Source organism: Triticum urartu, chromosome 5A (assembly GCF_056163025.1).
Source record: "Triticum urartu cultivar PI428250 chromosome 5A, HENAU_Tu73, whole genome shotgun sequence".
NCBI lineage: Eukaryota > Viridiplantae > Streptophyta > Magnoliopsida > Poales > Poaceae > Triticum > Triticum urartu.
Window position 1 is genome coordinate 572819814 of NC_141877.1, and position 70587 is coordinate 572890400.

General features: G+C 44.8%; 6 protein-coding genes across 10 annotated transcripts; 4 read left to right on the forward strand and 2 right to left on the reverse strand.

Moving 5' to 3' along the window:
* Positions 1–4554: 4554 nt before the first annotated feature.
* Positions 4555–10493, forward strand: LOC147972976 (mitotic checkpoint protein BUB3.3-like). Its single transcript, XM_087521789.1, has 9 exons — positions 4555–5029; positions 5306–5436; positions 6905–6987; positions 7342–7596; positions 7830–7902; positions 8309–8389; positions 8469–8547; positions 9417–9517; positions 10119–10493. The coding sequence occupies exons 1-9, from the start codon at positions 4934–4936 to the stop codon at positions 10186–10188; spliced, it is 969 nt and encodes a 322-aa protein (XP_087377915.1). The 5' UTR covers positions 4555–4933; the 3' UTR covers positions 10189–10493.
* Positions 10494–10566: 73 nt separating this feature from the next.
* On the forward strand, positions 10567–12885 carry LOC147972977 (glutamate NMDA receptor subunit epsilon-1, putative (DUF3598)). 3 transcript variants are annotated; one of them, XM_087521785.1, is made up of 7 exons: positions 10567–10951; positions 11041–11182; positions 11292–11412; positions 11496–11614; positions 11700–11889; positions 11981–12127; positions 12506–12882. In XM_087521785.1, exons 1-7 carry the CDS (start codon positions 10582–10584, stop codon positions 12794–12796), a joined length of 1380 nt encoding a protein of 459 aa, XP_087377911.1. In that variant the 5' UTR covers positions 10567–10581; the 3' UTR covers positions 12797–12882. The 3 variants fall into 3 exon arrangements, with proteins under 3 accessions (XP_087377911.1, XP_087377913.1, XP_087377912.1); XM_087521787.1 differs by having other exon boundaries at positions 10641–10955; positions 12506–12885; XM_087521786.1 differs by having other exon boundaries at positions 10647–10951; positions 11041–11135; positions 12506–12869.
* Positions 12886–14409: 1524 nt separating this feature from the next.
* Positions 14410–18568, forward strand: LOC147972978 (putative WRKY transcription factor 19). Its single transcript, XM_087521788.1, has 4 exons — positions 14410–14745; positions 15182–15789; positions 15902–16045; positions 18132–18568. The coding sequence occupies exons 1-4, from the start codon at positions 14503–14505 to the stop codon at positions 18391–18393; spliced, it is 1257 nt and encodes a 418-aa protein (XP_087377914.1). The 5' UTR covers positions 14410–14502; the 3' UTR covers positions 18394–18568.
* A 16497-nt stretch (positions 18569–35065) lies between these two features.
* Positions 35066–38131, reverse strand: LOC147972979 (uncharacterized). Of its 3 annotated transcripts, none has more exons than XM_087521792.1 (10): positions 37685–38131; positions 37345–37603; positions 37172–37267; positions 36711–37079; positions 36471–36606; positions 36212–36374; positions 35977–36102; positions 35701–35895; positions 35463–35585; positions 35066–35371 (listed from the first exon to the last, which is right to left on the reverse strand). In XM_087521792.1, the coding sequence occupies exons 2-10, from the start codon at positions 37574–37576 to the stop codon at positions 35258–35260; spliced, it is 1554 nt and encodes a 517-aa protein (XP_087377918.1). In that variant the 5' UTR covers positions 37577–37603; positions 37685–38131; the 3' UTR covers positions 35066–35257. The 3 variants fall into 3 exon arrangements, with proteins under 3 accessions (XP_087377918.1, XP_087377917.1, XP_087377916.1); XM_087521791.1 differs by having other exon boundaries at positions 37731–38130; XM_087521790.1 differs by having other exon boundaries at positions 37727–38130.
* Positions 38132–45939: 7808 nt separating this feature from the next.
* Positions 45940–48210, forward strand: ORC5 (origin recognition complex protein 5). The gene is made up of 4 exons (XM_087521794.1): positions 45940–46794; positions 46920–47345; positions 47427–47739; positions 47853–48210. The coding sequence occupies exons 1-4, from the start codon at positions 46031–46033 to the stop codon at positions 47901–47903; spliced, it is 1554 nt and encodes a 517-aa protein (XP_087377920.1). The 5' UTR covers positions 45940–46030; the 3' UTR covers positions 47904–48210.
* Positions 48211–48300: 90 nt separating this feature from the next.
* LOC147972981 (Protein kinase superfamily protein) lies at positions 48301–53336 on the reverse strand. The gene has a single exon (XM_087521793.1). The coding sequence runs from the start codon at positions 52657–52659 to the stop codon at positions 50119–50121; it is 2541 nt and encodes an 846-aa protein (XP_087377919.1). The 5' UTR covers positions 52660–53336; the 3' UTR covers positions 48301–50118.
* Between the last annotated feature and the right edge of the window lie 17251 nt (positions 53337–70587).

Consider the following 70587-nt stretch of genomic DNA (forward strand, 5'->3'; position numbering starts at 1 on the left):
AACCTGCTTCACATATTTGATGTGCCTCAAAAGTTCAAAGTCATGAGCCTAATTGTGGAAACCATAAAGAGAACAGCTGCAGATCAGAAGAGAAGTTGTGGGTATGCCCCATAGATCCAGGAGCTAATCAATTCCAAGATGGGCACTGGCACATATCTCTTGGACAAGGAACACATGCCCATCTACCCAGACTTTGAGGACAACACTGTGGTGATGGATGAGAATGAACCATCTTCTGTGCATGCACAAGCAAAGAGGGAGAAGGCAAGGACTGAAAAGGCTGCAAAGATGTCAACCATTCTTCTAAAGAGCAAGCAAGATCAGCTTGGCTACTTGATTGCCTCCACTCTAAGGATTGATAAGGGATTGGCCACCCTGACTCAAAACCAGGAGAGCTTGGAGAGGATCATGGAGCAGAAGTTCTATGACTTAGATGTGAAGGTCACTGAGATCCAGTCAGTTGTGAGAAACTTCAAGATGAAGTGCAGGAGAAGAAGGGCAAGTCTACCACTGATGCTTTTGCTAGAGTGCCCAGAGGACAGAGATCTGCTGCAGTGCCTGTTACAGACACCAGAGCAACTTCATCTGCACCAGCTGCAGCTTCAGTGCCACCAGCTCCAGCACCCACTCCACTAGCTCCATCTACATCAACTGATGCCTTCGTCCTTGGTGTTTTATCTACACCACCACCTGAAGACCAAGCCTGAGAGTCGATCTAGCACTATGCATTTTTTATGAACTTTTTGGTAACTTGTTGCCAAAGGGGGAGAAAATGTATAGATCATAGGCTTCGAGAGAGAGTGTTGTTTTTTGTTCTCTCTTATTGCTTGGTGGTTGAACTTTGTTATTTGCTTGTTTGAGATACTTTATGCTTTTGTGTGATACTTGGATGATCATGTGTTTGATCATATGCTACCTTAATGCTTGTTGGATGACATTATCTTTTTATATCCCCATATGATCATTCACTTTGCTTGGTGATGAGTGCATGTATTTAATTATTATCATTTTGAGCGCTCCATCAAGATGTATGTGACATGGAAGAGTAACCCATGATCCTAACTCATTGTGCATTTGCAGTCCAAAGCAAATCTTAAACTATGCACAAATTTAGGGGGAGCTCTTGCTTTTCACATACTTCTCAAAGTGACAATGTTTTTCATTCTTATTATCATTTGTCGAAGCTTTGATATATATGTTGTCATCAATTACCAAAAAAGGGGAGATTGAAAGTGCAACTATCCCTAGGTGGTTTTGGTAATTCCTAACAACATATAGCTCATTGAGCTAATGCTATTTCAAGATTAATATCTCAGGAAAGCTCAATGATTGGCATGGCATAGATGAGAAAAGTGGACCCCTCAAAATGCTAAGGACAAAAGGATTGGCTCAAGCTCAAAGCTTAAGACTCTACATTTACTATTTTAGTGATCCAAGATCACATTGAGTCTATAGGAAAAGCCAATACTATCAAGGAGGGATGAGGTGTTGCTTAATGAGGCTCTTGCTCAAAATGCTTAGTGATATGCTCCAAAACCCTCAACTACTTTCTCACATCCACATATGACCTAAACCAAAAGTCAAACTCGGCCCTACCGATTCTTTCTATCCGACGCCACCGAGTTCAAATGTCATAGCCACTGTCACAAACCCTAGGCAAATCGGTCTCACCGATAGGGATCTCGGTCTCACTGAGATGGGATTGTAATCTCTCTGTTTCCCTTCGTAACATTTCGGTCTTACCGAGATGAGCGATCGGTCCCACCGAGATTGCAATGTAAACTCTCTGTTTCCCCTTCGTAATGTTTTGGTCTCACCGAAATGAGCGATCGGTCCCACCGAGTTTACCTGACCAACTCTCTGGTTAGCTTAGTTTGTGTAATCGGTCTCACCGATATTACGTTATGCCCTAACCCTAACCATATCGGTCCCACCGAAACTCCTAACGGTCACTAGCTTTGCTGAATCTGTCCGACCGAGTTTATCAATTCGGTCCCACCGAGATTGGCAAGTTGTGTGTAACGGTTAGATTTTGTGTGGAGGCTATATATACCCCTCCACCACCTCTTCATTCTAGAAGAGAGCCATCAGAACAAACCTACACTTCCAACTTACTTTTTCTGAGAAAGAACCACCTACACTTGTGTTGAGGCCAAGATATTCCATTCTTACCATATGAATCTTGATCTCTAGCCTTCCCAAGTTGCTTTCCACTCAAATCCTCTTTTCACTAAATCCATATCCTGTGAGAGAGAGTTGAGTGTTGGGGAGACTATCATTTGAAGCACAAGAGCAAGGAGTTCATCATCAACACACCATTTGTTACTTCTTGGAGAGTGGTGTCTCCTAGATTGGCTAGGTGTCACTTGGGAGCCTCCGACGAGATTGTGGAGTTGAACCAAGGAGTTTGTAAGGGCAAGGAGATCGCCTACTTCGTGAAGATCTACCACTAGTGAGGCAAGTCCTTCGTGGGCGACGACCATGGTGGGATAGACAAGGTTGCTTCTTCGTGGACCCTTCGTGGGTGGAGCCCTTCGTGGACTTGCGCAGCCGTTACCCTTCGTGGATTGAAGTCTCCATCAACGTGGATGTACGATAGCACCACCTACCGGAACCACGACAAAAACATCCGTGTCTCCTATTGCGGTTGAATCCTCCAAACCCTTCCCTTTACATTCTTGCAAGTTGCATGCTTTACTTTCCGCTGCTTATATACTCTTTGCATGCTTGCTTGAATTGTGTTAAGATTGCTTGACTCGTCCAAAGTTACTAAAATCTGCCAAGAACTAAAATTAGGGAAATGATAAGTTTTTATTTGGTCAAGTAGTCTAATCACCCCCCTCTAGACATACTTTCGATCCTACAGAAAGCCTATAAAACAACGACCTATACTACGCCCCATTGATTGGAAACCCTCGGGGAAAATGATCCCATAAACAAAGGAATTATACAGTACAAAATAGCAAAAAATAGACTAATTCGATTCTAAAAAATCGATAATAGATATTTTATTCTGCTTAAATTGTCCCGACAACTCTTCGCTGCCGAGGTCGACCGCGTGCCGGCGTTGCTGACGGAGGAGCAGCTCGCCCTCCCGCGGTACGCCGCCGACAACCACGAGTCGTGGACGGTGTACTTCCAGCACCGGCAGGCGCAGCTGCTGGCATCCACCAACGGGGCGCCGGTGGTGGTGGGCATCAAGAACAGCGAGGGGCGCCGCCTATAGTGGGGCGCCCCCGGCCGCACACTCCACGAGGTTCTCCAGTACCTCGAGGGCGACAATGACCCGCCGCTGGCATACCCTGCCGCGGCGGCCGCCCTGGTCCCCCGCCGGAGCGCCGGGCAATGGATGCCCAGGAGGTTCGGTTCCTCCTCATCTTCCTCCTCATCTTCCTCCTCGCACTCCTCCTTCCGCTCCTCCTCCCACTCCTCCAGCTCGTCGGTGGTGTTCGGCGTCAAGGCTGAGCCTGCAGTGGAGACGCCGCTCGGCCGGCGCACCCACAGCGCCGACATCATCATCAACGAGGGCGACGGGCGCGCCTCCTCCTCGGCTCCTTCCCGCTACATCAAACCGAAGACGGAGCTGGGCCTCACCGTCGTGAAGACGGAGCCGGGTCTCGCCGTCGTGAAGACGGAGCCAGGTCTTGCCGGCGGCGTCAAGGAGGAGCTCGACGACGAGGCGGCCTTGAAGTGGGCGCGTGAAAACTGGACGCGGACGGAGCTGGAGCTCCAGTGCCGAGCCTACGAGCAGTTCGCCGCTCGACGCCGTGGACGCGATGAGGGCGGCGTCATGGTCCTCGACGACAGCGACGATGACGCGCCGCCACCACCGGTCCGCCAGGGCGACGCCGGGCAGGGGTCCAGCAGAGGTGGCCGCATCAAGGAGGAGAAGGCCGACGAGGACGGCGGCAACGGTGGCGGCGACGTCGGCGACTTCGCCGCGCTCAGCGACTTCTTCGCCCCGTAGTTGTAGTTGCGACCTTTTTAAAAAAAAAACTTTGTTATGTAATGTCGAATATTTGTCCAGTTTACCGAACTTTAGTCGAATATTTGTCCAGTTTGCCGAACTTTGCCGAATTCCTTAAAAAAGGCTTCTGGGGACAACCCTGGGGCCGGCGGCTGGGAATCCGTAAGCCCCCACGCTGAGTTTAGCGCCGACTCGCCTCGAGGAGGCGATTTTACGCGCCCCCTGAGAGGCCAACGGCTGGAGATGCTCTTACTGCCGTGCCGCCACCTCCCAAGTCAGCACAACTTTGCCGTGTGGGCCCTCGAACGGCGGCGAGTGGGGGGAGGGAGGCCTACTGACAGCGACGGTTAGGGTTTTCCCCATGCCGCCAGACATGCCGTTTTTCTGGTATCTCTAATTTGGAAGACTCGTTACTTTGGGAAAATAGGCAAACATTAGCTAATAGAGTATTAGCTACGAGCCTACGACTACATCAAGTTCTTTCCAACTACAGTAAGTTTTTAGGTGTGGAATTAACCAATGTATGGAGAATACAGTTGGCTATGCATATGAAAATACCACCTTACCCTTGTGGCGAATGAGCAAATTTTCAAGAACGAGAAAAGAAACACAAGCCATCCCGCGCCCAGGTCGACCCAAATTCAATTCACCCGACGCGCCCGCCGTCGCGCATCCCGTTCATCCCCAACCGCCGCCGCACCCTCTGGAGGCAAGCCAACCTCCGCCTGCTCCGTCGCCTTCCCCGCCACTCCGGGGGACACCGCGGCCGACGGCAGCGCTCCGGCTCGGCGCAACTCCTCCGCGCGCCCGCCTGCGCCCGCCGTCTCTTCCATCGCTGTGGGACGCCGCAGCCAGCTGTTCGGGGGAAGGTAGCGGCAAGAAGCGGCGGCGCTGCCATCTTCCCAGGAGCGCGCCGGGAGAACTCAAAACTCCCAAACCCTCGCTCCTACTTTCTGAGACCGCGCGATGGCGAGGCGAGGGCTGGCGGCTGGCGCCGGCGCCGTCTCCAGGGTTCGATTCGCGCCGTCCTCTAACAACCTCATAGTCTCCTCCTGGGACTCGGTGAGATCTCTCTCCCCCTCCTTATCTTTTTTGGCTTCGCCGTCTCTTGGTGGTAGTAGCATGCTTCTACATGTGGTTTGTTTAGATTCGAGGGCGGCGCAATTAGCCAGGTGTGTGTTTTCTCGAACATTTTTGGGGAAGATTCGCTGTAACTCTTGCCCAATTTAGCTCATCCTGGCTTCCGAATTTGATGCATTTATTTGAGATGAAATTAGGGCACTTTATCTTTGAGGAGGAGATTCCTGACAGGGTTTCGTGCGGAACTTTGTTCTGCAGGGAATGCGGCTGTACGATGCAGACAAATCCATTCTCCGGCTGGAGGCGAATTCTGAGGCAGCACTTCTGGACTGCTGTTTCAAAGATGAGTCTGCGGCCTTCGCAGGCGGTTCGGATGGATCTGTAATAAGGTATCAACACAATTAGTTGCAACACTTCACGAAATCCATGTGCTTAAGCATGACAGAAACATAATGCTTGTAGCGTTCTTCTTTTCCAAATGTAGGGGCACTGTCCTCTGTTCTGATTACAGCCCCCTTTGAGGCACCATATTAATTCTAAGAGACAAAACTAGAAATAAAATCTGACCCATTCAACTAGAAGATCTATTTGTATCGACATTTCACACTTCATAAAGCCTGGTAGAATTCGTTCAGAGCATGGCAGTAGGAATTGTATTATTTACCTTTGTAATTATTTAAGGTAAACTCTGAAATTAGAATAATTTCAGCTACATATCTATGTACTTTATTTCAGCAGATAAATTGAAGTATACAATGGAAATGAAAAATGTCAGACAAAACAAATGTAACCCCATCTATATCAGCTGCTTGGCTTTATGGGTGAAATTCTGATAATACGGTTTGTTTCAGTCACTTTTATGTGTTTTGCTTTTAGCTATCTGTTTTAGGTAGTATTGGGCAGAAGAAAGTTGAAATTTAATGCTGCATGCCAACTGCATATAGAAAAGACAAAGAGTGTAGATCAAATAGTGGCGATGGAGGCCATTAGAAGATCCAATTTCAGAGGCCGGTGTAATACTTAAACATTTTAAGTAATAAAGCGCCCCTTATGGGAAAAGAAGATCCAATTTATCGACATGTTAGATTTAATGAATCCCGGTTGAGTTATTTCTGTTATATGTGTATAAATGTAATGTTCAGAACATGAAGCAATGACTTCCCTATCTCCAGTAATGTTCAGAACTTTCCACATTAAGCGAGAAAACAAACAATACCACACCTATACTGGATCAACTGTAACTTATGATAACTGTTTTTCTTTTTTATTTTTGATTCATCTCTTTCTAGTTTTGAAGAGTAATATTTTGAAAACGTATTAGTAACATGTTTTCCCTACATTTCACATTCCTATGTGCAATTGTATGTCACATTGTAAGCACACCATTTCTTTACTGTTTGTTTGTCCTTGAAAAACTAGCCCGTGCAGATGAAGCAGATGCATGGATTTATGACTAGTTTCATCAGCCCTCAGCCCTTCCTCCACCAATTTTCTTTTCAACTCCAACACACATCCCTTACATGAAATTCAGAAGTAAAACTTTACAAGCCAACAAGCCCAAACAGATAAATTGCCTTGGTTTTTACTCCCTCCGTTCCAAATTACTCGTCGCAGAAATGGATGTATCTAGAACTAAAATACATCTAGATACATCCATTTCTGCGACAAGTAATTCGGAACGGAGGGAGTACAATTTCACTGCATTAACACTATTGAATATACATCAGAACTGAAGTAGGAAAGTTTGGTGTGTCCCCGTCACTGCTGTTTTACATTTTGCACTAAAAAATAATGTCTCAATCCTGGCCTTCTCTATTTTATATGCATTAGTATTTATGCTGATGAGAATATTCCCAGGTATGACTTGAATTCAGGGGCTCAAGATACAGTGGGTCTGCATGACGATGTGGTTGTCAGCACTGAGTTCTCCCAGATTACTGGTAAGTTGCATTGCCAATTTTAATGATCTCCTCTCTGATTTTTTGGGTGTTTTTCCTGGAGCATTAGATGCCTTAATAAAACAGGGTGTATCGTATCCTCATTTACTGAATAGGAAATTATACTATGAACCTAAGCTTTTTAATGCCCAATTCGAACAGTACCACTGGGATGGTGGTGGACTGATGGTTTAGCCTCATAGTTTTTTAGTTGTAAACTATGACATTACTGACTAATACGAAATATCTATGTACTGATTTTTTCATTGTTCAAAACAGTCAAAGTTGCTTCTTAATATATTTACTTCTCACATTGGAGCTTGCGTTTACTAATAGTACCTTTTACATTATTTTCAGGTCAACTGGTAACTTCTAGCCTTGACAAGAAGTTACTTTTCTGGGATACACACACAAGAAGTGTAAACCCTAACCACACTTTCATGTTAGATTCAGTGGTGGTATCACTTTCAGTCTGTGGCATGTATATATTAGTCACAGTTGAGAGTGATGTTTACTGGTATGACATGAGGAATTTAACAGGGCCGATTAAGGCAAAAGATTCCCCCTTGAAGCATCATATACGGTGTCTTTGTGCTTCTGCAGAGTGGAATGGTATGGATATTTCATGTTTCTTTAGGAACTGCTAGTTATTATGTTTGAAGCAGAATCATGGAAGGGACGATGGTGGAGTCTAGTATATACATACATACATACATACATACATACATACATATTTTATTGAATGCTTAATGACTTGAATAAGTGTTATTTGTTGATCTAAAGTAGCTGTTTTTTAATTACAGATATCTTGATTTCTGACTGATGGCTGGATACACTTTTATTAGGTTACGCGGCTGGATATATGGATGGAACTGTTGCGTTGAAGTATTTTGACCATAAAGTAGACAATGACATGGGGTTAGTTTTGGTACTTCCTTTCTGCTCATTTTTGTTCGGTTTATTTGCATTGGGATGATGTACAACCGTGATTGACATTTTAGGTTTCTTTCTTATATTGCTGCACTTGTTACTAATGGAAGTATCTATTATGCATATATGTAAAATGCAATAAAGTCGAAATCAACATGAGTAACAATATATGCCAAAATTGCTGATTATGTCATGTGTAACCTCTATCTAAAGTAGATAAGTTGCTCATATGTTTCAGTTTCCTGTCCATCTTATATTCATTCACCGGAGGGCCGACTGTGGAACATAGTTGGCATTTTTAAAGTAGAGGGACTAATCTAAGCCTAGAACAAAGTAGATGCACCTGAAGTGCCAATTACCCATGTAACTTCTTGAGATATTTGTGCTTTTGCAGATATACATTTCGATGTCATCCAAGATCAAAAGATGGAACATCCAGTTTAGTTCCCGTAAATAGTATAGCAGTTCATCCATCGTAAGTCTTGTAATTTTGTACATTTTCCTACTACAATTCTTCTCAAAGTGAAATTAAATTTGTATGCTCTGGTTGGCAGCAAGCAAACTTTTGTTACTGGAGATAATGAAGGATATGCCATTGCCTGGGATGCTTTTAAAAAAAAGAAGCTGCTTGAGGTAATATCTGGTTCTTCTAAAAATTACATCTTGATTATAGACTGTTTGACCTAAAAAGGAAGTAGTTACATGGGGTGGGAAATTCACTAAACGTGTCACATCACTTGAGAGTGGCGTCTTACCCAAGGTCCTCCTGCTAAACTTTATCTATTAGCTAAGAACTGTTGTGAATAGACTGGAAATATGAGCATCATGGTAGGAGTACCATTCCTGTTAGGCCCTGTTCGGAGCACCTCCACTCCACAACTCCACTCCCGGAGTTGGTGGAGTTGCAGTTGAAAACTGCAGAGCAGCTATTTCCTGGCTCCACAGCTCCTGGAATTTCGTGGAGCTGGTGGAATTCCGAACAGGCCTTTAGTATAATTTTTTCTGAGAAACCGCTGTGAAAAGACTATTTCACATGTTACATACACATTGGACATATGTGACACAAATATACAAAACTACTATTAGAAGAACGCAATATTCTGCAAACCGAAAGAAGTGGGCTGTTTCTGTTATACTCCCTCCGTTCGGAATTACTTGTCTCGAATATGGATGTATCTAGACATTTTAGTTCTAGATTCATCCATTTCCGCGACAAGTAATTCCGAACGGAGGCAGTATTTTGAAGAAACATCTGGTCGACCAATATTATTCTTAGTTTCTTCACAAGGTTTCTTAAGTACTGAACACTTGCTAAATATATGGACTTAAGATTGCACGCATTACATGATTGATGCTGCCATGAACAACTAAACATAAAAGCAAACTTTTGGGCCCTGCCTGTGATAGTTTTATTTTCAATTGTATTTTTACTATCACGTACTGTGCTTCCTTTTTTGTTCTTCGGTTTGTAACTTGAAAGTATAATCATTTTACCCGTGCAGTTTCCTAGCTTTTCGGGCAGTGTGGCGTCGATGGCGTATAACCATAGTGGCCAACTCTTGGCTGTTGCTTCAAACTATACTCATCAAGGAGCAGATAGAGTGTGAGTGGTTACTAAATCACAAATCCTCTTATTGCTTTATCATTAGTAACATTCTATTCATCTTGAATTTGTGAAGCACAACTACCATTGAGACACTGCTGCTAAAAATAATTGACATATTCACGTGCCTTCACCTATATTCAGTTATGCATGAAAAACGACTGTGCCAATGAGATTAGCATCGACTAGATATGTCTGCACTTCCAAGTTGTGCCGTGTACATATGTCGACTAGGCCCTACAGAAAATGTTTCCTCATCATTATTGAGCTTGTTGGCAGCCTGAAACTTTTTGCTAAACATAGTTCTTTCTTGCTACCTCGTCGACAAAATACCCTCTCTTGATTTTGGCTGCATAGTTGCCCTAGTCTTAGCCTGGGTGTTCTGCACACTGATCATTGTGGACCTATGATTGGCATCTGCCTTGGGTTTGTTGTCTGCTGCGCTTCTATCTCGAATTTGGCATTTGTCTATTGTAGCACTATATGGTCACTGGCGTTTCATCATCGCGTCTCTTTTCGTTTCTATAAGATAAGAAAGCATGTGCTAGTCCGTTTTTGGTAACCAGTTAACACCCTTGTATGTTCTGTTTCTGTTGGTCAGGTTGGAGGTGGAGGGGCACCAGATATTTATCGAAACGATGCGGGATTCCAAAAGGAAAAAGTCTCCCTGAGAGTAGAAGCTCTCTTCTTACCCAGACCGGTCCAGCCTACTTCTTGTACAACTAATCAAGCCTGCGACTGTAGCCTCCCCCCTAACATTATTGAGCCGGGCAGAGTAGCACTCATGCCATCATATGTTGTGTTGTGTTTTGTTGTATGTATGTTTAGGCATTCATGCCATCTTTTGATTGCTATACACCTGGTGTGCCTTGCCTTGACTGGAGCAACGATTGTAGTATTTTATAATTTATATGCAGTTGTGTAGAGTTGTGATATTTTTTTCAGACGTAAGTGTAAAGTGGAGCTTGATCCTGCAGGTGCAACGTTGTATTTTTATTTCTTTTTCTGCTAGAAAGTAGAAACTGCATATGTTAGAAGTAGGAAACGTGAAAACGCGCTTTGCCATGGCGAATACGTATTTCACTTGCAATACGTCTTCACCAACGGCGAGGGTCAGAATCGATAAGGTTCAGAGAGCAGCTGAACGCAAAAACACCAACACCCCTCTCCTCCCGCTTCACTCCGCTGGCCATGGCGGAAACCCTCGTGGGCCTCCGTCTGGCCGCCTCCGCGGTTCCGCATCCACGGGGCAACCGACGCCCCTGCGCCGCCGTGCCGGCCCACCACCGCCTCCCCCAGCTCCGGCGCGGCCGGCTCTGCGCCCGGGCGGCGGTCACGGGCGCGCCGGAGGTGGACGAGGACGAGGCCATGAGCATCGACAACCTCTGCAGCTTCTTCGACCTCAACGTCGGCAAGTGGAACGGCGTCTTCTACGTACGTACGCGCCGCCCTCCGCCCTTTATAATCCCCAAAGCCTCCCTGCTTCCGGGTCCCTGCTTCGCTTAAGCATTGTCTGTGTGCAGCAATTCGATGCGCACGGGAGGGTGCAGCAGGAGATCAGCACGCGCCTGTCCGCCAGCACCTACGGAGAGGGCGACCTCATCAGCCTCATGCAATCGTAATGCTTCGGTGTTACTATGTTCACTTGTCTGCATCTTCAGTCAAGTCAAGTTCTAAGCTGATTTCTGCAAGCATTTTGACCATCCAAGCCTCATGCAAATGTTATCCCAGGACCTTGTTCCCTGAATGATGTATCTGCAATTGTGTCTTGCAGGCTGTATATCAAGCAGGCATCGTCCGGGATAACATTTGCAGACGAGGAGGATCCTGAACCGGAGTGGGCGGAGTACAAAATCAAAGAGACCAACATGTTCACTGTAGACAAATATCAGCAGGTGGACTGAAGTTCTTGGTTATTATGTTTTTACTTTTTTTTGGTTCCGAGCATTTTTAACGAGATATATTGTTTAGTGCACAGATTGGGTTCTTCCCTGACCAGAAGGCATTTGCGTTGAGATATCAGACCGCTGGAATGCTGGAGACTGTCCTTCGAGCCGGTGTGCTCGGAGATGATGATACTGGTGAAGAGTCCCCCAAGTAAACATATATTATCCATTGTCTTAGGTGTTTACCTGCATTATGATGCCCTTATCATAAGATGTATCTGTTTTGACTTCAACAGAAACTTGAAGCTTCCTTCTCGTAAACCATCTATTGTCTGTGAGAATTGTATTTACTCTCTTGATGGCAATGGTCGAGTAAGAGCTTTCCACATAATGGACCCAAATGGAGTGCTCAATACACTTATTGTTTTTCATGAAAATCAGGGCTCCATAGTGCCACTTACCCACTCTTCAACTGATGATCCAGAGGTGAGTTCTCATGGTCAAGTGCTGTAATCTTCGTATCGATGAACTTACGACAGGGTCATGAAAAGGTATACCATTTATCCTTTGTCACTAGAATCCCAGCAACGATAGGATAAATGCTCTGCTTGGAAGGTGGGAGGGCCATTCTGTGACGAAGAGGAGCGGGGTGTATGGAGCAACGCTCGATGAGGCTGATACGGTTGTCCTCCTTGAAATGGACAATAACGGTCAGCTGGTTCAGGTATGTTTCAGAGTCTATGGTAGAGGTAATTCCAACAAATGTTTTGGAAAAATGGATCTAGATAACTGGAGCTGAACTTGTAGCTAATGGATTTCAAGGGTTGCATGGCGTGCGTGGATTGGTGTCTTATCTTTATCCATGCGGACATCAACATCTATTACATAACAGTGTGTCTTATAAGCACTAAAATAATTCCTGGTTAGACGACGCTAAAATTATGTAGTATTTTTTTATTCAATGTCAAAAGGTACTGCGGAAGAAATGTTTTCTAAGTATTGCTACATTTTCTTTAAAGACTATATATATATATATATATATATATATATATATATATATTTGTTCAAAGACTTTTGTATCAATGGTTTCTTATCTTCATAGGATAATATATCAACGAAAACCGGAACTAGCACGACAACAACGATCCACTGGACAGGAGTAGCGAATAGCAACTTGCTTCAGTTTGATGGAGGATATGAGATTACTTTGCTACCTGGAGGGATGTACATGGGGTATCCATCAGACATCAGCAAGTGCATTGAGCAGTTAGATCCTTTTAATTTGGAGTTTTGTTGGATGGAATCACCAGGAAAGAGGCAGCGGCTCGTGCGGACTTTCGACTCGGCTGGTCTGGCTGTTTCGTCGACCTACTTCTTAGAGACCAAAGTATGAGTCAGTGAGTCGAAGCTTTTCTTTGTACAAAACGTAATGCACCAATTTTATGAGCTTTTCAGTAATCTCACTGGCTAGTGTCGTCGTACATTGATCAATACACGATAGATAAATATATATTGTTTCTATGGCAATACCTTTTTCTTGAAATATCGAGCTGCTTCTTCTTTCTTCTTTGGCTAAATTTTGTATTTGCATTCATAAACTAACTGGTATTCTAATTCTACTTTGGCATATAAATACACGGTAACCTCTTTGCCCTTTCAAATGCCATCTTCGAATAGAATTGGTTTTGCTGACTACTGGAATGCGATTTGTATCTGAACTGGTGATGGTAGTAGCACGTTCTTCTATCTTTGTTTCAAAATCTTGGAAGTGCAAAAAAAGGTGTGGTCAATGAATGGAGTGGATTAGTCGAAAGCAGGTCTAGGAACTCCACGTCGTTCGTTCGTCAATAGACGATGTTTGTGACAAGTGCACAGTTTAATGTAGATGTTTGCAACATCTTACAAGTGTTATATTATGAATACGATTTACATGTGAAATACAACTATACTACTTCCATCTGCCGAACCAAAATATATTTATATATGTGGTCAATGTTAAGAGAAGTTTGACTGCAGAATTGCCTAGCGCAATCTGTTTCCAAACAGAGGTAAAAGCTAATGCATCATGAATGATGGATTTGTATAACGAAACTAAACTACTTCACGAACGATACCTGCTGGACAATAAAATCAGGAGCTTGAATTCCATCATTTTAATCTGAACTTTATAATGCTGCCAAGGGGCCATCGTTATTCTAGGGTTTGCGTGGTATGAAATGAAACTCACACTTAAGGAAACCTATCTTGTTTCCATTTTGACGTGATAAGGAAGCCTCCTGTCTTGGTGTGACAGAAATCCAGGAATATCTTGCTCAACATTACTGCTTCCATTTCGTTTTCGTTTTGTAATTATAATGAACAGGGACTGACAGCTAGAAGGTGATTAAAAACTAGGAATCATATGGATTAGTAACAGATAGATTGAGCGTAAGTCTTGTTTATCCACCAATTGCAGCAGCAGACGCGCTAAAAGAGCGTATTTGGCACCGAGCTGGACAGAGCTGTGGTTTGGTCAAAGGAATTGATGTTTATATCATCTGGCCATGATGGCTGCAAAGTAGTACCCTTGGCCAGCAGCTTGGAAGAGGCCTGAAATATTAGTTAGTAGAATAAAAGAACTTGGTTATCTTTTGATTCAAGGACTCGAACGTGACTGACGCAGGGTCACAACGTCATCGCCGCCTCCACAGCCAGGTTTGGTCCACGTAAACTAGAACAAAACGCTGGTCCACGCGCGTTGTTGGGGGCAACTCCGTTTTGATAATGCCCCTCCACGACAATTAGAATCGCAAATGTTTGATGCTTGATGCGGCTAGTTGTAGACAGCACGCGCTTGGATCCACTTAGCAGAATTTCGAGATTATTAACCACCACCGTATCCGATATATAATGAACTAATAAGAGAGGGAAAAATAGTTAACGGCACGGCTCATCCACAGCTTGGAGCGAGGGAGGGAGGGAGGAGCAGTCTCCACTCTCCAGGTGTCCCTCGCCTCTAGTATTTCCCTCAGCTGGTCGGTCGGCAGGCGTCCTTGTCGCACGGTCTTCTCCCTCCTCCTTGTACCGAGAAGCAGCAGCAGGGGAAAAAAAGCCACGGCAATGGCCGATCGGCGAGGCGACGGCATGCGCCAGCAGCCCCCTTACTCGTCGGGCCATCAGGAGCGGGTCTTCGACGGCGGCGGCGGCGGCCCGGCGTTCGGGAACGACTACGATCCTGGATCGTCCTACATGTCGCTTCTTGGCTCCGGCGTCAACCCCCAGCAGTCGCTGCCGGCACAGCAGGCGTGGGGGGTCGACGACGTGGCCCCGCCGACGATCAATCTCACTCCTCACTTCTCCATGGTAAGCAAAGATCGTCTGCTGGCTTCTCTATTAATCTGGTGTTGGTCTCGCCGCTGCAAGTCAATGAAATGGAGAGGGTTTTGCGTGCTGCTATAGCTAGAAGAAACCTTCTTCTCGATGCTGATTTCTAGAAATAGGAATCCCCCATGATATGGTTTTTTGTTTTATCCTGCTGTTTGTTTGTGCCTTCATATAGACTCTTGATACTGTTGCCAGTCTTTGGTCGAGGGTTCCATACATGCCATGGATTACTAGCTCCATAGAATGAATGATAATCTTAGTGCAAATAAAAGATCTTTGGTTGCAAGGTTTACCGTAGCGTTTAATTGCATCTTCTCTGGACAACGATCACCATAGTAGTTATCCTACTTCCATAAGATTTAGATTTGCAGCATCAAATGTGACGTTAAAACCGCACCCTTTTCACTTCATGCAGGCGAACTACGTGCCGACGTCGTCCTACCAGCAGCACCAGACGGCGGCATCCTTCGTGTCACCCCTCGCCGCCAACCTCCACCCCTACCCGTCGTCGTCGTCGTCCTACTTCCAGGCCGACCTGCCGCCACAATGGCCTCCGCGGGCCATGGCGCCGTCGCCGTCCTCCTCCCTGCTGCCCCGCAACTTCACGGTCCACCAAACGCCGGCGTACCCGCACCACCACGAGCAGCAGATGCACATGCAGCTGCTGCGCGCGGCGGCGCTGGGCGGCCCGCACGCGGCGCCGGCGCCCCCCATCGAGCAGCCGGCCAAGGACGGCTACAACTGGCGCAAGTACGGGCAGAAGCAGCTCAAGGACGCCGAGTCGCCCCGGAGCTACTACAAGTGCACCCGGGACGCCTGCCCCGTCAAGAAGATCGTGGAGCGCTCCTTCGACGGCTGCATCAAGGAGATCACCTACAAGGGCCGGCACACCCACCCGCGGCCCCCCGAGCCCCGGCGCGCCGGAGCGGACGACGCCGCCGCCCCCAGCAGCGCCGTCGGCGCCCAGGAGGACGAGCTGAGCGACGACGAGGATGACGGCGAGGAGGGCCACGACATTGGCAGGTGGGTGGCCTGCACCTGCACTACATGCATGCACGTTCTTGTTGGAATGGAATTTTGTTCTTCAGTCAATGGAACTTAACGGCCGGGTCGCCGGTACATTTGTGTTGATCAGCGGCGCGGGTGGTCCGGCGGGGCAGAGGGTGGTGAAGAAGCACAAGATCATACTGCAGACGCCGAGCGAGGTTGATCTGCTGGACGACGGCTACCGGTGGCGCAAGTACGGCCAGAAAGTGGTCAAGGGCAACCCCCGTCCGAGGTACTATATATTAACATCAATTAATCAGAAATGCTAGTCAATTATGCCTCACTAGCTAGTTGCACGCACGATGAACTGAGTACCCGCAGACACAATCTGCTATTCAACCATGCATGTAGTCCGCGGAGCTATAGTCCATGGTTTAGAGGGATTATCCCGGAGACTTTTGGAACAAAAAATAATAATTCTGAATCAACATCTCTATCTCTATCTACTATTAAAGGGGAGTTGGTAAGTCCGTTCCCTTGTATCGCTTCCACTCCCCTCCCCTCAATTCATAGCCCCTTCCACTGATTTACATTCAATTTTATTAACCTGACATCACATCTTCTTCCTTCATTAATATGAAAACTAATCTTTTTTGTTTGGCAAATTGGAAACGTAGTACCCCACTACTTTATTTCCATTTTTTTCTGCAAGATATCACATCTCCCATCATTTTTCACCCTCTCTCACTGATTTATTTATAATGTTATTTGACCGACGTCACATCTCCTTCCTTCACTAATACGAAAGCTAATCCTTTTTCCGTTTGGAAAATTGGAAACATAGTACTCCCACTGATTTTTATTTCAATTTTACTTGTCTGATGTTACATCGTCTTCCTTCAGTAATATGTAAATGTAGTACATGAAATTAAAATATCCAGACAAGTGTCCTGCCTAATCCATTACTGAATACTAGTTGATAGTACTAAATCTTCTTACGAGTGCGTCCAAGCCCTAGCGGTCCATCAATGTTGTGAGAACGCGAATGTTCTATGCAAAGGCTAGATCTTAAGAAGGATGTTGTAAAATATAAACATTGATAAAATATACTAAAAAAATGGTTATCCGAGCATTTAACTACCGATTTTCTTAATATTGTTATTCATTATGAGTTGTTCCCATATCTTTAGGTCCACTTGTGAGCTCATGTGTTTCTCCAATTTTGATTTTGCTAGACCAAGATTAAGTTCCTATGTCTTCAATTTTCCTTTCGTCCTAATGTCGTGTAGAGGCTAGATGGATATGGACGACCTCTTACATATGTTTTTTTTCCTTCTTGAAATCTTCACATATACACAACTACACAATTGTGTGTTTAAAATCCAATGTTTGTGTGTCGGTGGCAATGGAAGTGGGATTGTCGCAGGACGAGTAACTGACATATGTGGTAGGATTGGATTGAGGAGGCGGATATAGTGGGTGGAAGTATATGTGAGTTACAATTGATGTGAACCACTAAAATATGTATGCTTCCGTTGTAACGCATGGGCAATTAGCTAGGATTTGAAGAAGTTTTAATAACTCGTCAAATTGAAGGGACTGTTGAGGTGGTCTTTTTCCTTTTCAAATTCCTATGAAAATGAATGTTGTTCATAGGCTTTTTTGAAACTCACCCTAAAATGGTTGATGTTTTTTAGGAAATTTTTAAATTGGCGCCAAAACTCGTCAAATTATAAGTGAGGGTTGTCCTTTAAAGAAATAATCACCACCTTGGCACACGTCATGCACAGTGTTGAAAAGATAGAATTCTCACGTAGAGATGACAATGAAAACATGCTACACAATGGGATATCTCCTGATGTCATCTGTAGCAATTAATATTTGCACACATCCTAAAATTATATAATGAATAATTTTTTGTTAGAAAATCGTGTGACTAAGAGATGTCATCTAGTAAATTGGTCTAACCATTCACGTTTTTGCCTCCCCCCCCCCCCCCCCCCCTCTCTCACACTCTCATGTCACCTTATTGTACATTGTCTTAGTCTTGGCAGCACGTGTTGGTTTGGAACGACAATAAAATTGTGAAAATCCAAAACCTTAGGGGATTGTGTGAAAATCAAATGTGCCATGTGATATCATTCCTTGGTCACTAACCCATGTGGGCGCGCTAATAGTTCTGAAAGGTTTGTTCAAAAGATAGTCCTGAAAGGTCCGTTTTAACGAGGTTTGTGACTTGGATACATGATTCATGATTTGGAATACCTACGTTATTTATCCAGCAGGACAACTTTGATCACCTACAATGACATTACAAACTAGTGGTTCAAGACTTAAGTGCCCATTTTGCATCCTCTGAATTGTTTAAATCCATGCAGGAGCTACTACAAGTGCACCGCCGAGAATTGCAATGTGCGCAAGCAGATCGAGAGGGCATCCACTGACCCTAGGTGCGTCCTGACGACATACACCGGGCGGCACAACCATGACCCACCGGGCAGGGGAGCTGGAGCCGCCGCTGCCGCCGGGGCAGGCGGCGGCTCCTCCTCTGATCCCGTGCCATCCATAGTGAACCCTTCTGGCAACACATTGCACCAGCCAAGTGGCATTCATCAGCTAAAAGAGGAGAATCGGGATTAACACCTTTTTTAATGGATTTCGAGTGTGGGTTTTCCTTCGTGTGAATAATAGAGGTGCACTATCAATTCTTTGGGGCAGGTTTTTCTGCTGGCTAATTGTTGTTTATTGTGATTAATTAGACAACATTTGTTTTAGAGGAATTGACCTGTCCTTTTTGGACACATATGTTGGTGGCTTTTCATGGCTTAATTTGTATTGTATGAGATATACATTTGTTTGTTCCACTGAGGTTTTGAATAAAAAAATGGTTATCCTCACTGTTGCAGAAAGACAATATGCAAGTTATTCAAGCATCTATCTTTTGTTCGAATGGTCAATTTGCTCACAATGGTTCTTTGATTCTTTCTTGTCCATTTTCCTTGGATTACTACAACTGGTATAATTCAACATCCTATTCCTATGCATAGAAACTATGGACATAACAAATTATGTCTTATTAATGATTATTTCTGATGGCCGAACACACCCGAGAAATTCTCTTATAGCTACAATGATGTTGTGTTCTGCTTCATTTTTGTTGCACTTGGGTAGGTGTACCAAAAATGGCTTGCTTAGTTTGCAACTATCCTACATAAGCACTATATGCACCATCATGAAGGTTTCACGTGGTAATATGTAGAATGAGCAATGTAGAATACCAGCCTTGCAAAGTTTTTGATTTGGTAATGTTCGCAGACGAACACATCACCGTGTACCCTTGACATCGGGGCTGATACACCGCAATTCACGTCGAAGGAGACCCAACAGGAAGCGCATTACGCAAGCCATCCGGTGGGCGCTTTGTAGACCCGAAATCCCACATGCCCGGGAGGGACCCCGTCTGGACGCGCGGCGGCAAACTTGTCTGTAGTCGTGAATGCTATCATGAAAAGAAGCACATGAGGAGAAAGAGAGAAGATAGGAAGAGAAGGCCATGGAATATTACTCGTGTTGGGTGTAAAGCAGGGCTGTCTTCAGAAATTCGGGGGCCCGGTGCGAAAAGCAAGATGGGACCTTAATTTTTTTAAACCTAATCTCACTTAACAATATAACTGAAATTTATGTTATTTCTTATAAAATATTTAGGAATATGAAAAATACTAATGCAAAAGACAAATGGTATAAGTAAGCAATAAGCTAACCTTCTGTTATAAAAAAGTGTCATCGTCACCTCTCAAAAAAAAAGTGTCATCGTCTTGTGTTCCTTCAAATGAAATATTCAATTGCATCTTGATAATTAATCTTCTCCAAGACATCATTTTCAAATGCTATTGTCGACAATCCATTGAATCTTTCTTATGTAATAGTAGAACACAAACATAATTTGAAGAATGCATGATTGTTTCTTTTTATGAACCAAACAAAAATAATATCAACCAATGCATTGGAACTCAATGAATTATAGGCTTGTCAAGAATTCAAGACAGCAGAACAGAAAAGGATCAAACCTTGAGTTATAGGCTTCTGAAGAACTCGAAATAAATGAATTAGTGGGGTAGCCAATCACTGGCGGCGGGTGCCCATTATGCCAAGCTTCTAGCCTTCTCCCTTCGGTTCGGCTGCCCATGCGCCTGCAATTCCTGTGCCGCTTTGATTCTGCCGTGATGTGTGCCGCTTGACGGCCCTGTGACCTAGCCGATCTAACTGCCAAAGTGAGGCCTTTTTTGGTTCATAGGATATGATTATCGTAGGAATAGGAATTTTGTAGGAAATGAGATGGCATGTATCTCAAATCCTATGAGTAGGAATAGGAAACGAGATGTCATTTGTTTGACATCAAAGAAATTTTTCCATTGAGGCCTCCTTTGGTTTGGAGGAATTTTATAGGAATTTTAGATGATAGGATTCTTATAGGATTTTTTCCTTTAGAGCCCTTTGGTTCATAGGAATGGATTCTTATTCCTACATAGGATTGGTTCCTATCCTCCACATTTCATAGGAAAATAAAAATGAGCCTAGACTCAATGGAAAATTCCTTTGGAAACCAAATGACATCTCGTTTCCTATTCCTACTCATAGGATTTGAGATACATGTCATCTCATTTCCTACAAAATTCCTATTCCTACAATAATCCTATCCTATGAATCAAAAGAGGCTTGAGTCTAGGTTTATTTTTATTTTCCTATGAAATGTGAAGGATAGGAACCAATCCTATGTAGGAATAGGAATTTATTCCTATGAACCAAAAAACTCTAAAGGAAAAAATCCTATAAAAATCCTATCCTCTGGAATTCCTATGAAATTCCTCCAAACCAAAGAAGGCCTGAGAAGGATCGCAGATCGCCTAACAACCCAGGATACGTACATACGTGCCCCGCCGTTCCGTCTTTCGATCGATCGACTTCAGAACAACGATGACATATGCGATCGGCGGAGCTGACCAGGCCCGAGAGGCCCAAAATGTGTGCTTCAGCGATCAGGCAAATGTAGGCCTAAAACTGAAAGGTGCACGTTTGAGACTGATACATGAATTTGGACACAAATTGGGGCCCCTTGAATTTTGGAGGCCCTGTGCAGGCGCACAACTCGCACAGCCCTGTCAACGGCCCTGGTGTAAAGTCGAATTGATCCTTGCAAGAGTCAAAGATGTTGGGGAATGTAGTAATTTCAAAAAAATTCCTACGCACACGCAAGATCATGATGATGCATAGCAACGAGAGGGGAGAGTATGATCTACGTACCCTTGTAGATCGACAACGGAAGCGTTTGGTTGATGTAGTCATACGTCTCCACGGCCCGACCGATCAAGCACCGAAACTACGGTACCTCCGAGTTCTAGCACACGTTCAGCTCGATGACGATCCCCGGGCTCCGATCCAGCAAAGCGTCGGGGAGGAGTTCCGTCAGCACGACGGCGTGGTGACGATCTTGATGTTCTACTGTCGCAGGGCTTCGCCTAAGCACCGCTAAAATATGACCGAGGACTATGGTGGAAGGGGGCACCGCACACGGCTAAGAATATAATCACGTGGATCAACTTGTGTCTAGGGGTGTCCCCTGCCCCCGTATATAAAGGAGCAAGGGGAAGAGGCCGGCCGGCCCCTATAGGCGCGCCAGGAGGAGTCCTCCTCCTAGTAGGAGTAGGACTCCTACTAGGAGGGGGAAAGAAGTGGGGAGGGAGAGGGAAAAGGGGGGCGCCGCCCCCCCTCTCCTACTCCAATTCGGACCAGGGGGGAGGAGGCGCGCGGCCCACCTCTGGCAGCCCCTCTCTCTCTCCACTAAGGCCCATATGGCCCATTATTTCTCCCGGGGGGTTCCGGTAACCCTCCGGCTCTCCGATTTTCTCCGAAATCACCCGGAACACTTCCGATGTCCGAATATAGCCGTCCAATATATCAATCTTTATGTCTCGACCATTTCGAGACTCCTCGTCATGTCCGTGATCACATCTGGGACTCCGAACTAACTTCGGTACATCAAAACTCATAAACTCATAATATAACTGTCATCAAAACCTTAAGCGTGCGGACCCTACGGGTTCGAGAACAATGTAGACATGACCGAGACACGTCTCCGGTCAATAACCAATAGCGGAACCTGGATGCTCATATTGGCTCCTGCATATTCTACGAAGATCTTTATCGGTCAGACCGCATAACAACATACGTTGTTCCCTTTGTCATCGGTATGTTACTTGCCCGAGATTCGATCGTCGGTATCTCAATACCTAGTTCAATCTCGTTACCGGCAAGTCTCTTTACTCGTTCCGTAATACATCATCTCGCAACTAACTCATTAGTTGCAATGCTTGCAAGGCTTATGTGATGTGCATTACCGAGAGGGCCCAGAGATACCTCTCCGACAATCGGAGTGACAAATCCTAATCTCGAAATACGCCAACCCAACATGTACCTTTGGAGACACCTGTAGAGCACCTTTATAACCACCCATTTACGTTGTGACGTTTGGTAGCACACAAAGTGTTCCTCCGGCAAACGAGAGTTGCATAATCTCATAGTCATAGGAACATGTATAAGTCATGAAGAAAGCAATAGCAACATACTAAACGATCGGGTGCTAAGCTAATGGAATGGGTCATGTCAATCAGATCATTCACCTAATGATGTGATCTCGTTAATCAAATAACAACTCCTTGTTCATGGTTAGGAAACATAACCATCTTTGATTAACGAGCTAGTTAAGTAGAGGCATACTAGTGACATTCTGTTGGTCTATGTATTCACACATGTATTATGTTTCCGGTTAATACAATTCTAGCATGAATAATAAACATTTATCATGATATAAGGAAATAAATAATAACTTTATTATTGCCTCTAGGGCATATTTCCTTCAGTCTCCCACTTGCACTAGAGTCAATAATCTAGATTACACAGTTATGATTCTAACACCCATGGAGCCTTGGTGCTGATCATGTTTTGCTCGTGGAAGAGGCTTAGTCAACGGGTCTGCAACATTCAGATCCGTATGTATCTTGCAAATATCTATGTCTCCCACCTGGACTAGATCCCGGATGGAATTGAAGCGTCTCTTGATGTGCTTGGTTCTCTTGTGAAATCTGGATTCCTTTGCCAAGGCAATTGCACCAGTATTGTCACAAAAGATTTTCATTGGACCCGATGCACTAGGTATGACACCTAGATCGGATATGAACTCCTTCATTCGCTGCTTTCGAAGCAGCTATGTATTCCGCTTCACACGTAGATCCCGCCACGACGCTCTGTTTAGAACTGCACCAACTGACAGCTCCACCGTTTAATGTAAACACGTATCCGGTTTGTGATTTAGAATCGTCCGGATCAGTGTCAAAGCTTGCATCAACGTAACCGTTTAAGATGAGCTCTTTGTCACCTCCATACACGAGAAACATATCTTTAGTTCTTTTCAGGTACTTCAGGATGTTCTTGACCGCTGTCCAGTGATCCACTCCTGGATTACTTTGGTACCTCCCTGCTAGACTTATAGCAAGGCACACATCAGGTCTGGTACACAGCATTGCATACATGACAGAGCCTATGGCTGAAGCATAGGGAACATCTTTCATTTTCTCTCTATCTTCTGCAGTGGTCGGGCATTGAGTCTGACTCAACTTCACACCTTGTAACACAGGCAAGAACCCTTTCTTTGCTTGATCCATTTTGAACCTTTTCAAAATCTTGTCAAGGTATGTGCTTTGTGAAAGTCCAATTAAGCGTCTTGATCTATCTCTATAGATCTTTATGCCTAATATGTAAGCAGCTTCACTGAGGTCTTTCATTGAAAAACTCTTATTCAAGTATCCCTTTATGCTATCCAGAAATTCTATATCATTTCCAATCAGTAATATGTCATCCACATATAATATCAGAAATGCTACAGAGCTCCCACTCACTTTCTTGTAAATACAGGCTTCTCCAAAGGTTTGTATAAAACCAAATGCTTTGATCACACTATCAAAGCGTTTATTCCAACTCCGAGAAGCTTGCACCAGTCCATAAATGGATCGCTGGAGCTTGCACACTTTGTTAGCTCCCTTTGGATCGACAAAACCTTCTGGTTGCATCATATACAACTCTTCTTCCAGAAATCCATTCAGGAATGCAGTTTTGACATCCATCTGCCAAATTTCATAATCATAAAATGCGGCAATTGCTAACATGATTCGGACAGACTTAAGCATCGCTACGGGTGAGAAGGTCTCATCGTAGTCAATCCCTTGAATTTGCCAAAAACCTTTTTGCGACAAGTCGAGCTTTGTAGACAGTAATATTACCGTCAACGTCAGTCTTCTTCTTGAAGATCCATTTATTCTCAATTGCTTGCCGATCATCGGGCAAGTCAACCAAAGTCCATACTTTGTTTTCATACATGGATCCCATCTCAGATTTCATGGCTTCAAGCCATTTTGCGGAATCTGGGCTCACCATCGCTTCTTCATAGTTCGTAGGTTCATCATGATCTAGTAGCATGACTTCCAGAACAGGATTACCGTACCACTCTGGCGCGGATCTCACTCTGGTTGATCTACGAGGTTCAGTAGGATCTTGTTCTGAAGTTTCATGATCATCATCATTAGCTTCCTCACCAACTGGTGTAGGTGTCACTGAAACAGTTTTCTGTGATGCACTACTTTCCAATAAGGGAGCAGTTACCTCGTCAAGTTCTACTTTCCTCCCACTCACTTCTTTCGAGAGAAACTCCTTCTCTAGAAAGGATCCATTCTTAGCAACGAATGTCTTGCCTTCGGATCTATGATAGAAGGTGTACCCAACAGTCTCCTTTGGGTATCCTATGAATACACATTTCTCCGATTTGGGTTCGAGCTTATCAGGTTGAAGCTTTTTCACATAAGCATCGCAGCCCCAAACTTTAAGAAACGACGACTTTGGTTTCTTGCCAAACCATAGTTCATAAGGTGTCGTCTCAACGAATTTTGATGGTGCCCTATTTAACGTGAATGCGGCCGTCTCTAAAGCATAACCCCAAAATGATAGCGGTAAATTTGTAAGAGACATCATAGATCGCACCATATCAAGTAAAGTACGATTACGATGTTCGGACACACCATTACGCTGAGGTGTTCCGGGTGGCGTGAGTTGCGAAACTATTCCGCATTGTTTCAGATGTAGACCAAACTCGTAACTCAAATATTCTCCTCCATGATCAGATCGCAGAAACTTTATTTTCTTGTTACGATGATTTTCAACTTCACTCTGAAATTCTTTGAACTTTTCAAATGTTTCAGACTTATTCTTCATTAAGTAGATATACCCATATCTGCTTAAATCATCTGTGAAGGTGAGAAAATAACGATATCCGCCACGAGCCTCAACATTCATCGGACCACATACATCTGTATGTATGATTTTCAACAAATCTGTTGCTCTCTCCATTGTACCGGAGAACGGTGTTTTAGTCATCTTGCCCATGAGGCACGGTTCGCAAGTACCAAGTGATTCATAATCAAGAGGTTCCAAAAGTCCATCGGTATGGAGTTTCTTCATGCGCTTTACACCGATATGACCTAAACGGCAGTGCCACAAATAAGTTGCACTATCACTATCAACTATGCATCTTTTGGCTTCAACATTATGAATATGTGTGTTACTACTATCGAGATTCATCAAAAATAGACCACTCTTCAAAGGTGCATGACCATAAAAGATATTACTCATATAAATAGAACAACCATTATTCTTTGATTTAAATGAATAACCGTCTCGCATTAAACAAGATCCAGATATAATGTTCATGCTCAACGCTGGCACCAAATAACAATTATTTAGGTCTAATATTAATCCCGAAGGTAGATGTAGAGGTAGCGTGCCGACCGCGATCACATCGACTTTAAAACCATTTCCCACGCGCATCGTCACCTCGTCCTTTGCTAGTGTTCGCTTAATCCGTAGTCCCTGTTTCGAGTTGCAAATATTAGCAACAGAACCAGTATCAAATACCCAGGTGCTACTGCGAGCTCTAGTAAGGTACACATCAATAACATGTATATCACATATACCTTTGTTCACCTTGCCATCCTTCTTATCCGCCAAATACTTGGGGCAGTTCCGCTTCCAGTGACCAGTCTGCTTGCAGTAGAAGCACTCAGTTTCAGGCTTAGGTCCAGACTTGGGTTTCTTCTCCTGATCAGCAACTTGCTTGCTTTTCTTCTTGAAGTTCCCCTTCTTCTTCCCTTTTCCCTTTTTCTTGAAACTAGTGGTCTTGTTGACCATCAACACTTGATGCTCCTTCTTGATTTCTACCTCCGCAGCTTTCAGCATTGCGAAGAGCTCGGGAATAGTCTTATTCATCCCTTGCATATTATAGTTCATCACAAAGCTCTTGTAGCTTGGTGGCAGTGATTGGAGAATTCTGTCAATGACGCAATCATCTGGAAGATTAACTCCCATCTGAATCAAGTGATTATTATACCCAGACATTTTGAGTATATGCTCACTGACAGAACTGTTCTCCTCCATCTTGCAGCTATAGAACTTATTGGAGACTTCATATCTCTCAATCCGGGCATTTGCTTGAAATATTAACTTCAACTCCTGGAACATCTCATATGCTCCATGATGTTCAAAACGTCGTTGAAGTCCCGATTCTAAGCCGTAAAGCATGGCACACTGAACTATCGAGTAGTCATCAGTTTTGCTCTGCCAGACGTTCATAACATCTGGTGTTGCTCCAGCAGCAGGCCTGGCACCCAACGGTGCTTCCAGGACGTAATTCTTCTGTGCAGCAATGAGGATAATCCTCAAGTTACGGACCCAGTCCGTGCAATTGCTACCATCATCTTTCAACTTTGCTTTCTCAAGGAACGCATTAAAATTTAACGGAACAACATCACGGGCCATTTATTAACATAAACAAGCAAGATACTATCAGGGACTAAGTTCATGATAAATTTAAGTTCAATTTAATCATATTACTCAAGAACTCCCACTTAGATAGACATCCCTCTAATCATCTAAGTGATCATGTGATCCAAATCAACTAAACCATAACCGATCATCACGTGAAATGGAGTAGTTTTCAATGGTGAACATCGCTATGTTGATCATATCTACTATATGATTCACGCTCGATCTTTCGATCTCAGTGTTCTGAGGCCATATCTGCATATGCTAGGCTCGTCAAGTTTAACTTGAGTATTCTGCGTGTGCAAAACTGGCTTGCACCCGTTGTAGATGGACGTAGAGCTTATCACACCTGATCATCACGTGGTGTCTGGGCACGACGAACTTTGGCAACGGTGCATACTCAGGGAGAACACTTTTATCTTGAAATTTAGTGAGAGATCATCTTATAATGCTACCGTCAAACAAAGCAAGATAAGATGCATAAAAGATAAACATCACATGCAATCAATATAAGTGATATGATATGGCCATCATCATCTTGTGCTTGTGATCTCCATCCTCGAAGCACCGTCGTGATCACCATCGTCACTGGCGCGACACCTTGATCTCCATCGTAGCATCGTTGTCGTCTCACCAATCTTATGCTTCTACGACTATCGCTACCGCTTAGTGATAAAGTAAAGCATTACAGGGCGATTGCATTGCATACAATAAAGCGACAACCATATGACTCCTGCCAGTTGCCGATAACTCGGTTACAAAACATGATCATCTCATACAATAAAATTTAGCATCATGTCTTGACCATATCACATCACAACATGCCCTGCAAAAACAAGTTAGACGTCCTCTACTTTGTTGTTGCAAGTTTTACGTGGCTGCTACGGGCTTAAGCAAGAACCAATCTTACCTACGCATCAAAACCACAACGATAGTTTGTCAAGTTGGTGTTGTTTTAACCTTCGCAAGGACCAGGCGTAGCCACACTCGGTTCAACTAAAGTTGGAGAAACTGTCACCCGCAAGCCACCTATGTGCAAAGCACGTCGGGAGAACCGGTCTCGCGTAAGCGTACGCGTAATGTCGGTCTGGGCCGCTTCGTCCAACAATACCGCCGAACCAAAGTATGACATGCTGGTAAGCAGTATGACTTATATCGCCCACAACTCACTTGTGTTCTACTCGTGCATATAACATCAACATATAAAATCTAGGCTCGGATGCCACTGTTGTGGAACGTAGTAATTTCAAAAAAATTCCTACGCACACGCAAGATCATGGTGATGCATAGCAACGAGAGGGGAGAGTATGATCTACGTACTCTTGTAGATCGACAACGGAAGCGTTTGGTTGATGTAGTCGTACGTCTCCACGGCCCGACCGATCAAGCACCGAAACTACGGTACCTCCGAGTTCTAGCACACGTTCAGCTCGATGACGATCCCCGGGCTCCGATCCAGCAAAGCGTCGGGGAGGAGTTCCGTCAGCACGACAGTGTGGTGACGATCTTGATGTTCTACTGTCGCAGGGCTTCGCCTAAGCACCGCTACAATATGACCGAGGACTATGGTGGAAGGGGGCACCGCACACGGCTAAGAATATGATCACGTGGATCAACTTGTGTCTAGGGGTGCCCCCTGCCCCCGTATATAAAGGAGCAAGGGGAAGAGGCCGGCTGGCCCCTATAGGCGCGCCAGGAGGAGTCCTCCTCCTAGTAGGAGTAGGACTCCTACTAGGAGAGGAAAGAAGTGGGGAGGGAGAGGGAAAAGGGGGGCGCCGCCCCCCTCTCCTTGTCCAATTCGGACCAGGGGGGGGAGGCGCGCGGCCCACCTCTGGCAGCCCCTCTCTCTCTCCACTAAGGCCCATATGGCCCATTACTTCTCCCGGGGGGTTCCGGTAACCCTCCGGCTCTCCGGTTTTCTCCGAAATCACCCGGAACACTTCCGGTGTCCAAATATAGCCGTCCAATATATCAATCTTTATGTCTCGACCATTTCGAGACTCCTCGTCATGTCCGTGATCACATCCGGGACTCCGAACTAACTTCGGTACATCAAAACTCATAAACTCATAATATAACTGTCATCGAAACCTTAAGCGTGCGGACCCTACGGGTTCGAGAACAATGTAGACATGACCGAGACACGTCTCCGGTCAATAACCAATAGCGGAACCTGGATGCTCATATTGGCTCCTACATATTCTACGAAGATCTTTATCGGCCAGACCGCATAACAACATACGTTGTTCCATTTGTCATCGGTATGTTACTTGCCCGAGATTCGATCGTCGGTATCTCAATACCTAGTTCAATCTCGTTACCGGCAAGTCTCTTTACTCATTCCGTAATACATCATCTCGCAACTAACTCATTAGTTGCAATGCTTGCAAGGCTTATGTGATGTGCATTACCGAGAGGGCCCAGAGATACCTCTCCGACAATCGGAGTGACAAATCCTAATCTCGAAATACGCCAACCCAACATGTACCTTTGGAGACACCTGTAGAGCACCTTTATAATCACCCATTTACATTGTGACGTTTGGTAGCACACAAAGTGTTCCTCCGGCAAACGGGAGTTGCATAATCTCATAGTCATAGGAACATGTATAAGTCATGAAGAAAGCAATAGCAACATACTAAACGATCGGGTGCTAAGCTAATGGAATGGGTCATGTCAATCAGATCATTCACCTAATGATGTGATCTCGTTAATCAAATAACAACTCCTTGTTCATGGTTAGGAAACATAACCATCTTTGATTAACGAGCTAGTTAAGTAGAGGCATACTAGTGACACTCTGTTGGTCTATGTATTCACACATGTATTATGTTTCCGGTTAATACAATTCTAGCATGAATAATAAACATTTATCATGATATAAGGAAATAAATAATAACTTTATTATTGCCTCTAGGGCATATTTCCTTCAAAAGAAACATGGTTGTGGTTTGTGAAGGATTTCATCGATGAACACACCCATCCTTTGGCCCACGAGATCTTGCTTGTTTGTTGCGGTCACACAAAAGAATCATCGACGAGCAGAAAGCGGACATTGTAGAGATGGAAAATTCTGGAACCACAAACACAAAATAATGGATATAATGCACATGCAATACGGTGGATACAATCATGGTGGATGCACGACGAGGTACATTTATAATTTCTACTATCTCTACAAGTCGGATACAATGGTTGTCAGTGATGCTCAAACAATGATCCATCACATGGTCACACGACAAGAGAGAGATCTAGATTTTTCTACTTCAAGTACTTGGTTGATTAGCATGGGCATCTGAAGGGGTTGTTCAATTCTAATACTCAATCCCTACTTAAATATGAGGCTTTCGACGAATAAGTACAATCTGCCATTCATGTCATTTCTCGGGTTGAATCACCACCACGCCATTGTTATTTTTGGATGTGGTATTATTTATCATGAAACAGGCAAGGCGTATGAGTGGATGTTGCACACCTTTTCTGCTGACATGTCCCGGAAGCATCTAGTATTTGTGATTACGGATGGGGAGCTTGCAATGCAGATAACAATCAGAGTGATTTGGCCTGATGCAAACCATAGGTTGTGTGTATGACACATTCAGCAGAACATTGTACATTATCTGCATGATAATGCGGTTAGGGAAGAATTCAGATCTTTTATATATGATTCCTCTTCCATGGAAGAGCATGGAGAAAATGGGTTGAGTTCTTATAAAAGAATCAAGTAACCAGTGAGGAGTCATGGCATCATCAGATGTATCAGATGAAGAAGTTGTCGTGTGCTCCATATGTGGTGGGGCGCTATTTCTTAAGATTGAGCGGTAATCAACAGAGTGAGAGCCTAAACTATGTGCTACATATGCATCTCGAGGGTAAGATTGCATTGTTTAAAGTGCTAGAACACTAAGAGTGTTCCTTTCAGGCAATATTAGACATCAGTCTGTTCCATTTACAGATACATATGCTTGAACTCTCGTGAAACACAATGCAAAAGTTTTCATGCCTTGTATGTCTCAGTTGGTGAGATGGAGCACAAATATTGTCAACAATTGTTTTTATCAATGAGATACTAGATGGGTGCGATTTGACTATTTATGTTGTGACTAAGAAGGATAGAAGAGAGAAGAAGTCCAAAGTGTGTTGTGAGGAAGGCGTAAGCACACCATGTTCCCACGTATTGCATGTATTGGGAACATTATACAAGTAAAACGACTGCATAAGTGTTGTGTTCCACCAAGTTGACGATGAGTGCAAAGTCTGCATACCCTCCAAGCAGAAAGATCGACATGTGTGAGTATTTGAAAAGACTGAAGAGGTACCATGAGTTGCGAAATGTGAGTCACGCGGCATGTTTCAGGGCATGTCAATCTAATGAGTTGTATCAACGTCTGAAAGTTGTTCTGAATGTACAAGCTGGCAGCAAGGAATCAACTAGCGGTCAGAAGAATGCATTAGATTTGGTCCGGTACTGCCACAAACGGCGCAACTTGATTCTGGAGATTTGGAAATGGTTCTGGATCCCGTGCATGTGCAAGCTCGAGGTGCACCGAAGAAAACGATCCAGCCAATGGCGAAGCAAAGATCGAAGGGAAATGTGGCTATTCTGAGGAGCAAGCTCACAATCAGTGTACATGTAAAAAAATTGAAAGAGGTAGCAAATATGTTCAATTTTTATTTTTCCATGTGCTTTACTTATTAGTACAATACATGACATTAATTATATTTTTTGTGTGCAGGAAATCATGCCAGAACCAATTATCTCTATCACACAGCTGCTGAATACTCACGGTAAGCTGGATGGTGTTCTTCAATAATTACATTAATACTTATGAAATTTTTGAAAGACTACTGGAAACTATATTAGATAAAATGCACCAAATATTACAGGAAATCATGGATTGCTTATTACTTTATTAGCTTGACAATCTATTAGATGGCATGTGTTTGTGTCAATTCATCTATTATTGCCGAGTTGGATTCCATTAAGCTAATGTAGCTCATTGGAAGCTTTAGCCATGAGGAATGGACTACATCTTGCAAATTCTATTGGAACTAATAAGGTGCAGGCGGAATCCGATTCGGTTGAAGTCATAATCTCTACTCCTAATGTCTCAGTCCGTAGGTCGTTCGTTCGTTTCGTTCGCTTCCACCCTTCCACCGATCGATACATGCCCCCACCACGCGATCTCCCTCCCACCGATTTTCTTCCTCCCTACGAAAACCAAGACCGGTTTTAATTCCATGCCCAGAAAAACCAAACCAACCCTTCCATTCTTCCATCGATCACACCTTTCCATATAACACACCAATCATTCCGTCCTTCCCTTCCATATACGACAACAATCAAATCATATCGATTATTTCCGTCACAAAAAGCTTCCATAAACAACAACAACAATCTAATCATATCGAATATTTTGCTCTTTCCGTACACAACAAATATCAATCGATTATCTCTACTCCTAATGGGAGAGTCCGTTGTCATTTGGTTTGGTTCGTTTCGCATCAATCGGATGACGTTGCTAGCCCCACCCTACGTGGTTGGTTTCCTTTGGTACACCCACCACCGTGGAAGGTCCTTCCCATTCCTTTTCTAAACTTTGCTTACAAAAATCTTAATTTTCCTTGCCTAAGCCCACACATTGCCAGACCACAAAACTGTCTACGATCTCCTTTGGTCTCATCCTGATCGTGACCTTCTCTTCAGATCGATTTCTTCCTCGACCTCACGGCGGCCAGGACTAGCCCGTGGGCGTCGCAGCCTGGCGTTTGAGGAACGATGCGGCCTGGGTGCGCCTCGGAAAAACCAGACGGACACTCGACGTCCCCCCTCGACGTCGACCTCTCCCTGCTCCTCTTCTCCGCAGCCGAGAAGGTCGTGGCCTGCATAGAGCATCCGGCTATAGTGAGGCTGGCGGCGGCCGAATTGTCACCATGGGCAAAGAGGTAGGTGGCTGGATCCCGAGATGGAGGCAGGGACATGGTTGAGCGGTAGCAAGGACAGCTTCTTCAACATGATCTGATCTACAATCACAAGGCAACGCAATCGATCCATGTTTCTCTGAGCTCCTGCTCAACTATGAAAACCATGTTTGTTGTGCTTGCTTGCTGATGTGTGTGTGTCACTACGTCGCTCACGTCCTCCCGCAAGGCACCAGCATCCGGTCGGTGTGCTCTGGGATGCTGCAGTCGAAGGGGTGAGCAGGAGCTATGGATGCTAGCAAACAAGGTTGTGCAGACGGCAATGCATGTGAGGGCTCGCAACCTTATCCCCATCCCAATTTCTGACTAAAAAACTATAGATTAGATTATATGACATGCATTAGTTGCTTACCTTTGTAGCTGGCATGCACATACATCATCGTTTTCTGATAATTAACCATATTTTCTGAGTGATCCAGTTCAAACTTATATCATACTACTAATTACTAGCTTATATTGATAGAATGCAGACTATTGGACATACTTTTCATACCATTACCATCGGACTGTATTCTGAATCATCCATTATCGTTGTGATTTTGTAATTTCCTGAAACAAAATATTGTACTGTACAAAATCACAAACAGAGATTCTATTTTTGCGAGGTGCTATATGTTTTCTTCTCACAAACAGTGCTTTCATTGGTCCGTTATTATACATTTTTCTTTCCAGCAACGGGAGTATAGTACTCTAATCACAAACAATCACCTACTATGCTAAAATTTCTGTTCTCATCGGAAGTATATATACTTATGATGTCATTGCATTTTGCAAGTGTTCTCATCGGTAGAAAGATCTGCACAACAAACATTATTTTCTCAAAATTGCCATTTATCTTCATATTGAAACGTGATGTGTGTGTTTAAGATGTCATTTTATTTTAGATGTTGAGTTGTTAAAAAAACTTCCCAACATGCGATAACTTGGGATGAACCCAAATCTTTATTTTTCTTATAATATCCTCCCATATAGAAAATTCTATTTGGAGCAAACTTATCTTTAATGTAGATGTACATCAACAATTAATTAAGTCCCGTCATATTGCATGTTTATTGTGCGGAATGTGTGTCCCAATCTCGCCAGAAGCTATAAAGAGATTATCTTGAAGATTGATTGCATAGAGGATGAGATATTGCCCCGAATTCTCATTTCTTGTCACAAACTTAGTACTCCCTATGATCAATATTACTTGTCGCTCAAATAGACGTATCTAAATGTATTACAGTGCTAAAATACATCCGTTAGAGTGACAAGTAATACATCCGTTTGAGCAATAAGTAATATGGATTGGAGGGAGTCCATTTTCATTATCGTTATTCAGAACATGTATAAGCCATTAATATTCTAAGGGGATGTACAACCGGAGAAGATTATCATAGTTGAATAAGAAACTCAATAGTGTCATGCAAGTTGGAGGCGGGGGGAAATGAGATAAGAGCCTGGTGGGAGGAAGGAAGTCGAGTGTCGCGTGGTGGCTGGGACGAGGAAGTGGGGTAGAAAGACGATGAGGAGATGCGTTTACCTATCAGATCAAAACCATGAGATATCATCCCATGCGAATAGCCTTTGACTCCATATCACGTGAAATTTCTTTGTATATATATTTTGTTAGTCCGTGGCAATGCACGGACACTTAGCTAGTTTTTTGTAAAGGCCAAATACAATGATGGGACTCGGCAGCAGCGATATATGCAAATTGTGTAGATACGTCAATTCAAATTGGAACCGTTGATTTCAAACATTGTCCCAGAGATGCCAATGGTGTGGCCCATGCTTTAGTTTTCATAATAATCTTTCTTGTGTTTGGAGTGATGAACCCCCTAGTTGCTTAGTTGTATTTCTTGCAAACGATGTAAGTGTTTCTTAATTTAATAAAGCTAGTTATAATGGTTTTTTCTCAAAAAAAAAAAGCTAATGTAGCTCAAGTACAATATTGGTCAAGGATACAGTACTATCATGTTAGCAACATCAACATCTGCAAATATCACCAAGTAATAAAGCCCTTGGTAGTTCACTACGATGAACGATGTGTAATCTGTGTACCGAATTTTTGGAAGCCAAACTATGGATGCACACATGTGCAATCTGCGCACAGAGACTTTTTGTTTTTTGAAAACCAGTTATTAACGCGCATCCATACATCAAAATCAAACGCGCGTAAGGAGTTTCAGTAATTAGCACGGAGGATATACGACAACGTACAGTGATGTGTCGCCGCCCGGCCAGTCGTGGGCTCGCCGTAGGTGCCGCTCGCTGGTTCCGCGCCGAATTCTTGCCGCCGGCGTCGTGGCGTCACACGGTCGTTGGATCTATAGCACGGAATAGCCGTTCAATCTGAACAACGAGGCTTGCGGCATTAATCAAATGATAAACGGAACAAAATGATCTGCTGAAAAGACATGCAAGCTATTCGAACATCTGAACAACTTTAAACGGCATAATTGCTCCAGTTGCCATTCGGGAGGGGAAGGGGGCAAACTTCGATTATTTGCACCATCAATAGAGTGTTACCGAACAAATTTGTGTTAGTTCCTAATCTATCTCCCGATATATACAACTTGTCTCTCTCACACTCTCAAAGTCAGTACATTTCCCAGCTTCATTCATCGCTAGACGTTATGAGCGTCGGTATTTGCCCGTTGTCCGCAAAATCCAACTTGTTCAGCCTCATGCAGCACAACACATGCTCAGGTAGCTCCTCGGCCTTCTGCGCCTGCACCCAGATGGCAAGGTTCAGACTTTCAGTGAACAAAATATTCCTCAGGTCCTAAGGCCAAGAACAAAAGGAAAAGAAAAAACAATACCTGAATGGTCAGCCCAAGATCGATGACGCCATGTTTCAGCCGCTCCCGGAAGGTCTCGAGGCCCTTTCGCGATATGTAGCTGAACCGGTGCACGTCGATGTCGATCTCGAAGTAGTTCGAGCCCTACATCACAATGAACAAACGGACGCACACGTTTCAGTCAGGACCAGGACATGAAGAATCTCTGAATTTGAGCACATGGGGATGTGATACAGCATAATTGGTTAGTAGTTAATACCTTGTAGAATTTGTGCTGGGGCCTAGACAGCACCGGCTTCTGGTTGTAGGTCTGCACAAGCCTCCTCTCGGCCGCGCTGAGCTGCAGGTCTTCAGGGTTTACAATGCCGGCCAGGATTTTCAGCCTCTCTGTATAGGGCACGTTGCTGTCCACCGGGAACCCCTTGACCTTCTCCATTTCCTCGTTCATAACACTCTGCATAACCAATTACTCATCAGAAACTTGTCCAAGGTACTGAAAACGGTTAGATTTTGAAATGCAATCAATTTGGCTGACCTTGATGCTGTCCTGGAGCTGAGGCGAGATCTCCTTGTCGAAGCTATCGGATATCTTGAAATACAGGACCAGGCTAACGCCGTCGCCGTCGTTCTCGCCGAACATGCTAGTAGGGTAGGTAGGCAACTGTACAGATCAGTTAACTTGTTAAGTTCAGACCTAACCAATCAATACCCAAAGGTGACAAATCAGTACTACCTGTTAAGTGGTAGGTCAAGAAACACGAGTGAATTACCTGAATGTTGACAATGAGGAGCGAGGGGAAGGCGTCGTGGGGCTTGAGCGACGGGAGCGCGATGTGCTGCGCGATGTGGTGCACCTTCCTTGGGCAGGCAAACATGTCTGCTCCGATCGGGGTGTAGGGGGAGCAGTTTGGGGCTGGGGATTTCCTCTTGTCTCTGCAACCAGTTCATAAGCTTCAGTCAGGCATACTGACAGACGAAATGCGCAGCGAGTGAACGCATATCAGGAGTTTCAGTAACGTTGCTACTTACCTGAAGAAGCCCTCCCCTCTGACCCTGAACGCCGACGGCTCGAGGGCCGACCAGCAGCCCTCCGACGGCTTCTCGCCGGCCGCACACGGCAGCGTCAGGCCCGCTCTCGGCCGGTACAGGTACTTGGCCGAGCCAGCTGAATTGATCGTCAGTTTCATCAGCGAAGCAGGAACGAAATGCTGATGAACAATTTGAACGATGGTGCTGGATCAGTAGGCGAAAGTGGTGATGTTGACTCACTCATTTCGGTCATCTCATCGCCCTCGTACGACCTCCTCCGGAAGGAAAGCCTGACGACGGCCGATTTCTTCCTCTGGTGGTGCGGGCTGAACCCGGCGACCGGCATCGGCTGCACCTTGTGGCTCGGGACCGAGCCCGGGAGAGGCCGAGGCGAGCAGGACGCCGCGCTCTGCGGTTCTCTCAGGCCACCAGCAGCGGCATGACCAGGAGCAGGGGCAGCGTCGGGGTCCTCGCTTCTCTCCGGGGGGTCGCCCTGGCACGCCTCCGCGTCCGCGATGCTCCGGAGCCGGTGCACGGCGTCCGCCAGGCACGCCGCGTCCTTGCACGGCGACGCGCTCGTGCCGCCGGCGACGTCTTCCGGGAGAGGATCTGGATTTTGCAAGGAGGATGGAGCATGTGAGCACCGCGAGCCTGGAACTTACTGCAGTGCAGGGCCGGAAAGATGGGGGCGAGCGCCATACCTCCACTGACGCTGGAGTAATCGTTGTCGTCGTCGTCGGAGCCGGCCGAGTCTCCCAGCATGCTGACGGAGTCGTACCACGCCTCGTCGCAGATCACTGCAAAAACAAGAAAATTGAGCGCTCTGGTCGAGCAGGTCGGCGCCGGCCGGAGAACACGAGGTTTGGCGTCTCACCATTCCCAGCGTCCATCTGGCTGTGCTGCCACTGGAGCTGCGTGAGGTGGAGCGTGACGCCGGAGGCCGGCGGCGCGCCGTCGACGTGGACGACCCCGTGGCGCGCGGCGAAGCGGCCGGCCGCGTCGCCGGCGATCGCGGCGGACACCTTCCGGCGGAACCTGGTCGCCGTGGCCGACAGCTTCCTGGAGGACCTCCGGCGCCGTCTCGGGGTCGACACGCAAGAACCCATGGCCGGCGAGCACGCACGCACGCACACCTGACGAAACCAACCTCACAGAGTTAGCTAGCAACTCAGGTTTGGCCGGCCCGAAGCTCGACGGACGGATATATACCGCACCTTGGGAGAGACCCAAGGGCCGGATCAAGGACCGAGCTTCACCTACCCTTATCGATCAACCCAATCAATCAATCTAGTGACCTCCAAATCTCCAATTATCTCAGACTCCTCAGCGGATAATGCCAGGAGAAAAGGGGTTCCTCTCGCCAACAATTCCGCAGTCTCCAGCTGCCTACGGCCTACCACCACCCCAAGCGACCCCGGGAGCCTCTACTTGTACCACCACCTCGCTATAAGCATCGTCCTAATCATGGGGGAGGCGAGAACGTGACGCGCATGCCACTTAGTTAATTGACCCGTGCCCGGACTAAAGCGTGTTGATCATCAATCCCCTCCCCGATCTTTCCTGCCCCGCAAAGGCGCGGCATATGAATCGCCGGGAAAGGGTAAAGAATTCCCTGTCACGCGTGTTCCAGGAACCCAACCCAACCTAAGCGGGGTCGGAACAGTGCAAGTAGGAGTAGGTTTCTTAACTGGGCTGGACTAATTAATCCGGCCATGAAGCTTCTGAGCTTCCGTTCACCTGTTTTTTATGGAGGGAAGGAATAATGGTGGTTGGGTTCAGCTCGGTCGATCCAGGTTTGTTTGGTTTATTAGTTTGATTTGGTTTCTTATTTTAGGACGGTCAAACTGCGGGAGCGCGTCGACTTGGTTTTTCTTTTTTTCTTTGCTCTGGCTGGCTTGTCTGAGCAAGGAATTAATGCTGGGGATAATCCTGTCCCTGTTGATGGTTTTGCCATGGCTTGCTTCCAAATCTCCGCAAACACATGCCCCCCAAGCAAAACAAAATCCCCAGATTCGATGTGTGACATATATGCAAAGCGAGGGACCGCGACTGATGCGGACATGCAATGAAAATATCATGTTTGGACCTTTCGAAAAAAGAATCATGTTTGAGCAAGCGGTTTTGATGGGTGGTGCGTGCGCGCGCGCTTTAAGCTTTGCTTCTCGCCAGAATCGGAGTTGCCTTTATCATCTTCTCCGCGGTCGACTGTATTGGTGGTCTCGGGCTCGCTAGCGAGGTTGTAAGGTTACCGTTTTGCAGTTCAGGGGGCTAAGGTGAAGTCGAGGTCGATAGATTGCAGGCGCGATGGGCGGTGTCGACGATGGTGGTGTGGCCGACGTCGTGTGGCCTCCGTTGGGTTTGAGTTGTGCTTGTTGCCTTTGCTCGGTAGACTGGTGGTGCTCGAGGCTAGCTTGCTTCTCCCGATTTTCTTGAATTGACTGGACAACCTTTTCCTCTTACAATGATGGGCGCAAACTCGATGACGGCATTGGTTGCCAAAAAGTATATGCCATGTATTCTTTTCTCCCCAATAGAAAATGTAGGTCATTTTTACGATCTGGGTCACCACAACAAATATTACCCAACCATTTCCTAGTATGAAATTGCAAATACTACATCCATCCCTATAAAACATGCCTTTCTAATGTATGTATATCTGCTTTTATTTGAACTGGCATACTTTTGTATACATACATATAAATCGATGGTCAAAGTTTCACCTTGAAAGAGTATGCCAGATTTCGAAGCGGATTACATTTATAGACAAGGGGGGACACTTTTACATGATTTGCGTAGACACAAAATCCCCTTGAATAGCACTATATGATACTATGCAGAGATCCTATGTCCATACCACTTTAAACAAACTATTGATGTAATAAAGTACTAAAATGGTTTGCTTTTCTTAGGCATAGCTTGCACGCCAATGTATGCAACAACGCAAAAAGGATGGAATAATCAGCAAGTGCCAAACAAACAAATGGCACTGCAAACAGCTAGTAGCACTTGAAAAAGGCCGCCCTCCAACCTGATCAACTACAACATCAAACTAACATGCCAGTTTTATTTTATTTTATTTATGTATGCAACGGAGGAGCAGTAAACAATGATGATGCAACCAGGCAGTCCAAGCCGTGACCTTTTCATATCAGAGGAGGAGCACACACCACATCATCATAATGCATAATGCATACAGTACTAGTACATCCATGCTTTCTTTTGCTGCTGTCTGCTGGTGTGCTCCCCATGTTGGACCACGGCCCATAAACAAGACCCATGTACCGTCAAATCACGCTCCCGGAAAAAGAAATGAAAAAGAGAGGGAGAAAAACAACTGTGTGGATGGATGGATGGATGGATGGATGGATGTGAGTGATGTATACGAGCAACCTGTTAGGCAGCGAATGGCCCTGCGGCGTGTCGTTCTCTGTAGCCAGCAGGTCTTTTTTGTGCGTGCATTTTTCTGTAGCTAGCGGGTTTCAATCAAGAAAAGAAAAATACACACCGACGCGACGTACATTGCATATAATGCATGTCCGGAAACAACAATGGAGACCACTAGTGTGATTTATAAGGTAGAGGAAGCGATGGATCACCTCGTTTTGGCGTACGCACCAGATCCTACCGAGCAGTTTATAATGGCAATGGCTTTGTTGATGAACAGGAGGAGCCGTTGGTGACGATGCTAATGTATGCACAGGCAGAAATGAAAACCTGAACGAGAATAATTGTTAGGCGGCGGGCGGGGATGTTTATGTTTATATATAGACTTTGTTGGGAGGAAAAACGAAAACCTGAAGAAGCAGGAGTAGGACTGTAGGCGAGTAGCATAATGCTATCGGCGGTAGTGTGCGTCGGTGCAGATTCTGCTTTGTGATGCCCACACCGCACTGACTGACTGACTGACTGACCGCAGGAGCGAGCGAGCACGAAAGAGGACCGGCGACGGGGACGCGTGCGTGCAACCGCGGAACGCCGTGGTGGGCCGGGCGCGGGCTCCGGCGTCGACGGGGAGACCTGACCGCGTGCCGGCGCAGCACGCGGTCCCGAGAATTTCCGGCCCGTTTTCGCTGTCGCGAATTACGTCTCCACTCGACGAGTCTGAATCCAACACCTCCCTTTAGATTTTATTTTCTTCTTCTTTTTTGGAATAAATCCTTCCGTTTAGATATAGATGAACGGCGACTCTACTTAGACCCGTCGTTTTCTCCCGGGTTGGCTCCAGCTGCGTGATTTTCCGGACACGGTTCGGTTATATTCCCGGCGAGGGAGCGAGCGGTGCGGATGGGTGTATCTTGGACGTGTGCCGTGTGTGAGTTCATGAGAAAAAGAACGGCTGTGCCCTAGCGTGCATGGTGGAGTCGCTTCTGTCCGCAGATCATATTAACCAATAATTTAGTGCATGGTGGAGTACATCTTTCAAACGGCGGCCATCATTGGTAGGATGAGTAGCATTAGAAAGTATAGAAGCCCCGATGAACACATGCTAATTGAAAGCTACTTCCCGCACGAGAAGAGCGACGAGTTCGGCGTTGGTTGGCCCGTGGTCAGTGGCTCCTTTTCTTTCCCTCTTATAATTATTGTTCTCCACGGACTGGAGTGCTGGTTTCTATTCTTCTCCTGTTGGAAAGTGAAGGGCACCGGGCGAGGAACGGATGCACGCAGTGCAGTGCAGGAGCGGTTGATCATCACCCACGTTGCTACTTACCTGAAGGAAGGCCGAGCGATGGCCGTGTACGTTCCCACACTGTTGGCCGGAACGCGCGCCACTGTGACCGGAAAGGGCCGGAGCCGCTTTGTATCGAGACATCGCCTTGTTCGAGAGAGAAAATGCGCACTACAATCATCCCGACGAAAAGCATGAGCGTTGCGCAGTAGCTGCGGTGACCGCGGGTGTCCAAATGTACTCTACTCCACTCCACGTATTTCTACATCGATTCTGATTTATTTATGCGCGCGAATTGTTTGGTGCATACAAAGTCAATACGGCACCAGAAGAGCGTGCCCTAATCACCATCTAGCTTCGGAGCGGAGGTAATGATGCAAGAAGCTTCGGAATTTCGAAGCTCGACTCAGAGTTTGTTCCCGTTTGAGTTTCACGCTTGCATCTTTAGAAAAAAAGAAAAGAAATCCATGCAACTCCTTCCGCTCGCCCCGCAGATCATCGCAGTGAAATGAACGCTTAGACCTCCCACCCGATCTGAAATCAAGTTCTGGAACGACACTTCTCGATGGACAGCATCAAGCAGGGAATGGAAGTTGCTTCTTTTGTCGCCGCTCCGCTTGACACTTTGTCGCCTCTGTCGCCTTGTAATCATGGTGATGTGGAAAGGCCAGGCCACGCGATATGATAGGCTGAGATATATACCAGCTAAGCTAGCCAGCAGTCCCCATCAGCATATGCCGTGAGTGACTGGCCGCCATTTGTCCACTTAGTACAAGATAATTAATCTAAGCTTGCTTGGGTGCTAAGCTGCGACCGAGGCTTCTACCTATATATGGCCTCGTCGAGGTCTCTCTAAATAGCAAGAAGAATCCTTGGCATGTTCCGTCGATTATACTACATCCGTATCTAGATCAATCTAAGACAAGAATTTTGGGACGGAGGGGGTACTTAATTAGTAAGCACTAGGCGAGAGTAACTTAACCGTGTTGGCCATTTGGCTGGAAAGGCAAGCAGACACATGACATGACTACATGAGGCACCAACGCCAGCCGCGCTTGTTGTTCGGCACAGCATTCTGCAGTGCCTCGGCGACTTTAATTTTTTGACGTAGTAACGTTGTGTGCAGCTTACGCATGACGAGGTTTGGCCAATTCAGGTCATGGATTGAATTGAATTGCCACACGCAGGACGACGGTGAGAGACGATAGAGATGTCTAATTTTTTTTGCTTGTTTGGCAGACTATTCCCCTGCATTGATCTGAACTCTGAAAGTAGAAACGGTGCCACGCAGAGGCAACCTCAGTACATCACACAAGATAGGGTAGCAAGAAAAGAATCTCATGGAAGAAAAACATGGAGAGATGATACTCTGTCGAGTATTAATCCGTATCGTATGGTTTGGAGTTCGAAGGATTGAGCTTAATGTCATGGTGGGATTTTATCGGATCTCAGGCTGAGTTTTGGGCTATACGAATGATAAAAGATGAACATCGAGACGCAGCAGGTAAAATCTGAAGGAGGAGTTGTTTCATAACCATGGTTACATAGTAGTACTAGTGTTTTTCTTTAATCACCTAGTTGAACATAAACGTATACATGCATGCACAACACTACCATACACATAAATAAAGTTCAGAGTCGTCACAGGTGTCACTAACTTCTTCTCCTACTGTCCCTCAAAAAAGAAAAGCTTCTTCTCCTACTGAAAATGAATATATATTTTTGAAACGAAGGTACTGAAAATGATTAATTTTGTCCTATCGCTGTTACCGGGCCTGCCCACACCCGAAAAACAACTGGGCTTTTACCTGGGGCTTGTAAGCCTCACAGCCCACATTCCAGTAACCCCTCAAAAGAAAAAGCCCACACTCCAGTAACAATCTTAAATTCCTCAAGACGCCCCAATCAGAGGCACATTCCGCAGCCCTTCTCTCTGAGAGCACCTAATTGAGGATCACCTAACAAAAAAACTTATTGAGGAGCGCTCCTTCCGGAGCCTCCCAACGATCACCTGGTGTGGGCTGAGTGCACGCCATGAAAAACCATTTTAAAAGCCGAAAACGCGTGCAAAAAAATAAAAAAAAATCGGAGGGGGCGCCCAGAGTGCGACACGTGGCGGGGGCTGAGCGCGCCAAGTCTTTAAGCTAGATTTTTTAATATTTTTTCACATGCGTTTTCTGCCTTTTAAATCGTTTCCCTCCTTTTTTGGCTTTTCTGTTTTCCACCCGTCTTTTTAGCTTTTCGACAAAAAAACCACATGTTTTTTTGTGTGCAAAACATGAAAAAATCGCGAGAGGCATGGTTTTGCTTCTACGAGAGGCGCAACTGTGCCTCTCGGAAACGAAAAAAACATATTTTTTTCTCTTTTTTTTATTTCATGATATGCACGATTTTGCTTGAGAGGCACGTCTGTGCCTCTAAAAAATGAAAAAAAAGTTTTTTTCTTTCTTTTTTCCTTTCATGAGAGACACGGTTTTACTTCTACAAGAAGTACGGTCTTGCTTCCGTGAGAGGCACAACCGTGTCTCTCGGAAACGGAAAAACACATTTTTTTTTCTTCCGCGAGAAGTATGGTTTTGCTTTCGCGAGAGACGCGAATTTGCTTCCGCGAGAGGCACGGCCATGCCTCTCTGAAATGGTTTTCGGAAGAAAAAAAGGTGCTCACGGTTCAGGTTTTTCGTGAAAAAAGGTCGTCAATACATATCAACATGGGATTTAGTTTTGAAGATCTCGACACGATGAATCCAACGGAGAAAGCGGTTCGAGATTTGGACGCACGGTTTAAGAGATTTTTTTTGAATAAACGAATCTATGAAAAAAAAAGAAAAAACTCTCAGGTCACAACCTGGAGAGATGAGAGTAATCTTTGAAAAAAGTACTTCTCCATTAGCGATTTCGCTTTTCTCTCGCCCGCGGCGCACGCCCAAAAGCTAAACTTCTCCTAGTGAAAATGACTATGTTTTTGGGTATACTAAAAATGATTTTTTGAGCGGTTAAACCAAGCTTTATTACTCAAAGTCCAGATGGTGTGGAACACAAATCGGAACATGGGGTTGCCCTAGCTAGACATGTCGCCCCTCATCAAGAGAATGTGCAAACTTGACTAACCTATCCATATCCATATTAAATACTCTGCCTTCAAAAGAGAAAATTTACAACTAAAAAAATATAGCTCGTTGGTTGATCTCTAAGATGATTGATCCATACTCTCCACTGGACTGCTTGGCAATGTCATTGATCATTTGCTCTGAGTCAGAGGCTATGATGAAGTTGTTCAGTAGCAAGTCCTTGACGAGCGCTAAACCTTCCCGACACACTTTGACCTCAAGTGTCGTGACATCCGCTATTCCTGCAATCACCAAGACCGAGCTTCCAATGAAGTTGCCAGTCTCATCACGACACACATCAGTCGCTACTCCCCGGACATGGCTTCTAGATATCGCATCGTCCACGTGAATCTTGGTGAAGCCCTGTGGAGGCGCCTTAGGTTTTGTAGGTACGGTCGATGATTTACCTCGCTGTTGTACAATAGTTCCAGATCAGCCAAGAAACGTGCAATAAATTGTATACTGAAAATGATTAATTTTGTCCTATCGCTGTAAGGGCAAACCCTAAACGGCGCCCGTAGCGCCTGTTATAGCGTTAATGGTACAGGGCGCACACCCCTCCTCCGCGATGGGCCAGCCCATGTTTCATTTTTTTCTAAATCGACGTGCTAAGAAGGATTCGATCTTGCGACACGGGCTTACAGCGCAGGACTCGCTAGCCACCCGCGCTAGTTGAGTTATGTGATAACTTTGAGCTTCTTATCTCTTTTAGTCTTTCTTTCTTTCTTTTCCTTTTCTTTTTTTTCGTTTTTCTTTTCATTTCTTCCTTTTTCTTTTTATTCATTCTTTTTCTTTTTTAGTCTTCTTTCTTCCTTTTCTTTTTCTAATTCAATATAAAAAGTTCACCGGATTTATGAATGTTTTTTCAAATTCGATGAACTTTTTTCAAAATTGGTGAACTTTTTTCTAATTCGATGACATTTTATCAAAACCGGTGAACTATTTTCAAATTCGATGAACTTTTTTTCAATTTTGGGTGAACTCTTTTTTGAAGTCGATGAACTTTTTTTCAAGTTCGATAAACTTTTTCTCAGGTTTGTGAACCTTTTTTCAAAACCAATGAACTTTTTTTGAAAGTCGGTGAACTTTTTGTCCAAATTAGATGAATTTTTTTATTAAAAATTGGTGAGCTCTTTCAATTTAGATGAACTTTTTTTGAAATTCATGAAATTTTTAAAATTTGCGATTTTTTTTGCAAAAATATTTGACCTTTTTTTGGATTCCAAGAACCTTTTTTTAGTTCATGGTTTTTGAAAAAAATTCACGTTTTTTGTGAACCTTTTCTGAAAAGTCAACGGTCAATGTTGAACTGATCAGCGGTCAACAACGACCGGTTAATTCGAAACTGAGTAAAACGATCGAACCAGAAAAAAACGAAGCGAAGCAACACCTTTTGTTTTTTGAACGAGCGATCAAGGGAACGAACAAGCGCTCGCACTCTTTTATCTTGGGCCGGCCCATGACTGGATGTACGTGAGCGCTCATTCTCCTTACCGGCGCAGAAGGCGCCGGTTAGGAGCTCCCCGCTGTAAGTGGACCTTGCCCACCCCGGAAAAAAAACTGGGCTTGCCCAATCAATTTTATCTGGGCCTTGCATGCCTATATTACGATCAAGACGGCCCAATCGGAGCCGCATCCCGCAGGCCTTTTCTCCCGCCCGCGGGGCGCGCCCAAAAGCTTCCCAATTCCCGCTCCGCGTCGCCATTCCCCTTCTACTACCCCGTCCCGTGGATCCTAGGGTTCCGACGACCCCCCCGCGCCGCCGGCCCGCGTCCGCACCCGCCGCCATGTCCCAGCCAATCACCCCTCGCCGCACCACCCGCGGCGCCGCCTCCGCTCCCGATTCGCCGGCCTCCCCTCCCAAATCCAGGCCCAAATCCTCCCACCGACGCCAACTCCTCGCAGCCGCCGCCGAGCCAAACGAGAGCAAATCCCTCGACGCGCTCCTCGACGCGCTGCCAGGCCGCCGCGCGCAGGCGACGGACCTCCTCCGGCTCCTCGCGCCCGCCCCCGCGCTCCCCATCCTGCTCCACGGCGGCGCCGCCACCGGCAAGACGCGCGCGCTCCTCCTCGCGCTGCGCCACCTCCGCTCCAGCCCGCGCCTCGTCTACGCCGCGCTCCGCTCCCTCCCCTCCCCTCGCGCGCTCTTCGCCTCCATCCTCTCCCAGCTCAACGCGCTCTCATCCTCGAGCTCGTCGCGGCAGCGCGTCCCTGACAAGCCATCCGACTTCATCGCTGCGCTCCGCGACGCCCTCGCTGGCGCTGTTGCGCAGGGCGAGCTTGTTTATCTGGTCTTCGACAACCTGGAGGTTGCCAGGGGCTGGGACAAGGGCGGCCAGCTCCTTTCCCTTCTCCTCCGCCTGCACGATCTCCTCCGGTTACCGCAGGTCGTGCTCGTGTACGTGAGCAGCGCAACGCCTGACGCCTACTACACCATGACTGGCTCTGTTGAGCCGAATCATGTTTACTTCCCGGATTACACGGTGGATGAGGCCCGCGACATCCTGATGCGGGGCCAATCCAATCCGAAGCTGTACTCATCGTTCCTGGGGTAATGCACTTCTTCCTTCCTCTGTGTCGGCTTAATTCTGCTTCGGATGGATTGTGGCGTATTTCGCATCATGAGCAGCATACTTAATGAAGTTTTTTCTTTTGTTCTTTGGATGCTTTGGGCAGTGTGGTGCTGAAGCCATTATTCCGGGTGACAAGGAGGCTTGATGAGCTGGCAGCACTGCTGGAGCCGCTTTTCAGGAGGTACTGTGAGCCATTGGGGGACTTGCAGGCGGTTCCTGATGAGGCTATGAGGAGGCGATTGTTTGAGCAGTTGCAACCACATTTGGCTGTGGCGTTGAATGAGACATTCAGTGTCCCCATGAGAGCTTCAGTGGAGAAGTGCAAAGATGACAGTTCTGGTGGAAAGGCTAGTGTTAAAAGGCAGTTTGGTGGTAGAGATGGTCTCTCGAGTGAATTGGAGTTCCACATGTCCATATCAGCGAAATACCTACTGTTATCTGCTTTCTTGGCTTCAAGGAACCCTGCTACTCTAGATGCGGCTTTGTTCGATTCCACTGGAGGATCCGATACCCGTAACCGCAAGAGAAAGTATGCCACATGATATCATTTCTAGGCTCGCCCAAACTTTGGAGACATTTTAGATGTTAACATTGCTGTTTTTTAATGCAGGAGCTCCCAGGCCTCAATAGACAGAAAGGATACCATGGCTGAAGAGATACTTATGAAAGGTCCTGGCACATTTCCTCTTGAGAGGCTCTTGGCCATATTTCAGTGCATCACATCAGTATCAGAAGATGTGCTTGATGAAGTTGAATGCCCAGACAGTATGATGGCCGGAAGTGGAACGAATGCTTTGATGTCAGATGTTCTGCTACAGTTGTCAACGCTGTGCAATTCTAATTTCCTCTCTAAAAGTCGGAGCTGCCCATTAGAAGGCTCAGCTAGATATCGATCCAACATCGATGAAGATTTAGCTCTCAAGGTGAATATCTCATAACATTCATTTGTAACATCTACCGTATAGTACCACTGTGTGTTTAAATACTCTTATATTGTGCTCTCAGTTTTGTGAATGCTTACTTTATTATTTCACAGGTTGCCAGGAGTGTCGGTTTCCCTCTCTCAAAGTACATGTACAGAAGATAGCCTTTTGATCTGTAGTCTAGGCAACAGAAACTACTTTTGATTGCTCTAGATGCTAATATGATCTGCTGAGATCTGTTCAGTTGCCTTGATTGTAGAGTGTTGAGGCAAGTGTTGGATGCCCCTTGTTGCTTTAAATTTCTTAGCTTATTCTTTCCCTTGAAAGATTGAGTATGGTACTCAGCCCTAAATTTTATGTACCTGTTTGTCTGTGAGCTTCCAATGTCCCATGACTTGTATTATCTCGGCTATTTGATTTGATTATCAATATGCGGTTGTAACAGGATTTTTTTGTCTAAATTGCCAAAAATTATTTCTTCAAAATCTCCATGTAAAGACCATGACTTGTATTAACTTTTTTTAATGAGTTACTTTTATCTGTATCTCGTTCATTACCAAATTTTTGTACAACCAATCCCTGTTCCAGTGGAACCATTTGAACCACCACTGCTTCTTTTCATGTCAAATGCTGCATATTTAAAATTTCACATTTAGCTCTTGAGGTGTATGTGTATCGCCCCTGTCAGCCGATTAAACATTGCACATTCTTTTTAGTTTCAAGGGGCTATTATGTATTTCACTCTACACCTTTATCTGAAAATTTGATTCATATACCGTCTCTAGATGCGTGGACAGTTTAAAAAGTTTGTGCGTTTAAAGTTTCACTAAATTATCCCATTTTGTTGAAGAAACACATGCAATATACAACCACTGACCCAGTCCTCCATTAGTCAATTGAGCTGCATGCCGACATCTCTAACTTTGGTGATTTCTTCTGTGAAAAATATAAAGTAAAATCACTAAAATTCTTGATTTCATGTATACAATGATGAAGCCAAACTACCTTTATTTTACCAACCATCGTACTTCTGTACAGACTGATGGTCTACATTTTTGGCACATGCTTCATCCTGCATAGTTAACACAAGCTATGGAGCATCTCCCATCCACATTTATCTGCATATGGCGAATTCTTTGTTTTACTAATGCATTCTGACTGGCTGGTTTGAGGTTTACCAGTGACACATAACGGGGCCCTTCATGATTGATCGATTGACAGTGCTTTGATGTGACGGCTAATTAATCTTTCCTTTAAAAGCACAACCTCTCTGATCAAGTAGACCAGTCAAGATAAATACAAGGTATGATCTTTGCCCTCCAAATACTTCTCTCTAACAAGATGGTATTGTACCATCATTTCAGTGGCATATTTTTCAATTTCGTTGCAAAGCAGGATGTTGAACTCTCATGATAAATTTAGTATTGAGAACTACCTGCAAGAATTGTATGCTCCAATTACCATGCCATATACTCGCTTATAAGCTTGTGGGTGTTGAACTTCCCCAAGCTGCATTGAAGCAGTTATTGAGGGCTTATGATACTGAACAGAAACAATTTATGCTAATGGTTAAAGCAGAGCACTGAATGTAGGTGCTGTTCTTATTTTTCTCGAGGTATTTAAATTAATGGTATTCCCTAGCTGTCTGGTAGTGTTCAATTGCAGTTATATGGTAGTACTAACTAACTATTACATGAATGTGGAAGTAAGGGCTGTTTGGCACTATTGTGCACTCAGAAAATTTATGTTGCAATATCGTTCTTGGATGTGGCCATCGTTGACTGTTCATAACTGGCTTTACAAGTTACAACTACCTAGCTTCCTGCAAAGCATAACGCCATGTCACCATGGTTCCAAAATGAACCTGAAAAGAGTATGATGCCATAGTTGTTTGCATTTGGGTGGTACAAGGGGACATCTTAAGATGCTTCTATGCTGATATAGGTAGCTGTGTGGTACAATTTCTACTCTTTTCACCTAGCCATTCTACTCGGTAACATTTTCTACGTTGGAATGATCTGACAGTATTACTTACATTCAGCTGATGATGGAATTACCTTACCTCCAAGCATCAAATAATAATCAGGATTAGCAGAACCTGATGGCATGGTTTAGTTTACAAACTGTCTTACAATGTCCCCTAATTGCATAAAACATACATCCTTTATCATAACACACAATGGCTGGATGCTCAAGTAAAAAAAATACATAAAATGCATTTTCTGCTGTTAGGAGCCTATCACAAATTCTTCCTGTACCATATATATCAAGGCAAAATCCCTTCTACTAAAGTGTACTAGAGATTTCTGCATGGGATCAGACAAGATATTACAGTACCTCCTTAATACCCTTACATACTGTGATGTCACCATGGTATCTTCATCTTCCTTGGACATAAGATGGGATAGCATTACCAGATTTCTCCATGCTATCCACATTGGTCACCTCCAAGCTCTTCATTGCGATCCCATCACTGGTGCCGTCAACGACATCACCCTTCTCTTGAAGTTGCAAGGCAAATTCAAGTTTCCATAGCACGTCTCCCATTGTTGGCCGGTTGACTCCATAGTCAGCAAGGCATTTCTCTGCAGCCTCAGCAAACATCTCAAGTGAATCAGACCTGATTTGTCCTGCAATATTGGGATCAATTATTTTGCCAAGCTCCCCCTTGCGGTGCCATGTACGGGCCCACTCTGCCAGATTCACTTGGTCTCTTGGAAGGGCTGGATTGATGGCTGGCCTTGCACACAGCACTTCAAAAAGTACCACACCAAAAGAGTATACATCAGACTTATCTGTCAGCTGTTGACGTCTGAAGTACTCTGGATCAAGATACCCAAAGCTTCCTTTGACAGCAGTGCTCACATGAGTTTGTTCGAGGGATGGAGCATCTTTTGATAGGCCAAAATCAGCAACCTTGGCGACAAAATTTTCATCAAGTAGGATGTTGGTAGTCTTGACATCACGGTGAATTATGCCCTGAGCTGAACCTGTATGAAGATAATGCAGACCCTTTGCTGCCCCAATGCAAACTTCAAGGCGCTGCTTCCAAGAGATAGGCTTGATGTTTGTGTCACCATACAGATGATCCCTTAGTGGACCATTTGACATGAACTCATAAACTAATATCATCTCGTTGTTCTCATCACAACAGCCAATGAGTGAAACCAGGTGGCGGTGGCGAAGTTTAGATAACATTTGAATTTCAGTCAGAAACTCATTCATACCTTGATCAGATGATGGATTGCCTCGCTTGATAGCCAGCTGTGTGCCATCTTCAGTAGCACCAAGATAAACTTTTCCGAAGCCACCAACACCAATAACACCCTTTTCTTCAAAGTTTTTCGTGGCTTTCTGAATTTCGACGAAGGTGAAATAGCGTCCCAATCCATAAGCACTGGATGCAAACACGCTCGAAAATCCACTCTTGGTCCTTGTGGAGCCAAAGCGATTTCTGGAGAGCCTGCTGCAACTGCTCATGAAGCTCGAGGACGAGTTCAGTGGAAGAAACCAAGAATGGAAGCTGTTTGTCCTCTGCCATTCCGGTTTACGGTTTCGCCTGTAGCATATAACTACAGCCAATGCAGCTGTTGCTGCCAAAGCAAATGCTATGCCAGTCAGTGTTGTCTTACTAACTTCTGAGCTTGTTTTTGGTGAAAAAAGGCCATCTAAGCTGCTTGCTTCATTGCTTATCTTCATGATCTCAAGGCCATTAAGGATGGCATTGGGGTCGCCGGAGTCGATTGTGTTTGGGCCAACCTGGACTAGAAGGGTGGAATTGATGATGCTGGAAGACTCAGCAATCAAGTCCTTGTAGTAGGCTACTGCAAGCCCCATCGTCAGGCTCGATAGATCAAGGTTGGCAACAGCCATCATGCCATTAATATAGACATTGAAGTAGAGGCTATTGAGTGTCTTGCTGACAATGTCGCTGAAATGTAGGCGGATAAGGTACCTGAATCCTGGCTCTGCAACCATTTGCCATGTTATGTTGAATCTTGCATTTGTGATATTTGTTGATGCCATCTGCTGTGCTGTTGAGTAGATGCTTGCTGGAGCGATGAGGGGTGTGAGAGTCTTGTCATCAGGGTACTTGATGGTTCTAGGAGGAACCCAAGCTGCCTCTGCTGCTGCCTCAAGCTTCAGAAAGGGTGCATCTGGCTGCCAGGTTCTGCCTAGTGTGTCATTAAATGATGTAACCAGTGCACCGCCCATGTTCAGCCGGTAGACAACCTGCAATGCATTGTTGGATATGTCAAACTGGTCCTGAGGACCCATTCTGGTGGTGGTATTTGGAATAAGGCTTGGTGGGACTGAGACAACCTCGATAGCATTGATGAATGCTATCGAGTTTTTCTTTGGGGTAAAGATGATCTTTAAGTTGTCTCCCTGTGCTGACACAAGATACTCCCGAAACACAGGGTTTGGAGGACTGGCTATGAAGGAGAAATCATGGAGAAGGACCATGCTATCAGTGGACACGGAAAATGTTGCAGTGGTGAGGTTGTATTGGCTATCGGTGATAGGTAAGAAGTAGAGCCGGATCCAATGGCGACCAGGCTGGGAGATGAAGAAGCTATATGTTGAGATATCAGAGAATACTCTTGCATCAAGGTAAAGTGGGGATAATGGTGAAGCAGAAGCCAGGGATGCTTTAGCGGCGATCTTGATGTCCGTCGGGGTTGACAGAAATGACACCGACTCAGGATCAGAGCGGAATGTCCTGCCATCGTCAACCTGCACAGCAGCGGATGCCCCGCAGCTGAGGAGGTAGTTGTCTTGAGGCACGAACCGATCTACTTTTGATGCAATTGCATTGGTGGTGGCTACACGAGTAATGGAAAGGATGAAGAGGATCAAGAACATCGGCACTCTCTTGCACGGAGCCATGCTTCTGGCCAAAATTGCCAATGCTGGCATCAAAAGCACCGGCTTGCAGCAAGAGCTATTGGTGGCCTCTCATGGGAGGAGGGAAGTGCTCTTTTGGATTGGAGGGAGGGAAAGGACGCAGGGATGGATGAAGCAGTCTTTTATTGATTTTCGTAATAGAGGAGATGTTGGTTGGATGCACGTCCAGCTGAGAATCAGTCCGCGTTTTTAAATATCATGCCGAATGAGCAACTTATTAGTATATCTGCATTTCTTTGTGGAGCTCCTCCACAGAAATGACAGGTGGATGCCTTACTGTGCTTTGACAGGAAGCAGGCCGACCAACACAATCGCTGCAAAGCACCGCAGCTAGACAAGAATCAGTCAAGCAGAACTGTGCAGATATCATATCTATATATTGAGATCGCTGAATCTCAGTGGTTATTCAATTCGATCTCCGAGGTCTTACATCTTTATCTGACGATATCTTTCGCTGGTGGGCTTGATGTAGGATATTAAATTAGTGGGCAGACTAACAGTATATTTACAGCTGAAATAAACACTTTTAACAACGAGGCTAGGTTGTCAGCACTCAGCACAGCTGTTCCTAACGGAATTTTAATTGTCCCACCATTGCTCTAAACGCCATGGCTGTGCCATATGGTGTAGTATGTTTTATCTTTTACTATTTTTGCCTTCCTTGGATATGGTTTGGTTCCAGAAATCATGCGGGGCTATTTGAGAATATTCTGGCCTGTCAGTCCTGGCATCAAACAAATTAACCTTTCCCAGAAGAACATTTTCACTGATCTTGTTCCTTGTCAATTTGGCATGAGCATCAGTATTGTTCCAGCAAATTGTGCTGCCCAAGTTCTAGGCCATGTCTCCAAGACGAGTATAATAGGCCATATGTTATTATTAGTCTAAGAAGAAAGACTAAACACGATTCGTTCTTGTATCGATGGGCGCTGAACTGTAGACGTGGGAGCCTCGCAGATGTCGAATACCCTGAGACAGCTGCATCGGTGCATCACGTAAGTGGCAGCCCATTCTCTTTGTTTGACCAGCGAAATAGTGGGATTCCAATCACTTCGGTGGTGCTTATCATACTTCTTGCTTATATAGAAATGCAACCCAATCATTGCATTGTTTATCTACAGTACTTTTGTGCTGTCAGAACCTGCGATCATCATCAATGAAATGGAATAAAGATTGTGTCTGCACTCCCCGCAAAAAGAAAAGAAAAATTGTTTCTGCACGTCTATAATTTCTTCCCACGGTATAGATTTTTTTTAGCAAACGGTATCAATTTCTTGCACGGTTTGGTTGCAGCTGGGCTGGACGTGGCTTGATGTTCTGCGGCCTCATTCTAAGCCCATTGTATTGGGCCTATCTTAAGTAGACCTGGAACTTCGACTTAAAAAAGTGCCCCGTCGCTCAAAAAAAAGTGCCCCTAAAAAAAGCTGAAAAAAGAGTAGACCTAGAACTCTCGAAGTGTTGCAGAATTTTTAGCTGAGGCATTGGCATTCTTTAACTTTTTATCTTAAGATAGGATGCTATCTAAAACAAGAACCTATGATGTTATTATCTTTTAAAGTTTTTTTTGTGGGTTTTTTTTATTGTAGGGAACTTCGAGAACTTTATTCATATAAGAGCATTCTTTGGGCAGTCAGCCAATAAATAGGCTGCTTACCAGGAAGCTGGGAGTAACTTCCAGCCAGCTTTCTATCACAGTCACCGTACAAGCATGCTTAGCACATAGATGAGCTGGATAGTTAGCTGACCGGATTACATGCTGAATAACAAAAGTAGAAAAATTACAAACTAGCTCTCCAATTTTTGAAAGAAGCGGAGCCACAACCGAAAGGGAGTTGTGGCGATTTTCCCAGAGTTCTGTAACCTCTAAACAGTCTGTTTCGATGATCACCTTTTGGAAGCCTCTAAGATTTGCGAAACGCACACCTTCACGTACCGCCATGGTCTCGGCTATAAGTGGATCTGTAACACCCAATAGAGTTTCACTCCATGCTCCCAAAAAAGTGGACATCGATCGGGCCACACCACCCGCACCACCAGTGCCTCCGTCCAAATGAAATAGATGCATGGGTGTTAATTTTTACCATGTTCCCACCAGGGGGTCGCCACCCATATCCTGGCAGTATTTTAATGTGCTGCCGAGGAACATCAAGAAGCGCAAGGGCTTCTTTTGTAAGCCTCAGCGAGTGAGCCGGGTTGAGTGATTCCTGTTCATGATTGATACGGTTCCGCGAGTGCTAAATGGACCACATGACAGTAACAGTAATCGCCCGTTGTCGCTCTGTGAATTGTTGGTCACAAAGAATATCCTTAGACCAAGTGTCTGGGTGGAGCCGAGGTAGCTGAAAGTCAAACAACGATTGAGCTTCAACCCAAAAACATTTTGCATGCGAGCACTGGAGTAGAGCATGATACAAATCCTCATCCATTGCCATGCAAACTCTGCATCGTCCCAGATTTTGGATGTGCCGATTTCTCAAGGTGCATTCGTCAGGTAATATGCCTTTCAGAACACGCCGCCAAAAGACCCTCACCTTGGGAATAACATTCAATTTCCAAAGAGCACAGCACAACTGATGTTCATCAATGGAGGTACCGGCACTCGCCCCTTCATCTCGAGACAAACGCTCTTTTTGATTCATAAGAGAATGGTGTATGTGCCGGACTTTTCATGAGCCCAAGCAAAGAAATCTGCACCACCTCCTTGACGCAAAGGAATGTTGAGGATCACATCAGCGTCGGTAGGGATGAACAGGTCACGGACTAACTCCACTTTCCATGTCCAGTTCTCAGCATCAATCAGGTCACTGACAAACTCGACATTAGTATTCTCAGTCTTGAACATGGGAGTCATAGAAATGGTGGAGGAAATCCACCGATCATTCCAAACTGAGATGGTTGACCCTGAACCCACTCGTTTGATCAGTCCAGTATCAAGTGCCGCCCTTCCTGCCACTATGGCTCGCCAAGTGGCTGGTGCAGTTTTGGGTACAGTGGCTAATTGGAACTCGTTATCTGGAAAGTACCGCCCTTTGAAAACTCTGGTGCAGAGGGAATCGGGGTTCATCATGAAACGCCAACCATGCTTCCCTAAGAGTGCCAAGTTAAATTGTCGCAAGTCACGAAAACCCATGCCGCCCTTGCACTTGGGGGTTCTGCGGGTTACTATGGCGTTATTCTTACAGGTGATACTGTATTGTCCATATACAGTCAAAAATAAAAATAAATTAAAAGGCTTGAAAGAGCAATTTCTGTTAACGTGTTTGCTCAATCCCTTTTTACAAGTTTCTAAACGAGGGCAGAACAGCATTTCTTCTTCTTCCTTTTCCCAACGTCGAGCCAAGCAGGCAATCGAACGGAACGGCCACCCCGTGATCCGTTGGGCCATACCTGCACCAAAACAAGACAAATCTCCCGCAGATAAACCCAAACGGAGCCAGCCCAGCTCCGGCGACCAGAAAACACCAACACAGGCAAGGACAAGCTCATAGTCTCTCCCCCCCCTGATCCTGATGTCAACGTGTGTATAATTAACCAGCTAAATCCGTGCGACATCGCTCTCATCCCACATGAGCTCCCTCACAAGCTGCTAAAACCACGAGCCCCTAGCCGTGCCGAAATGGGGCCCTACTAACTGGACTTTACTCTCGTCCCGTGCCTAATGATTGCCTACTTGTATCACTACTAATAACACAGCACACACATCTCGCGGATCATCCGTTTGGATCCTGGATTGTGATCTACTAGCAGTGGTTGCTGTCCGGTCCTCAGCCATTTTTGTAGCCCGTCCAAATCGCCGGAGCTGTATGTTCTAACAAATTGTGACTGGGATGTACGAGCAGAGTACTGCTGCCCTGGGCCTGTTGAGGACTACAGTTTTGGTTCTTTGTGTCACAAGAATCGAACGATCTGTTGCTAGGAGTAGTATATATAGAATTTTGGCTTGCCGTCAATGGTGAATGATGGGTCGCTGTTGGACGATCGTTGATTATCATGGCATGAAGAACGCTTAATTGGCAGGGGCATCTTTCGGTACGGATCCTTCGGGAGCCCTGTTTGCGCTCTATTTGTGATGGGGCCCTGCTTGTAATCCAAAAGTTCGAGTTAACAAAAGCTCGTAAGCCGCCTACCTGCTTGCGAGTCGGCATCTTAGAGTAAGGGTAGCGATAGCTTAGCTAGCTTTGCTCGATTGGAAGGCAGAACTATTTGACTTGGTTCGGCTTAGGTCCCTCAAGTGTAGTCGAGTCAGCAAGCGTTGATTGTAATAACATTATGATTAAGACAAGTTGTTCACACAACAACAACAACAACAACAACAACAACAACAACAACATTGGTGTGGCGGTGTCCTGCATGCGAGCGTGTCGAAAAATGGGCGAGTTCAATTTCATCTGCCCTTCTTGCAAAAAGCAAAAAAAAAGAGAAGAACATATGTCCTTTCTTTCATCACCACTTTTTTAAAAAATGCACGGAACCTTTTTTGTTTGGAACAGACAAGACATTAGTAGGAAAAAAATAAACCAGGGACAATAGGAAACGCTGTTCGCCGTGATCTGATCAGGTTTACGGTCTTGTTCTTCGGGAAGAAAAGGAATAGTGTTTGGATTGTGCGCTTATTTTTGCATGATTCGGGTGCATTGCATCTCCACAAGATTCTGAGCCCGTGCTCTGCCGTCTCAGTTAGACCAACATATTAGAGTAGAATTTACGCTCTGACTATGAGTATGATCTGACTTTCCACCCAACTTGGTAATTAAGCATGCTCTTGACCACCAATCAATAGATCGTCCGTCACTCTCTCGTGCTAGTAGTACCAAATGGGTTCTGCACAATCTATTCTTTATTTATCTAAAAGTCCTGATAGTTCTTCCAATCCTTATCTCTTGCTAACGCCATAGAAAAATGCATTGTGAGCCTGTATATAATCTCTCAAAAATGACATCTCGTAGGTAGTATTGTACCTCTAGAGGGCTGCGCCTATATATTTCGCATGCCATGATCGCACATCCACACCACGTCGGAATACGGCAGCAGGGATGAAGGTAGAAAAGAGGCAGGCGGCAGACGACATGGACGGCGACGCGTGCGAGGTTGGAACTTGGACGGACGTACGCGACAGGCGGCGACGACCCGAGGACGACGACGCCTTCTTCCAGGCCTTCTCGGGCGTGTCGGCTTTGACCCCACGGTTTCCGAGGGCCCCGGCGGGAGAAAAATAGCGGAAGCCCACGGGAGCGGCCCGAGGCGCGAGCCCACCTAGGCTGCTTGTTCGTCGGCCCTGTATGATGACGAGCGCGAGCGAAGCCCTGCCGTGAGAGAAAAATGGAGGGAAGCGACAAGTCCTACGCACGCATGTCTCCTCCGTAGGCCCGAGGCGCGTCCCGGTTGTTTGTTTTTCGTCGTCGATGAGGCGAGGACAAGGCTAGAGTTTTATTTTCCTTTCTTGAAAAGGACAAGGCTAGGGTTAACTCGACCGACCAAACACGCAAAGCGTTCGGTTTTATTCGGTTTTTATAAGGTTCGGTTCTATATGGTTTTTGGTTTGTACGGTATTGATATTTTTGCAAATACGGTTTAATTTCAATTATACCATAATAGCCAAAGTTGACGTGAATTAAAAAATGACATGGTAATATTTTATAAATTTATGACTCAAAATACATACATTTATATATACAAAACAATATGTATAACTATATATGCATGGCTGGTCGTGCATGCAAATGCGCACTGCACACTTTGCGTTGTTTATAGACGTGCTTAACATTTTGTTCTGGCCATGATTGAGCTTTCTATTCACCTGCAAAAGAAAAAAAACCTTTCTATTGCTCTTAATGCCATAGCTACAAATAACTTGGAAGGAATCCTGCTTGGACCAAATTGCCCTTCTATTCACTCCTTGTTTGCACATGGTCTTCTTGTGCGTGCTAAAGCAAGTTGGTAGAAAGAAAACTCGATAGCTCAAATCATTTCTCACTTTTGTCATACCTCAGGTCAGACTCCTAATTAGTCAAAATAGGTTTTTTTAGTGATAATGTTAATTATGCTTCGATTCAGAACATTAAGGCTATATTCCCTGTTAATGACATGGATGCCTCTTTTACCCATGTTGATCATTCTCTCACCCTCCTTGCTAAGAACAGAACTGTAGCTTACAATTTGTTCTAGATAAATTTGTTGCTAAGCTTCCAGCCTACAAAGCTAATGTTCTCTCTCATAGTGCGAGGCTTGAACTCATTAAATTTGTTTTTTCTGCTATTCTTGTCTACTATATGTCAAACATCCTCTTTACTAAAAAGTTCATTGCAAAACTGACTGTCATTATTAGAACTTTTTAGTGGACAGGGATTGCCAAAGACGTATACCTAGCCCGACCAGACCCACCCGAAATAGCCTGACCCGGCCTGACCCGACCTTGCCCACGGGTCGGGCATGGGCCTAGATTTTGAGCCCGAATTCCATGTCGGGCCGGGCTTAGACTTGACATACGTGCGTTTTAGGGAAGAGGCCTGGCCCAAGGCCCGACAGGCTTTTCCACTAATGGGTCGGGCTTGGGCCTGAAATCTAGGCCCGAATGTTGGCCCGGGCCTGGCCCGGGCCTAGGTTTCCTGTTGCGGGCTTGTTTTGACCCGACCCAAGTTATGGACAGGTATAACTGAAGGTAATCACTCAAAAAGCCTTTGTCTTAGAGCTTGGAAGGACATATGTAGTTCTAAACATGCAGGAGGATTAGGAATTAGAAACTTGCAGGCTATGAACTAGGGTCTCATTCTTGCTGTTGCTTGGAGAATTTTGGACTCTCCCAACTCTCATCTTCATCTCATCCTTGAATACAAATATTTCAGCGACTCATCCATTTGGATAGCAGGCTTGAACATCCCTAAATATGCTTTCTGGACTTCAATTTTGAAAATACTCCCCAAACTAAAGGCTCATTCCTTTTATCATATTACTTAGGGTAATATTTCTTCATGGAGCACCCCCTGTGCACTCAATGGACCTCAATGTATGACCATCTTATCACTCAGCCACCAAACAACATCTATCCGGCTAACGTGGATGACCTTTGGCTTCCCAACCAGAAATCTTGGAATGAACCCATCATTCACCAACTTTTCTCTGAACCCACCACATCAGCCATCATTCAAACACCCATTCTCCAAGATGATGGGCCTGGCAATTTTTGCTGGGATCTTAATCCTAATGGCAAATGCCATTCAAAAATTACGTGTATGATTTGTTTGCAAGATATGCATGTCTTACCAACCAATCAACCAACATAGATTTCCCAACAAACTAAAAGCATACTCCAGCAGGTTTGGAAAGACAGGTCCATTGCCCCCGAAATCAAAACTTTTGCTTAGATATTATTTAGGAAAGCACTTCCAACAAGTATGAGAGCTAGCAAATTATCTTTCACATAAGTCAAACATGTTGTAGATGAATTTCAGCTTGAAGATTGATTTCATTTATTCTTTCTCTGCCCTTTTGTTAGAGTGGCTTGGTATTCTTCCCCTTGTTTTTTAAAGACGGTTGTTCTTGTACAGGTCCATGACACCATTCAATATTTATTACAACGCACATTATCTATGAATTATCCTTATGCTTCTATGCATAATGTTTAAACTTTTTGTGGTGTACATGGAAGGTCAGGAAAGACCATGTTTTTTAGAGAAAGAACGGGGCTCCTCATCAGGTACATCAAATGGAGGAAGCAATTACTCTAACATAAAGATGGGAATAACAACAAAGCATCACTCCATCGGAGGTGCATGATCAACGAATCCGTTTAAATCATGGGCGGCTATAACAAGGTGCTACTCTCTCTTCTGATCTCTTCTTTGCATGTCCAATTTTTTCTGATGCTACTTGGAAGCATCATTCCATACCAGCACATCTCTAGGCAATAAGAATTGGTGTATTTCTTGATCTACCCGTGTGATAGCCTGGCTTATTAGGGATGGTAGACTACTCATATCAATAAAGAATTCCTTCTTTTCCGGGAGCCCATTCGGACAGAACTCCAAAGTTAAGCGTGCTCAGCTTGGAGTAGTGTCAGGATGGGTGACCCGACCGGAAAGTTGCTCCCGGGTACGCATGAGTGAGGACAAAGTGCACAGAAAAGACTAGTATTGATCTGTGGGGCCAGTCTATATCCCGCCAGGAGTAATGACCACCGGCGGGTGTGTCCGGAGCGTTACAAGTTGGTATCAGAGCCGACCCTCGCGGTTACACGGATGGTGGCGGACAGGTGCGTGGTCATGTTGTTCATGACGTTTGTGACCCATCGTGGCACCCGGCATGGCACATGTACCGGACTGGAAGCACAGACGTTTGTGCCAAGAGGGAACGTTCCTGTGGCCCGACGAGGACGTCGGTTCCTCTGAGTGGGGGTGTATGTGATAGCCTGGCTTATTAGGGATGGTAGACTACTCATATCAATAAGGAATTCCTTCTTTTCCGGGAGCCCATTCGGACAAAACTCCAAAGTTAAGCGTGCTCAGCTTGGAGTAGTGTCAGGATGGGTGACCGACCGGGAAGTTGCTTCCGGGTGCGCATGAGTGAGGACAAAGTGCGCAGAAAAGACTAGTATTGATCTGTGGGGCCAGTCTATATCCCGCCAGGAGTAACGACCACCGGCGGGCGGGGCGTTACAACCTGGTGGCGAGGTCAATAATAAGGTCATGATTCACACATCCACAGAACAATCCACCTCTCCTTTGATAGTAGAGGCAACTGCTCTCACCTTTGCAGCCATAGTGGCGAAGCAATTAAACATACAAGGAGCAACCTTCTTCACCGACAATCTTACCCTCGCCAAAGCTTTTGTTGTTAGGAACATCATTTCTCCTGATGTTATATGGGAAATAATGCACTAGTTGGTGGCTTTCTTTTGCAATACCAAACAAAAAAATATCATGTTTATCATGTTAAGATAGACCTTAATGGTGTTGCGCACGATTGCACTCATCAGGCTCTATCTACTTGTGGGGAGCATGTCTATGCATGCAACAATCAGACACATAAGCATTCTTCATGTAGTTTTCTTCCTCTCTTGTTTCAGTTGGATTGCCAAGGCTATGTAATTCATGCTGTCGCATGTACTTGAGTGTGGTGTTGAATGAAACAGTTGGCGCTTTGTGCGCCTCCCCTTTTCAAAAAAGAGGAAAATGATTGCGTTGGACAATACTGATTGTCTACTTGTATGTTTTTTTGCTCAAGAACTATAAATACATTTTAAATTTGGTAAACCGTTTTTGGTATGTACTATAAAACTGAAATTAAAATTGGTAAGGAAATTGCATACCATATCAAAAACCATAAAAACCATAAATTCGGTTTGGTTCGGTATGTTCCAGTATGATTTTTTGGTTCGGTCCTAAAATGCACAGTGTGACTCAAACATGAACTCGAGCATCTAATCTCAAAGTCTAGGTATAGCACTAGCGCACAAGCCAAGCCATACACCCCCTCCATTTTTAAAAGCGCAACACCCTGCGCTAGTTGACCATCGCAGGCTTGGTCCTCGTTCGAGCCATTCCATTAATATGGGTGTGACCATGGGATCTTCCCCTTTTTCGTTCCTTTCATCTCGCGCAAACCGCATCTCATCACATACGCAAGGGGATAGTCAATGATGGTGCAAAAATTCTGGAGATACTTCGTGGCCCACAGCAGTCTGGCTCTAACCCTTGCTTGCAGCAGCAGTAGCTAGCCTCGCAGCACTGCATCTCCGCTCGCTGGGTCGCCTCCACAACTCCGTCATGGTGTCATTGCAGCATCATCCGCCAATATGGCAACTAGTCATAGCACCTCAGCCGGTAGCAGCAGGCACCGCTCGATGTTACAACATCACCGACGGCGTTGTGCCCATGGACTCATAGCACTGGCTGCTTGTCATAGAACTCTGTGGTGTCCACCCCTCACCGCCCTTGTGTACGACAGTTGACAGCTGCAGCACTGCCGCACCGGGGTTGTAGCGTTTGCGCCAGTTGTTGCAGCTTTACCGCTGGAGGTTGAGCTCTCCTGGTAGACGATTCTAGCAATTGTTTGCCAAGGTTGCAGTGACAACATCGGGAAGTTCAAACAATTTTTAACCGGGGTTGTAGTGATGACAACGGCAAGTTCTGTCACATGATTACTACGTCTCCAGCATTCCGTTGTCATCGCCTCCAGCCACAATGGTTACCAGTTGCAGCACATGCAGCCCCTGTATCCATTTTCATCCCTGGGGAGTATCCCAATTATCGTCACCTTCGGGTCTATGATTCAGAACAATAGCAGGTGCATATAACTTGCAAATAGGATCAATAACTCAAATATATTCATGAAAACATAATGGGTCTAGATCTGAAATCATGGCACTTGGGCTCTCGTGACAAGCATTTAGCATAGAAAGTCATAGCAACATCAATCTCAGAACATATTGAATACTAGGGATCAAGGCCCTAACAAGTTGACTCAATTACATGCGAGTCTCATCCATCTCCATCTACCTCCAGTATGCCTACGATGAAATTACTCACTCCCGATGGTGAGCATCATGAGGTTGTTGACAAAGAAGAAGGGTTGTTGATGACAACGACGATGAATTTCCCCCTCTGGAGCCCTGAACGGACTCTAGACCAGGCCTCCCGATGAAGAATAGGAGGTGGTGGCAGCTTCGTATAGTAAAGCGCGATGAGATTTTCTCTTAGATTTTTTTCTTGAGAAGGCGGTACTTATGGACTTGGAGGTAGGGAAAATGGAGTCTTGTGGGGCCCACAAGCTCAGGTGGCGCGCCCTAGGGGGCGAGCTTGTGGATATGTGGTGGCCCCCTCTGGCAACTCTTTGCACCAGTATTTTTTTATATATTTCAAAATTATTTTTCATAAAATTTCTTGCAATTCCGAGAACTTTTTATTTCTGCAAAAAACAACACCAAGGTAGTTGTGCTAAAAACAACGCCAGTCCGGGTTAATTTCAATCAAATCATGCAAATTAGAGTCTACAACAAGAGCAAAAGTCTTTGAAAAAGTATATATTGGAGACATATCAAAATACAAGACTATAAAATCACACATAAATAGATATCAAAAGGATTTGAATACTTTCAATGAATAATATGATCATAAACCCACAATTTATCGGATCCCAACAAACACAGCGCGAGAATTACATCGAAAAGATCTCCAAAGAGATAATTGTATTGAAGATCAGAGAGAGAGAGAGAGAGTCATCTAGCTAATGTTATGGATCGATAGGTCCAGTTGGAACTACTCACACATCATCATGGAGGCGACAAGGTCATTGAAGATTGCCTCCCTAATGGTTTCCCCCTGCGGCAACTCAAAATGGGATCATAGAAGAACAGAGACTTGCGGTGGTAGAAGAATTGTTTCGGGTCTCGCTCTCGGGGTTTCGATTATTTGTGAATTATATAGTTGGAATTAGGGCAAACGGAGCCAAGGGGGCCTCACAAGCTCACATGGCGCGCTCTGATACGTCTCCAACGTATCTACTTTTCATAACACTCTTCCTCTTGTTTTGGACTATAATTTGCATGATTTGAATGAAACTAACCCCGGACTGACGCTGTTTTCAACAGAACTACCATGGTGTTGTTTTTGTGCAGAAATAAAAGTTCACGGAATGGAACGAAACTTTGTGAGGAATTTTTATGCAATAAATAAGAATTTCTAGAGTCAAGACCTACCGAAAAGGGGCACCTGGGTGAGCACAACCCACTAGGGTGCGCCCCCTCTCCTGGCGCGCCCAGGTAGGTTGTCCCCACCTGGTGGCCCCATAGACCCTGAAACCAACGCTATAAAATCCTATTTTTTCCAAAAAAACAGGGAGAAAGAATTATCGCGGTCCACGAGACGGTGCCGCCGTCACCTCCTCTTCTTCATCGGGAGGCCAGATCTAGAGTCCATTTGGGGCTCCGGAGAGGGGGGTCTTCGTTCTTCGTCATCACCAACCCTTCTCCATCGCCAATTCCATGATGCTCCCCACCGGGCGTGAGTAATTCCTTCATAGGCTCGCTGGTTGGTGAGGAGTTGGATGAGATTCATCATGTAATCGAGTTAGTTTTGTTAGGGCTTGATCCCTAGTATCCACTATGTTCTTAGATTGATGTTGCTATGACTTTGCTATGCTTAATGCTTGTCACTTTGGGCTGGGTGCCATGATTTCAGATCTGAACCATTTATGTTATCACCATTATATCCATGTTCTAGATCTGATCTTGCAAGTTATAGTCACCTACTACGTGTTATGATCCGGCAACCCCGGAGTGACAATAGTCGGGACCACTCCCGGTGATGACCGTAGTTTGAGGAGTTCATGTATTCACTATATGTTAATGCTTTGTTCCGGTTCTCTATTAAAAGGAGAAAGTTTACAATATGGACCCCGCCGCCATGGGACGGTAGGACAAAAGATGTCATGCAAGTTCTTTCCATAAGCACGTACGACTATTTACGGAATACATGCCTACATTATATTGACGAACTGGAGCTAGTTCCGTATCGCCCTAGGTTATAACTGTCTCATGATGAATATCATCCAACAAGTCACCAATCCAATGCCTATGAATTTATCTTATATTGTTTCCGCTAAGTTACTACTGCTATCGTTACTGTTGCACCTGATACAAAACTACTTCTATCATTGTTACTGTTACCATTGCTACCGCTACTATTATCAAAACTATCATATTACTTTGCTACTGATCACGTTGCTGCAGATAATTAATCTCCAGGTGTGGTTGAATTGACAACTCAGCTTCTAATACCTTCAAGTATTCTTTGGCTCCACTTGTGTCGAATCTATAAATTTGGGTACCCTCGAAAACTGTTGTGATCCCCTATACTTGTGGGTTATCAAGACCTTTTTCTGGCACCATTGCCGAGGAGCATAGATATATTTTTTGAGTCACTTGGGATTATTATTTTCATATTATCACCATGAAGAATCTGAAGGATGCTAAGACTAAGATATTTCCCTTAAAGACGAGGGGAGGTAAGGAACTGCCATCCAGTTCTGCTTTAGATTCACCTTCTTTTATAAGTAAACTTGCAACACCACCACATGCTATTAATTCTGATATGTCGCAAGTTATTTATGATGCTACTTCTGCTATGGATAATGCTTATGATGATACTAGTACCTTGCTCGATAATGATGATGTGCCACTTGGTGATTTTCTTGATAAACAAATTGCTAGACTAATACAACATGATGTTGTTGAATCTGATGATGAGCTTGAAACTGAATCTCCTGAAACACCTGCTAGAACTAGTGTTCCTAGATATGAATTGCCTAAGGTACCGGAAGGCTATGTTATGAATGAAGAAACAACTAGAGATATTCTTGCTTGTAAGGATAGAGATGATCTAGAGAAACTGTTATGAAAGTATAAAGAAAATCTCTGAATGCTAGAACGAAATATGATCCTAAGTTTGCTACTTCACCTATCTTTATTGATGATAAGGATTATGAATTCTTTGTCGACCCAGAGTTAATTACTTTGGTTAATCTGATCCTTTCCATGGTTATGAAACTGAAACTGTTGTGGGACATCTTACTAAGTTGAATGACATAGCCATCCTTTTTACCCATGATGAGAAAACTCACTATTATTATATTCTCAAATTATTTCCTTTCTTACTAAAGGGTGATGCTAAATCTTGGTACAATACTCTTGCTCCTGGTTGTGTGCGTAGTCCCCAGGATATGATTTATCACTTCTCTGAAAAATATTTTCCTGCTCATAAGAAACAAGCTGCCTTGCAGGAAATATTTAACTTTGTGCAGACTAAAGAAGAGAGTCTCCCACAAGCTTGGGGAGGCTTTGCCAATTACTTAATGCCTTGCCTGATCATCCTCTTAAGAAAAATGAAATACTTGATATCTTCTATAATGGACTAACCGATGCTTCTAGGGATTTCCTAGATAGTTGTGCTGGTTCTGTTTTCAGGGAATGAACTGTTGGACAAGCTGAAGAATTATTGAATAACATATTGAAAAATTATGATGATTGGACTCTTCCTGAACCACCGGATAAACCCACTCCGAAGAAGAGGGGTATATTATATCTCAGTCCTAAAGATTGCAAGAGGCAAAGAAATCTATGAAGGAAAAAGGTATTAAAGCTCAGGATGTTCAAAATTGGGACAATTACACTTCTCCCCCTAACTTGAGCCACCACCTGGGATTTGCCCCTAGTTTTCAGGTATGCTCAAAAATACCCCTCTTCTGTCTGGGCCCCTTACAGAAATCCCCCTCCGGGCCGTTTCCGTCGGGTCAATGGTCTTTGATCGGTAACTAGGTGTCTGTTGGACATTTTGGCCCCTGGTTCTTACATGTGGGCCCGTATCAAAACGTTATCCACTCGCTCACTCTCTTCTCCCTCGCGACGCACCTCTTCTCCCGTTCCCCTCTTGGCGACCGAAACCCTAAACCAAGGTCACCCTAAATCCCTCACCGACAGTCCAGTAGCTGCGGCGGATCTGTAGGACTGCGGGCGTCGGGATGCGGTGGGAGTGGAGGTGATTATCCACCTTCTATTTCCCTCTGCTACGGCGCCAAAGGAGGTGGTGTCGACGATGGCAGCTGCCGGTGATTGTGGTGGTGCCAAAGAAGCATCCAGGCAGACGATAGAAATGCAAATTCCAGCAGGGTAAGTTTCTTGTCCCTAGTTTCTTTGAATCTTGACCTGGATCTGTGTTTTGTTACTGTACATAGATTTACCCCGATTGAATGCGATCTTAGTGGTTACTACATGCTTGTAATGTCATTTATATTGCAATTATCGTAGGATGAAACCAGAGAGAGCTTTTCGTCTCAACTGTAGAATGGAGACCACTATCATAGGCAATGGTGGCACAAAAGGAGCCGGTACAGGCTTCACATTTCCTTTTGTGGTGGACAAAACATCAACATTTGTCCAATTTAGAGGTGCTATAAGTGATAAATATCCATGGGGTATTTTTGATGCTGTAGAATTTAGATATTGGGACATGCAAAATACTGTATGGGTGCCAGTTCAAAATGATGATGAGTTAGGGGTTATGTTTGCCAAAAATGCTGAGAGCAATTCAGTGCAGCTGGAAATTAATGTCATACAAAGGAAAAGAGGGGAAACAGAGAGCAGAGTAGCAAGATCTGCACCCAATCATTCACAACCTAGAAGCAATCAAACTAGTAGAAGGAAAGCAACAACTAGTAGAAGGAAAGCAGCAGCTACTAGTTCACAGTCTCAAAGGTGTGAATCTAGAGGAAGGAAATCAGCAGCTGCAACTTCAGAGCCCGATAGAAGTCAGGCTAGAAGAGGAAATGGAACTCACAGCACAGTACAACAACCAGGAACCCCAAGTGCCAACTTGCCTAGTCAACCATGTCCTGAGTATAGCAAAGCAACAACAGATCCAATCATAGAAGAGGAATTTCCTAATGAAGTGCCCACAGACAATGAGGATGAAAGAATGCACCCAGAGTTTGTTGTTAGGAAACCACCCAATGAGGATGATGGTGAAGATTACATTCCACCCCCACAATTTGAGGAGACAAACTCTGATGAAAGAGAGGAGGACATGGACATGGGATATTCTGAGAGAGAGGATGAGGGTAGGCCTGATGCGCAGTATAACAGAGATGATCCTTCTTTAGCTGAAGGAACTATATTTTCATATGTCATAGATTGTAGGAATGCACTTGCCACCTTGTCAATCAAGACCCAGAGTGAATTTATAATTGACAAGAGTGAGCCCAGTAGACTAACTGTTCACTGTGCTTACAAAAGGTGTAAGTGGAGGATGCATGCCTCCAGAATGAGAAATAGCACACTTTTTCAGGTAATACACTCTCTTCTAATCCTGCATGCAACACTAGGAGCAAGAGGGGAAACTTGCTGTGAACACTGTGTGATCGTGTCATTTGAGTCATGTTTGAACTATGTAGCAGAAGCTTTGAACCATCTGTTTGTTTGAACTATTTAGTTGATGTTGTTGTGTGAACTATGTAATGGACCATGTTGTCTCATGTTGCTGTGTGAACCTATGTAATGGATCATGTTGTCTCATGTTACTGTTGTCATACCTTGTTGTCGATGTTGGCATTTTATTGGTATTATTTGGAATTGATCCTGGTCATAACTTGCTGTTGTTCATCATTGATGTTGATCGTATTATACATTGTTGGTATCTTGAGTGACCACAATGATGCATTATCATTGATCATTGATGTTGTCGATCACTTCCTCCGGCATGTATTACTTGTCGCTCAAATGGACGTCGATCATGTTTTGTTGGTACCATTTTGATCGATGAGTAATATGGATTGGAGAGGTACAAACAAAAACAATAAGACAGAGAGAGATCACAAGATTCAACTGATGCTTTTCAATTACTTTGTCTTTCCAAAAGATGCATAGCATCAAAGTTACACAACCAGGAACTACTCGCATCATGAAAAAGTTCACAACATCAAGCTAATTTCTACTCAGTGCCAAACTAGCCTATTCTCACTGACTAATATGCATTCTTTGAACCAAACAAATATGATAGAATGCATATGCCAACAATTATCATCAGAAATGCCCATGTTTCCATCTGATCATGCTTCTTCTGCAACTGTAACTTTAACTTCTTCTTTTTCTCTCTGAGATGTGTCACCCTCTTCTCTAAACGATGAGCTTTGAGCCAACTTGCTTCTAGTCCATCATGTAGTGTCTCAAATGCACGCCCAACAAGATCTGGAGGAGGAGGGTCAACCCACACAGCCCATTCACATTCATCAGGAAGTTGCAACATAAAAATATCATCAAAATGCGATCTTGACACCAATTTGTTGCAAAGCAGATACAATCTACCAAATTACATCAAGTGGGCATCCAAGAAAACGTCTCCCCGTGCTTGCTCTTCCCCAGGTGACACGACAAGCGGGAACGAGCCCATGCCCTGGGCACCGATGTTTCGAAAGCTTCTCAAGGCCGCAATAACTCGGATCCGGCATGTAGAACTCGGAGGAGAACTACACTATGCCGACACCATCGACCTATGGGAGAGCAAATCCCCAATTTTAGCTCAAACCCTAACGAGAAATCCATGGGCGCACACAAATCAGAGAAGAATAACTTACCTCCACGGCGACAGAAGAGCTTGTGGACGACATGCGTGAGGTGCACATCCACATGGCCTCACTGCGTGAGCTCCAGAACGATGCCGTTTGTGTGCCGCCGGTGAATAACCTTGCTCCAGTCCGTGCGTGGTCGCGAGGGAGAAGAAACAGAGTGAGAAAGTGGATAACATTTTGATACGGGCCCACATGTAAGAACCAGGGGCCAAAATGTCCAACAGACGCCCAGTTACCGGTCAAAGACCATTGACCCAACGGAAATGGCCCGGAGGGGGATTTCTGTAAGGGCCACAGACGTAAGAGGGGTATTTTTGAGCATACCTGAAAACTAGGGGCAAATCCCAGGTGGTGGCTCAAGTTAGGGGGAGAAATGGAATTGACCCTTAACAATTTACCTCCTATTGAAGAAATACATGGGCTTACTACACCACCAATGCCTAAGGTGGTAGAGGTAAATTCTCTTCTGAAGTTTAATGATAATGACAATCCTCACAATATGCACCCTAGCCAATGCCTTTATGAGTTTGAAAACTATATTAGAAAACAAGATCACTTCAATGCAAATGTTATGAAACAATTGAAATACAATTCTGATATGATCGCTCGCTTGAGTGACTTGTTATTTAGAATATCAAATGATGTTAGAGGTGTTGGAAAGCATGCTTCTATGGTTCAAACTCAGTTAGAACAAGTTGCTAAATCTCAAAGAGAATTGTTGGACGAAATGAATAATAATATACATGACTTTGCTGTTAGAGTTGCAACTAGAGGAGGTAAAATGACTCAGGAACCACTTTATCCTGAGGGACACCCAAAAAGAATTGA

Coding starts and splice junctions, on each gene's coding strand:
- LOC147972977 (XM_087521785.1), top strand. CDS start 10,582: ATGGCGAATACGTATTTCACTTGCAATACGTCTTCACCAACGGCGAGG. Junction 11,413..11,495: donor CTGTAGACAAATATCAGCAG/GTGGACTGAAGT, acceptor TTTAGTGCACAG/ATTGGGTTCTTCCCTGACCA. Junction 11,615..11,699: donor ACTGGTGAAGAGTCCCCCAA/GTAAACATATAT, acceptor TGACTTCAACAG/AAACTTGAAGCTTCCTTCTC.
- LOC147972978 (XM_087521788.1), top strand. CDS start 14,503: ATGGCCGATCGGCGAGGCGACGGCATGCGCCAGCAGCCCCCTTACTCG. Junction 15,790..15,901: donor GAGGGCCACGACATTGGCAG/GTGGGTGGCCTG, acceptor TGTGTTGATCAG/CGGCGCGGGTGGTCCGGCGG. Junction 16,046..18,131: donor AAGGGCAACCCCCGTCCGAG/GTACTATATATT, acceptor AAATCCATGCAG/GAGCTACTACAAGTGCACCG.
- LOC147972976 (XM_087521789.1), top strand. CDS start 4,934: ATGGCGAGGCGAGGGCTGGCGGCTGGCGCCGGCGCCGTCTCCAGGGTT. Junction 5,030..5,305: donor TAGTCTCCTCCTGGGACTCG/GTGAGATCTCTC, acceptor TTTGTTCTGCAG/GGAATGCGGCTGTACGATGC. Junction 6,988..7,341: donor TGAGTTCTCCCAGATTACTG/GTAAGTTGCATT, acceptor CATTATTTTCAG/GTCAACTGGTAACTTCTAGC.
- LOC147972981 (XM_087521793.1), bottom strand. CDS start 52,659: ATGCCAGCATTGGCAATTTTGGCCAGAAGCATGGCTCCGTGCAAGAGA.
- LOC147972979 (XM_087521792.1), bottom strand. CDS start 37,576: ATGGGTTCTTGCGTGTCGACCCCGAGACGGCGCCGGAGGTCCTCCAGG. Junction 36,375..36,470: donor AGAGGGGAGGGCTTCTTCAG/GTAAGTAGCAAC, acceptor AACTGGTTGCAG/AGACAAGAGGAAATCCCCAG. Junction 36,103..36,211: donor TCCTCATTGTCAACATTCAG/GTAATTCACTCG, acceptor TGATCTGTACAG/TTGCCTACCTACCCTACTAG.
- ORC5 (XM_087521794.1), top strand. CDS start 46,031: ATGTCCCAGCCAATCACCCCTCGCCGCACCACCCGCGGCGCCGCCTCC. Junction 46,795..46,919: donor CTGTACTCATCGTTCCTGGG/GTAATGCACTTC, acceptor TGCTTTGGGCAG/TGTGGTGCTGAAGCCATTAT. Junction 47,740..47,852: donor ATGAAGATTTAGCTCTCAAG/GTGAATATCTCA, acceptor ATTATTTCACAG/GTTGCCAGGAGTGTCGGTTT.